The 69,749-nt window shown below is 43.6% G+C and overlaps 6 protein-coding genes, 1 long non-coding RNA gene and 1 pseudogene across 10 annotated transcripts in view; 4 read left to right on the top strand and 4 right to left on the bottom strand.

Annotated features, from left to right (window-relative positions):
- LOC120592428 (anaphase-promoting complex subunit 10-like) overlaps positions 1-5,138 on the bottom strand; it is a 5,232-nt gene extending 94 nt beyond the window's left edge. Inside the window, exons 1-2 of one of the 2 annotated variants that reach the window (XM_039850077.1) lie at positions 4,802-5,138; positions 4,452-4,685 (exon numbers count right to left, since the gene is read on the bottom strand). In XM_039850077.1, the coding sequence (XP_039706011.1) occupies positions 4,452-4,685; positions 4,802-5,125 (558 nt within the window). In that variant the 5' untranslated portion in view covers positions 5,126-5,138. Of the gene's footprint in view, positions 1-4,451 lie in introns of those variants that run through there. The other variant, XM_039850076.1, reaches the window with a different exon arrangement.
- Positions 5,139-33,990: 28,852 nt separating this feature from the next.
- COX7A1 (cytochrome c oxidase subunit 7A1) lies at positions 33,991-35,715 on the top strand. Of its 2 annotated transcripts, XM_039850220.1 has the most exons (4): positions 33,992-34,144; positions 34,824-34,910; positions 35,035-35,119; positions 35,578-35,715. In XM_039850220.1, exons 1-4 carry the CDS (start codon positions 34,130-34,132, stop codon positions 35,631-35,633), a joined length of 243 nt encoding a protein of 80 aa, XP_039706154.1. In that variant the 5' UTR covers positions 33,992-34,129; the 3' UTR covers positions 35,634-35,715. The 2 variants fall into 2 exon arrangements, with proteins under 2 accessions (XP_039706153.1, XP_039706154.1); XM_039850219.1 differs by lacking the exon at positions 35,578-35,715 and having other exon boundaries at positions 33,991-34,144; positions 35,035-35,244.
- A 688-nt stretch (positions 35,716-36,403) lies between these two features.
- Positions 36,404-43,553, bottom strand: CAPNS1 (calpain small subunit 1). The gene is given in 11 exon segments (XM_039850221.1): positions 36,404-36,952; positions 37,125-37,183; positions 38,811-38,927; positions 39,058-39,136; positions 39,242-39,310; positions 40,688-40,752; positions 40,852-40,909; positions 41,079-41,168; positions 41,455-41,491; positions 42,426-42,529; positions 42,531-43,553. Coding segments are annotated over 11 exon segments (801 nt in total). The 5' UTR covers positions 42,627-43,553; the 3' UTR covers positions 36,404-36,925.
- Positions 43,554-47,012: 3,459 nt separating this feature from the next.
- LOC120592509 (uncharacterized) lies at positions 47,013-47,131 on the top strand (annotated as a pseudogene).
- A 6,739-nt stretch (positions 47,132-53,870) lies between these two features.
- Positions 53,871-57,098, top strand: LOC120592498 (uncharacterized). The gene is made up of 2 exons (XR_005650124.1): positions 53,871-54,150; positions 55,753-57,098. It is a non-coding gene; the product is annotated as an uncharacterized LOC120592498 (long non-coding RNA).
- On the bottom strand, positions 56,596-65,208 carry TBCB (tubulin folding cofactor B). Of its 2 annotated transcripts, none has more exons than XM_039850216.1 (6): positions 65,017-65,208; positions 64,532-64,675; positions 61,437-61,533; positions 60,479-60,670; positions 57,762-57,834; positions 56,596-57,579 (listed from the first exon to the last, which is right to left on the bottom strand). In XM_039850216.1, exons 1-6 carry the CDS (start codon positions 65,128-65,130, stop codon positions 57,465-57,467), a joined length of 735 nt encoding a protein of 244 aa, XP_039706150.1. In that variant the 5' UTR covers positions 65,131-65,208; the 3' UTR covers positions 56,596-57,464. The 2 variants fall into 2 exon arrangements, with proteins under 2 accessions (XP_039706150.1, XP_039706151.1); XM_039850217.1 differs by lacking the exon at positions 65,017-65,208 and adding an exon at positions 64,812-64,928.
- Positions 65,209-65,469: 261 nt separating this feature from the next.
- Positions 65,470-66,997, top strand: POLR2I (RNA polymerase II subunit I). The gene is made up of 6 exons (XM_039850218.1): positions 65,470-65,860; positions 65,938-65,992; positions 66,271-66,344; positions 66,437-66,511; positions 66,611-66,662; positions 66,892-66,997. Exons 1-6 carry the CDS (start codon positions 65,802-65,804, stop codon positions 66,952-66,954), a joined length of 378 nt encoding a protein of 125 aa, XP_039706152.1. The 5' UTR covers positions 65,470-65,801; the 3' UTR covers positions 66,955-66,997.
- A 46-nt stretch (positions 66,998-67,043) lies between these two features.
- On the bottom strand, positions 67,044-68,846 carry OVOL3 (ovo like zinc finger 3). Its single transcript, XM_039850223.1, has 3 exons — positions 68,498-68,846; positions 67,566-67,767; positions 67,044-67,252 (listed from the first exon to the last, which is right to left on the bottom strand). The coding sequence occupies exons 1-3, from the start codon at positions 68,726-68,728 to the stop codon at positions 67,044-67,046; spliced, it is 642 nt and encodes a 213-aa protein (XP_039706157.1). The 5' UTR covers positions 68,729-68,846.
- Positions 68,847-69,749: the final 903 nt, after the last annotated feature.

Consider the following 69,749-nt stretch of genomic DNA (forward strand, 5'->3'; position numbering starts at 1 on the left):
CAACCCCTCCTCCTGCAGGGAGCTCCAGCTGTGAGACGCAGCTTCTTTGTTTCTCCCAGTCTACCACCCAATTCCTGGGGTTCTGACCTGTGGTAGCTCCTACGTGCAGATCCCACACTCAGTAGTGCTGGTGTGCAGTTTGCATGAGGGTTTTTTGTTTGTTTTAGATATTCAGCTTATTGTTGTTTCAAGGGGAGAGATCTAGAGACATCTCTCACTCTGCCATATTTCTGACATCACTCCTTATCTTCCACTTTTAAAATAGTAGCTTTGAATCAGGTCTAGACTCTTATCACTAGCTAGATGACGATAACCTAGCCTCCCTAAGCTTTAGTTTGGGGGTCATAATAGTACCTCATGGAGTTATGAAAACTTAATGTAAAGCACTTAGCAGAGATTCCATCACATAGCCTAAACTCAGAATGTTTGCTATTACATAATAATTCAAAGTTACTTAAATAATTGTAGGCATATCTAAACTGAGCTATTCATAGTCCCATTTAAGCAGTACTTCTAACTCTGTCCTCTCATTGCCCACCCAGTTCCCCAAGCCAAACACTCAGGGATTATCCTTGGCCTCCCTATCCCTGATAATTTTGAAATCTAGTTTGATTCTACCATTAAGACATTTCTAGAACACACATATTCCTTTCTTGAGTACTATAAGAGAAGTACTTAGAGTAATAGGCCCTTTAGCCAGAATTCCTGAGTTCAAATCCAAGTGCTGCTATTTTGCTTGCTGTGTGACCTTGAACTCATATCATAATTTGTATCTGGGCAGTAGCTTTGTTGCAAGGATATATATAATATAATTTGTTTAGAATGTGCCTGAAACATAGTAAGAGTTGATTATTATGTAGTAAGAGTTGATTATTATTTCAACTCAGTTCAACAATATTTATTGAGCACCTACTGTATACCAGGCACTCTTCTAGGCACTGGGGATATAGCAGTGAACAAAACACATAAAATGCCCACCTTCATGGAGGTTGTATTCCAGTAGGGGAAGAGAGACTAACATAATGAGTAAATTTTGTAGTGTGTTGGAATATGGTATGCACTAAAGTGAAAAAAAGGCCAGGTGAAGGAGATCAGAAATGGGAGGGGAGGTTGCAGTTACAGTTATTACTATTCCCATTACCAAATTATTTAATAGTTGTATTCATTAATACTTGATTTATAAATGACTCATTTGTATTTGTTATTAACTTGCTAGTATTTGTGTAATAAATATTCTTTATCATTGTTATAATTTTTAATATTACCTTAATTCATCCCTCATCATCTCTTATTTGTCATCAGAGAGCTGGTTCTAAAACCCAACATAAGCAATAAATAGAGGCCGAGCTCCCTAACCCAGCACTCAGCCCACTTCCCTTCCCCCCAATTTTGGATTCATACCCTGCTGAAGTCACTAGCTCCATCTCTTAGCCCTCCTGCTGGAACTACCTAAGCCACTTGCAGTCCATCCTCACAATACATTATTTCCTGTGATGTGATGAAATGAGGGAGGGACAAGGTCACTCTGTGATCTCATCTGAAATGTGAGAAAAGAATGCTTTGCAACCACAAAAATAACATCAAGATATAGGGTAATGATTGTTCTTCTAGCTTCAGAAACCCAAGGTAAAGAACTATTTTAGTGCTCATAAACATAATAGATTACTTTTTAAAAATAAAGGATCCATTAGATCTCTTTTAGTCATCAAACTGTGTTGAAATATTATTCAGATAATGTTCAGTGTGAAAATTAATCATGACTTTATATGTGTTTCACCTGGCAAAAGATCCAGTAGTAGACTTCCTAAGATAGTGTTAAGGTCATCAATTTACTTGGTCATTTTCCTACTTTAATTGAAATAAAAGTGGTTCTGGCAGTTTAAAAACATCACTGGCTTAATTGGCTTTACTAAAATAATAATCTGAAGAAAAAAGTCTGGGAGAGAGGCGAAAAGTACCAGGAAAGACAGAAGATTTTCCTACACAGTTCTTCATCCTCCATTAGGTGCCCAGAGTCCTGAGCCATGGTAAACAAACACATTCACCATCAGGGAAGATGCATGGGCTCTAACTGAGTGTAGAGCCATTGAAATCCAGAGGGTTCAGACTCCCTCCTAAGGATGGTCAGGATCTTGAGACAGCTGGGAAAGGACAAAGAAGAGGGTCCCAGACTCACCTGACTATGTGCACCCTTCCTGCAAATCTGGGGTATCAGTCTTCACTCTCTGACACCTGTCTATACCCACACAGACCTGCATCCCTTTCCCCTTATACCATATCTGGTGGGGATCATCCTTTTTTCTCTCTCTCATACACATTGCCTGGGGATGTAGTAACAGCTCCATTTTACAAATGAAGAAACAGATTTGGATGGCTGAAGCAAGCAAGCAGCAGAACTAGCATCTGAAAGCACATAAGGGTTATTAGCCCAATAAGATACTTCAGACAGGCAGAAAGAAAAAGCCACATTTTAACAGACATGGGAAAAACAAAAACTAAAGTTGCTTAAAAGCCAAAATAGTCCTCAAGTCTTTTAAAACTACTTAAGTGCTTGCTATGGTCAGTCCCTGTGCCAGACCTGATTTCATTCATGCTCAGTGAAGGTTATAGAGAGCACCATAGCAAAATAACTGTCTGTGGTCAGCTGAATAATGGCTTCCCACATCTTAATCCCTAGGATCTCATATAGCAAAGAGATTTTAATTAAGGGTCTTGAGATGGAATGATTATCCTGGATTATCCAGGTAGACCCAATGTGTTCACAAGGGTTTTTATAAGAAGGAGGCAGAAAATCAGAGTAAGTATTAGGAGATGTGACAATGGAAGCAAGAGATGGGAGCAGTTCAAGGAGTCACAAGCCAAGGAATGCAGGAGGCCTCTGGAAGCTGGAAAGGATAAGGAAATAGATTATTCCCTTCCTTGGAGCCTCCAGAAGGAAGTAGTCCTGCCAACATTTTGACTTTAGCCCAATAAAACTGATTTTGGATTTTTATCTCCAAAACTGTAAGAGAATAAATTTGTATTGTTTCAAGTCACTGTTCTGGTAATTTGTTAACAGTAGCAATAGAAAACTGATACAATGGCCAAGGCTGAAGGGTATTTGGTTGGACAAATTTTCAGGAAGTTATTACTTAATGAGTAATTATATTATTATAGCATCATATTACAATATGTTATATCATATATTATATACATTATATTATTTAATAATACTTATAATTATTATATTGTTAAAAGATAATAAAATGATCTGTTGTTTTTGGAATAGCCTTGGGTAGCAAACATGAAAAATACATCTCAAGTCCTATTTATGTGCTCACAAATGATAGTATGAAATTAAATACATTTCATATGTTTTCAAAATGCAAAATAAAACAAGGAAAAACCAAATTTGTACTCTTTTTTCAAAATATATAAGTAAAAGTGGAAATCCTGCCTTTAGGACACATTCTCTTGAAAGAGCATCAGAAATGCTTAAAAGCACACACTATCAGAAATATAAACCTAATTTACAAAATCCTGGCAGCATTTTGAACATTAGCTATTACAAAATTGCAAGACATGTAAGTCTTTAGTATATATAGCCAAAGACAAAGTGAGAATCTTGTAAGCAAGAGATAAGTATCTCATCATGTACAAGCAAGCCTCAATAAGATTTTTTATAACTGATTTCTCAGAAACCATGAAAGTTTAAAAAAAAAAAAAAAAGCAGTAGGATGAAAGAAAAAACTCAACCAAGAATTCTATATCTGCCAAGAATATCCTTCAAGACTGAAGGAGAAATTAAGATATTTCTAGATAAACAAAAACCAAGAGATCATTGCTGGCAGACCTGGCCTACGAGAAAAGCAAAAGAAATGCTTCAGGCTAAAATGAAAAAACACTAGACAGTAACTAAAATACAAGTGAAGAAGTAAAGAACATTGGTAAAGATAACTACAAAAGTAAATATTTTTAAAAAGTATTAATGTATTTTGTGTTTGTAACTTTTTTACCTGATTTAAAAGATAACTGTATAAAGCAATAATTACAAATCTATTTGATAGGAGGACTATATAAAGGTATAATTTGTGACAATAGCAGCGTAAGGGGTGGAGCTATATAGGAGCAAAGTTTGTGTATGCTACAGAAGTTAATTTGGTATTAATTAGAACTAGATTTTCATAAATTAATATTTTTAATTTAATTTTTAATTAAATATTTTTAGTCTTTGGAGAAATATCTATTCAAATTCTCTGCCTTTTTTTAGTAATACAAAATATGTAAGCTTTATTATATGTTAAGGAAAAGAAAGATAGTATGACTCAATTTTATTAATTCTACAATAAGATATTTTTCAATGAATACAAAAATTATAAATTAACTGATGCTTTTTCAATAAAGATACTATATATATTTACTGACAAGAGAAAACCAAGATGTGTTTAATGAACTTCTGTTCTGTTTTCAAGTCACCTTATTGAACAATACATCATGAAATCAATATTTGTACATCTAGAAAATTTACCAATGGAGCTCTCTTCCACTAGTGTATATATTTTAATTTGTCTCATGTGGGTGTCTCTTCCATTTTGGTGATTGGCTAGAACAGCAGTCTGTATCATGAATGTGTAAGTTGGCTTCTTATGATTATCAGTTAAGGGAACGTGACTCCAGCCATTTGGTTCCACCAATTCAAGTTGAGACGCGGTTCAAAGCCATGGCGGGTTGATGCTGAGAGACTGTGTGGTTCCCAGGGAAGGGGTTTGATGGGGCCGCTCTAGCTGCTCTGGGTGCTCGCTGGCCCTGTAATGTCTTGCCAAATTTCTCGAAGGTTGTGGAAATTATTTCCTATTCTGACTGAGATCTTGCTTGGAGTATAACTTTCATCAGATTTGTAATCTGCATAAATACATAATGTCTTCACAGTTGTTTTTCTTCTGAATTGGATGTTCACTAAATAAGGTTGGGAGCCAACTGATTGCCAGTAAGTTTCTAGATTGCCATCTTGTAATTGATCTACTCCAAATTCTGGTTTGCAAGATGAGAGTGACCAAACAGCTTGTGACCCAGTTTCCTGTGCTATTCCAGTCCTTTCCAACTGCTTAGGGTCAGCACCAGGAGGTGTCTTGTTTGGTGAGGTCATTTTAAAAATATTAGCTTGCTGACCTAGCTTGCTTACAGCTCAGGGTTTTAGGATTCCCTGCAGCTCCACGCCACTCCCACTTAGCTTCTTAGGATAGTCTGGCTTTCTCTGCCCATTTTTAATTTCCTTATGTGCCTTTTTACTATCTTTTATTTTGAGTTGTAAGAGTTCTTTATATATTCTGTATACTAGGCCCTTATCCAACATATGATTTGACGTGTTTTCTTCCATTCTGTGGGTTGTCCTTTCACTTTCTGTATAGTGTCCTTTTATGTACAAGTTTATATTTTGATGAAATCCAAAATATATGTTTTGTTGTTGTTTGTGCTTTTGGTGTCATATCTAAGAAACCATAGCCTAATCCAAGATCACAAAGATTTCCTCCTATGTTTTCTTCTAAGTTGCATAGTTTCAGCTCTATTTCGAGTTAATTTTGGTATTGATGTGAGGGAGGATCCAACTTAATTTGTTTGCATGTGGATATTCAATAGTCCTAACACTATTTGTTTAAAAGACTATTCTTTTCACTATTGGATGCTCTTTGCACTGCACTTTATTCTTATCTACACTTTATTTTTGACCACAAGTTTCACAACTCTTCCTGGGTATAAGAAGGAAGGGAAGGAAATAGTGGTGACTAGTAATAAGGTTTGGGAAATTTGCAGAAAAGTTCACCCCTTTAGGCAAAGTTCTGATTTTACTTTCATATTGGCACTCGTACTTACTTATGAAGTGAAATGCAAGAGAATTTAATCTGCTGTTGACAACACAAATTTTCAACATATTTTCATTGTAGACTTTCAGTGCATTTTTATAAAAGACATTATCAAATGAGACTTTTAAAAAATCAAACTCTACATCATATTTGAACTAATACGAATTGTCCTTACAATGGATGGTTTCATTATTAGAGGAAAAAAGATTGATGAACTAAAGAGATGTATTCAAGTTCAACTGCTAAATCTGGAAGCATAACTAATGGGAATATTGAGAAAAAAATGTTGATTCAGCAGACTTTCTTGAGCTGCATTATGAAAAATAAATGCAAGACTTTACAATAAAGATTATTTAAAATATGTTTTTATCAAATGTATAAAACTCAATGAAAATGATGTCCCAATATATTTTCTGTAATTATATTCTTATAAAAAAATTAAAGATACATGGACATACAACACAACCACCTATTGATATGTCTGTAGGATGATGTGATATGCTGTTTGGATCACTGTTTCAAAACCAAGGCATTCAATCCTTCATTTGATTAGAGCATTGGCTAGTGATGCTTTGAAGCTGAGTTCTTCCCAGTGCATGCTTTCAGCTGAAGAAAGATTTCCATGTAATATCCCTTCCCAGGAGCAGCTTATATTCCATGACTGGTTGATGCTAGAGGTTCCAGCCCCATTGTCCCAATTTAGGCAACTCTGTGGGGCCATCCAAGTTCCACAGCTCCACTAGGGATGATAGAGGATCCCATGAAAAAGCCCTCCCAGGACTGAGATCCAGTCTTGTCAGAGAGGGCATGTCTATGGCTCGCTGAAAGAGAAGTCACTGTGGTGCTGTACTAGTGGATCTTGCTGGAAACCTACCCTTTAGAATCTTGCCCTTTGGAAATCCACCTCTAGTGTGCCAAGAAAAACTGTTCAAGGGGAAGTATTCTGAGGCATTCTGCTACAAAACTACCCAAAAAAGATACTGAAGGAAGCTGTTGGCCACTGGGTACTGCTGGCTGCCATGCGTTGCTGAACCCTGGTTCTTGAGAATCCAAGAATGTTGTAGGAGCCTGGTGCTAGAGGAACTGCCCATTCTTCAGGAACTTGGTATTGGGGAAGCCAAACACACTGTAGGAACCTGGTAATCTAAGACACCAGGACCATGACGCAAAAGCTTTTTTCATTCTGCAATGTCTCTTCATCAACCTCTATTGATAAAACTTAACATCATGCCAGCTGGCAAAAGAAAAATATTTTTAAATGGGCTCATATCCATTTTCTTTATCTTTCTACCTAAAAAGATACAGTTATTCTTACAAATGAGGAAGTTTTTCACCATTTCCCCCAAATGAAGAGATATGCAGATCCAAGAGTCATTGTATTCATCAGTGGCTGTATTAATTATTCCTCAAATTCAGTCACAGTCTGACTGAATACTGGTAAAAGGCCAAAATGTAAACTAACTTCCGAGAACTCACACATAAAATAAAAATGCACAAAAAAAGAAAAAAAATAGTATATACAAATAAACATATCATAAGCAAATAGAAAATATGTAACGCCACTATAACTCTCAATTTTGTAATGGGTCATAACTGACATCTATGGCTTCCTTTTTTCACAACCCATTCTTTATTTCCACCCTCAGCCATAACCTCAGACCCTCTAGATTCTTCTTTACCTGCTGATCTGTTTGTTTTGATTGCCTCCTACTCACTGCATTGGTAAGGGAGGGCTCCTTCACCCTAAATAATACAAGATGGCTAAAAACAGGACACCCAACACTAAACAGATGAAATCAAACAGAAGTTCATTAATTAAACATACTCTTAGCCCCAGAGGAGGACCTAGAATGCCGTGCAGTGTCCAATGGGGTTACACTTAGGAATAGAGTGAACAAGCAGTAACTATGGGAGGCAGGTTTTATAGTAAACAGAGGGTGAGGTGCCCCCTAGTTCCTATGGGAGGATGTCATTGGCTTGTTTAAATAATTTTACTGGCAGAGAAGTGAAATCCATTAAGTTGAGGATTGGGTGGTTCAGGTGGTCTGGCTGATAGGGAAATTAATTAGGTGGGGAGCCTTCTCCTCTGGATTGGGAGGCATATCTGTTTGAAAGCAGGGAACTCAAAAACTTTAGGCCTTTAAGCCTTGTGAAGCCCAAAGATATTAAGTCAACAGCACATGAAATTTTAGGCCTACAATACACGAACTCAACCTTCATTCCCAAAATCCTGACTCTCAATCATGCTGCCTTCTTGGGTTGCTGTAATTTTCCATTAACCATTATTTTTGGGCATTGAAGTACTAAGAAATGACCCCAGAGAATCCCCTGGGATCCACACATAGTCTTCTTACCTCTATTGTGTAGAAGCAGCCCAACTTCATTTTGGCAATTGGGATCCATGACTGCAGCAGATTATCCCCACCCCCAGTGTTTTATTTCTTGCCTGTTGATTCAGTGATATAATGGGCCTAAAATGTCCAGATGGTAATCTTATCTTCCAAATCAATGGCTCCATTGCTATATCCCCAGTAGATGCATTCTCTCTGGGGATAAAGATCTTCAAATTAGCAAAGCTCAAAATTTCCAAGACAGTAAGGAAAAGTTCTGCAAGTGAGTTATTAGGTAGAATAGTGAGAGGAGCCACATCCACTTCCACTCTTTGTTTCCCAGACCCATGCGTTCTGGAAGAGACAGCACCATGTGATGGTTTTGAGTCAAAGCATATACTGAATCCTGTAAAAACAGAACTCTATTTTTTCAGGTGGTTGACTCCCAGGTGACACTGTAACTGAGTCTTCAGTAAGCTATTCTACCTTTCTTTATTTACTTTATTTTTTTTTACTTTCTTTTTTATTTTTACTTTTATTTTTTTTAATTAAGTTTATCGGGGTAACATTGGTTAATACGATTATATAATTTTCAGATGTACATTATAATTTAACATCTGTATATTCTATTGTGTGTTTACCACCCAAATTCCAGTTTCCTTCAGCTACCATATATTTGATCCCCTTTACCCACTTCACCCTCCCCTTATCCCCCTATATTTGATCCTCTTTACCCCATCTACTTCTCCCCTCCTCCTCCACCCCCACCCCTCTGCTAACCACTATCCTATAGTCTATGTCCATGAGTCTATGTTTGTTTGTCCTGTTCCTTTGTTGCTTTTAGGTTTATATCCCACAGATAAGTGATATCATGTGATTTTTAACAATTTCTGTCTGGCTTATTTCGCTTAGCATGATTATCTCAAGTTCCATCCATGTTGTCGTAAATGGCTGTATTTCACCTCTTCTCATGGCTGAGTAATATTCCATTGTATATATGTACCACAGCTTCTTTAACCAATCATCTATTGTAGGACACTTTGGTTGCTTCCATGTCCTGGCCACTGTGAATAATGCTGCTATGAACATCAGTGTGCGAATATCTTTTCGTATGTAGATTTTCAACTCTTTGGGGTAAATACGCAGTAGAGGGATTGCTGGATCATATGGTAAATCAATTCTTAGTTTTTTGAGGAATCTCCATACTGTTTTCCATAGTGGCTGTACCATTTTGCACTTCCACCAGCAGTGTATGAGGGTTCCTTTTTCTCCGCATCCTCTCCAGCATTTGATATTACTTTTCCTGTTGATTATAGCCATTCTAACAGGTGTGAGATGATATCTCATTGTAGTTTTGATCTGCATTTCTCTAATAGCTAACAATGTTGAACATCTTTTCATATGTTTGTTGGCCATTTGTATGTCCTCTGGGGAGAAGTGTCTGTTCAGATCTTCTGCACATTTTTGGATTGGATCATTTGTTTCGTTGTTGTTGTTGCTGTCGTTATTGAGTTGTATGATTTCTTTGTATATTTTGGATATTAGGCCTTTATCAGAGGCGTTGCTTGCAAATATATTTTCCCATTGAGATGGTTGTCTCTTTATCTTGTTGACACTTGCTTTTGCTGAGCAGAAGCTTTTTAGTTTGATACAGTGCCATTTATTTATTTTTGCTTTTACTTCACTTGCCTTTGAGGTCAAATTCATAAAATCCTCTTTAAGTCCAAGGTCCATAAGTTTCGTTCCTATGTTTTCTTCTATGCATTTTATTGTTTCAGGTCTCATATTCAGGTCCTTAATCCATTTTGAGTTAATTTTGGTGTGTGGTGATAGACAACAGTCTAGTTTCATTCTTTTGCAAGTGGCTTTCCAGTTTTCCCAGCACCATTTATAGAAGAGGCTTTTTTTTTTCCTCACTATATGTTTTTGACTTTTTTGTCAAAAATTATTTGCCCATATAAATATGGGTTTACTTCTGGACTCTTGATTCTGTTCCACTGGTCTGTGTGTCTGTTTTGCTGCCAATATCATGCCATTTTGATTACTGTCATGTTGTAATATAATTTGAAGTTGGGCAGAGTGATGCCTCCAGGCTCGTTCTTTTTTCTCAGAATGGCTTTGGCAATTTGGGGTCTTTTGTGCTTCCATACAAATCTGATGATTTTTTGTTCTATTTCTTTAAAAAATGCCAATGGGATTTTGATGGGGATTGCATTAAATCTGTATAATACTTTAGCTAATATGGTCATTTTAACTATGTTGATTCTTCCAGTCCAAGAACACAAAATATCTTTCCATTTATTTGTATCTTCTTCCATTTCTTTTAATAGAGTCTCGTAGTTTTTATTATATAGGTCCTTCTCGTGTTTTGTTAAATTTATTCCTAGGTATTTTATTCTTTTTGTTGCAATTGCAAAAGGAATTATTTTTTCCACTTCTTTTTCTGACACTTTGTTGTTAGAGGATAACATTCCTATGGAATGCTATGGATTTTTGAACATCGATTTTGTATCCAGAAACTTTACTGTACTTGCTTATTGTTTCTAGTAGTGTTCTTGTGGAGTCTTCAGGGTTTTCTCTATGGAGAATCATCTCACCCGCAAATAGCGAGAGTTTGACTTCTTCGTTTCCTATTCGGATGCCTTTTACATCTTTCTCTTGTCTGATTGCACTCACTAAGACCTCCAATGTTATATTGAATAACAGTGGCGATAGTGGACAGCCTTGTCTTGTTCCTGATCTTAGAGGGAAGGTTTTTAGTTTTTCACCATTCAGTATAATGTTGGCTGAGAGTTTGTCACATATGAACTTTATTATGTTAAAGTACTTTCCTTCTATACCAATTTTGTGAAGTGTTTTGCTCATAAATGGATGCTGTACCTTGTCAAAGGCTTTTTATGCATCTATTGATATGATCATGTGGTTCTTATTTTTTAATTTGTTTATGTAGTGTATCACATTAACCGATATGCATATGTTGAATCATCCCTGTGCCTCTGGGATGAAGCCCACTTGATCGTGGTGTATAATCTTTTTAAATGTTGCTGTATTTGGTTCGCTAGAATCTTATTTAGGATTTTTGCATCTGTGTTCATGAGAGATATTGATCTGTAATTTTCTTTTTTTGTGTTATCTTTACCAGGTTTTGGTATTAGGGTAATATTGGCCTCATAAAATGAGTTAAGAAATATTGCCTCCTCTTCGATTTTTTGGAAGAGTTTGAGGAGAATAGGTATTAAATCTTCTTTGAATGTTTGGTAGAATTCACTGGTGAAGCCATCTGGTCCTGGACTTTTACTTTTTGGTAGGTTTTTGATGATTGTTTCAATTTCCATTCTGCTGATCGGTCTATTTAGATTTTCCAATCTTCTTGATTCAGTCTAGAAAGATTGTATTTTTCCAAGTACTGGTCCGTTTCTTCTAGGTTGTTATATTTGGCATTATATACTTTTTCATAGGATTCTTGTATGATTCTTTGTATTTCTGCAATATCAGTCGTAATTTCCCCTCTTTCATCTGTGATTTCATTTATTTGTGTCCTTTCTCTTTTTTCTCTAGTGAGTCTAGCCAGGGGTTTGTCAATTTTATTAACCTTCTCGAAGAACCAGCTCTTTGTTGCATTTATTTTTTCTGTTGTTTTTTGTTTGTTTGCTTGTTTTCGGTTTCACTTATTTCTGCTGATTTTGATGATGTCTTTCATTCTGACTTTAGGCCTCATTTGTTCTTCCTTTTCTAGTTTTTTAAGATGAAGCATTAGGTTGTTTATTTGTGCTCGTTCTTGTTTTTGGAGGTAGACCTGTAATGATATGAACCCTCTTATGACTGCTTTTGCCGTGTCCCAAAAGTTTTGATATGTTATACTATCATTATCACTCGTATCTCTTGATCTTCCTTTTTTTTTCTTCTCTGACCCGGTTATTCTTCAGTAGCATGTTGTTTAATCCCCATGTATTTGTAGTTCTTCCTGCTTTCTTTCTGCAGTTGATCTCTAGTTTCAAAGCATTATGATCAGAGAATATGGTTGGTGTGATTTCAACCCTCTTATATTTGTTGAGGCTATCTCTGTGTCCCAGTATGTGGTCAATTCTTGAGAATGTGCCATGTACTGTAGAGAAGAATGTATAAAAATGGGATGGAAGGCTCCGTAAATGTCAGTTATGTCTAGTTGGTCTAATGTGTCATTTAAAGATGTTATTTCCTTATTGATTTTCTGTTTGGATGATCTGTCTATATTCAACAGTAGGGTATTTAGATCCCCTAGTACAATAGTGTTTTGGTCTGTTTCTCCCTTTAGTTCTGTTAATAATTGCTTTATATATTTTGGAGCTCCCTAATTGGGAGCATAGATATTAATAATTGTTATGTCTTCTTGGTGCATGATTCCCTTTATCATTCTGAAGTGTCCGTCAGTATCTTTCTTTACCTTTTTTATTTTGAAGTCTGTTTAGTCCGATATTAGTCCCACTTTTCTCTGAATGCCATTGGCTTGAAATATCATTTTCCACCCTTTCACTTTGAGTCTATATTTGTGTTTGGAGCTAAACTATGTCTCCTGGAGACTGCAAATGGTTGGGTTTGTTTTTTGATTCATTCTACAACTCTGTGCCTTTTTATTGGTGAGTTCGGTCCATTTACATTTAGGGTGATTATTGAAATATGAGGTCTTCTTATAGCCATTTTATCATTTGCTTTCTGGTTGCTCGATGTTTCCATTGCTTCCTTGTCCTTGTGTTTCTGGTTTGTTGTTGTTGTTGTTGTTGTTGTTGTTGTTGTTGTTGGCTTTTGTGGGTTTTGACTCTTGTTCTTCTTGTTTTATGTTACATACTTCAGCTCTGAATCTTTGGTGTGTGGTTACCATTACAAATATGTAAAGGATAGTTACATATATACAGTCGTGAATTTTCTTCTGCGCATGCATTATCTCCATTCCCCTTTGCAAATTTAGATCTTTGAATCCTCTCTTTTTTAGTCATTATTGTCTCAATTTGTCCCTATGTATGCTGAACGTTCATTACTATCTTGTTATAACAATTCATTTCTTATTATTTAAGCTATAATGCCCTGTTCTTAGTAAGTGTTGTACTCCTCTGCTTCTATTTGCATGATAGTCACTTTACTCCTAATTATGTATTTTTGTTGTCCTTGTTATTTTGTTTTAGATGACCCCTTTCAGTATTTCTTGTAGAGCAAGTCTTGGAGAATTCCCTGAATTTTTGTATGTCTGGAAAGGTCTTTATTTCTCCTTCATATCTAAAGGAGAGCTTAGCTGGACACATTATTCTAAGCTAGTAGCTCCTTTCACTTAGTAGCTTAAATATTTGATTCCATTCCTTTCTGGCTTGTAAGGTTTGTGCTGAGAAGTCCGATGATAATCTACTGGGTTTACCTTTATATGTTACCATCTTCTTCTCCCTGGCTTCCCTGAGAGTTCTTCGTCGTTGATTTTGATAACTTTAATGCAATGCATCTTGGTGAAGGCCTTTTTGGGTTGAGATAATTGGGTGTTCTGTTGTCTTCTTGAATTCCAAGCTCCAGCTCATTCTTTAGATTTGGGAAATTCTCGTTAACTATTTGTCTGAAATGCTTTCTAGATTTCTGTCTTCGATATCACTGATCCTTTTCTCCATTTGGTCAACTCTATTTCCCAAGTTTGCTGTTTCATTTTTCAACTAGTGCAGTGTGTTCTTCATCTCCAGAAGTTCTATTTGGTTCTTTTTGAGAGTTTCAATCTCCTTGCTCTGCTCATCTAGTTGTTTTTTCAATTCCTGAAATTGTTGATATGATTTGTTTTCAATCTCACTGAGTTTTTCAGAAGTGCCATCCTGAATTCTGTCATTTAAGTTGCATATTTCTATGTCTGTAAGCTTATTTTCTGGAGATTTTTCTTGTCATCTTGGTTTTTCATGGTGCTTAATGGAGTATTTCTATGTCTGTAAGCTTATTTTCTGGAGATTTACCTTGTCATCTTGGTTTTTCATGGTGCTTAATGGAGTATTTCTCCACCTGGGCATTAATGGAAGTGTATTATGCTGTTTTCCAGAAAGGTCTGTCTGTAGTCTGTTGCAAAGAAGGCGCTTTTCTTTTGGTTTCCTGTAGGTGGCATCTAAGCCTCTTGGATCCTTGCTTTATATGATGCCTTAAAGTACCGTGGTAGCTCTTATGTGCAGATCCCACACTCAGACTTGCTGGTGTTCAGTTTGGGTGTTTTTTATTGAGTTTTAGATGTTCAGCTTAGTGTTGTTTCAAGGGGAGAGATCTAGGAATGTCTCTCACTCCGCCATGTTTTCAGTTAAAATGAGGCTCATAGCACTGGTCGCCCGCTGGAAATTGAAATGTAGCATACAGGTCTGGCTGATTTTACTGCAATTGGAAAGGCCACTCATAACGATGGCTGCCCCGCTGTGAACTCTTTGTTCTGAATCACTGGGAGCTGAGCTTGGCAGCAAGCCAATAATACCTGCCCCGAGCAGGTTGGGTGGGGCGGGGTCTCAGAGAGACAGTGGCTGTCAGACCAAAACAGCCTCAGTCTTGCTGGAAATTTGGTAACTGTTTTAAGTTCCCGCAGATGACCCAGATCACAACAAGACCAACTGCTGTCTGGGACTGGCCCACAAGTCCCCGATATCTGCTCAAGTTTGTGTTGGCAGCAGCGATCTGCCTGACCTTGTCTCTGAGATGGGGCTCACAGGCTGGCTGCTGTAGCTGGGATCAGAAAAGCTGCTCATAACAAGGGCCACCCCTCTGTGAATACTTCCCTCTGAATCACTCAGCTCAGGGCTTGGCAGTCAACCATAAACACCTGTTCTGGGCAGTCTGCAGGTTAGGCTGGATGGGCTGATCCCCTCAGACCAGAGTCTCCTAATGACTCTGTGGGAGGGGTCTGCACAATCAAGCTGGCGTGGTCTGTAAGGAGGCCGGACTAAGGCACAATGGTGGCTGCCTTCCCATCCCTCTTTCTGACTCCAGGTAATGGAGACTTTTTCAGAATGAATCCGCATGAACCTCAGACCCACCGCTGATGTCCCAGGTGAGTGTCCGCAGGTTAGAAAACCTTTGTGTGGGTCCTTCAAAGGGACGTCTAGGGGCTCAGTCGCCTTCCATCTCACCCAGACGGCCCGAATCCCCTCTAGTTTCTACAGTCGGAATTATTAGAATCTCCTCTTCCCTGGGCTGGGACCCTGGACTGGGGAGCCCTCAAATGTGACCAGGACCCCCTCTCCTTCAGGAGAGCTTCTATTGCCCACAGGTGCGGGTCCAGCCCGATTTGGGACTTTGCCCCTCCTACCGGCTTCGGTGTGGCTCCTTTATATTATCATATGTAAGTGTTATGATCAGCTGGACTTCTGGTGATTCTCCACATTGATTATTTTATAATTTGGTTGTAATTTCAATGCAGTCCTGGGAGGAGACCAACCCTAGTCCGCCATCTTCCCCCTCTCTTCCGCTATTCTACTTTTCAGTTGAGCTAGCTGCTTCTGTGTGATAAGGCATCTGGTTAGACCAGTTAATTCTATGGGTATGAGCCCATTACTGCACTCTGTTTGCTGTGAAATGACTCCTTTGACCAGACTCAATGCCATAAAGAATTCCATGATGATGAATAAGGTATTCTGTGAGTCTAATATCTAATGATGCTGGCACAAGCATCATGGGCAGAAAAAGCAAGTCCTTTTCCACAATATGTGTCTATTGTCATGAGGGTGAATTTCGACTCCTCCATTGAAGAGATCCAACATAACCAACCTGCCACCAACTCATTGGTAGTTCCCCACAGAGAAAGTTCTCTGTCAGAGACTCTATGTTCGTCTCTACTGTTGGCAGATTAGGCACTTGTCAGTTGTGTTAACCAGGTCAGCCTTGGTAAGAAGTCCACATTGTTGAACCTATACGTAACCTCCATCTATGCTACCGCTTTGTTCATGGGCTTTTTAAACAAGCACTGGATAGCTGGGGAAAGAGGCTGAATAACATCAACAGAATATTTACTTAATTATTAAGAATCTCTTCTGCAGTGGGTGCCCTTTGGTTTCAAGGATGGAACACACATACTTGAAAGCCTGTGCTCATCAGTGAGGTCAGTACATATACTTCTTCCCCAGAATTCCTCGTCACCAATTTTCCAGTAATGTTTCTTCCAAGTCCCTGATCAACACTAGCATGAATCTGTCAATCTATGCAGATACATACATCTAGCTAGCTCTTATACAAGACAAATGAGAAAAACCAAATATATCGCTCAACAGCCTACCCACTAAAAGGATTGTCTTTCATCACTGTCCTTCAGGGTCACCTCTAAATAAAGTTCTAATGCTATAGCTATCAACTTTCAGATAGTACCAGCATATCATTCAGACCCATCTGTGAACCAGCTCGAGTTTTTCCTTCCTCAATCAACCAGTTGTAAAGAACACTCCAGGTAATCATAAGCATGAATTGAGGGAGAGGAGTCAAAGCCATAGGAGTTTGTGTCATATGAGTCTGAGCCACCTGATCATACAATTTACTTGTACCTTTTGGACCTGCCCGTGCTCAATCTCTTATGTACCATTTTTATTTGATGATAGATTGCTGCTGATCATATCCTACCTTATGGCCAGATCGACCAGACAACACACAGCTTATGATGAGAAGCTCAGGATAAACAGCCATCTGATGTCCCGCAGTTAGGGTTTTAGTTTCTACCCAGGCCCAGTAGCAAGGCAAAAGCGGTTTTTCAAAAAGAGAATGACTATCTGCAAAGGAGGACATACACTTGCTCCAAAATTCTAGAGGTCTGCTTCATGATTCTCCTGTGGTGCTTTTTGGAACCTCACTACAGTATCCTTCTTTGCTGTAGACACTTCAGTAACTTTTGGATCTGCTGGATCATAAGGCCCCCATGGTAGAAAGACTTGTACTGCAGCCTGAACTCTCTCTAGAGCCTTCTCTTGTTCTGATACCCACTTGAAACTTGCAGATTTAAATGTGACTCTGAAGTTGGGCTGAAGTAGCACATTCACATGTCATATATGTTGCCTCTAAAATTTAAAGAGACCTACCAACCTTTGTCCCTCTTTTTCTGTGGAGGAAAAAAGGGATTCTATAGAAAGTAACCTTACAGGGTGATGTGATCTCTGTAGACTATTTTATAGTTAAATAGTCCAGAGGCAACACTGTGAAGATATACAGATAAAATAAAATTGATTCTGGTAGTTCTTCCAAATTGATATAGAGAAAAAGGCATAAACAGGTCAATAGCTGCATCCCATGTGCCTGAGGATACGTTCTTTCTTTCTTCTTTCCTTCCTTCCTTCCTTCCTTCCTTCCTTCCTTCCTTCCTTCCCTTCCTTCCTTCCCTTCCTTCCTTCCTTCCTTCCTTCCTTTTTTTCTTTCTTTCTTTGCTTTCTTCTTTTTTCTCTAGTAAAAATACTACATGTGGGGAATTAGCTACAATTGGAACCACCATTTGGTTATGTTTGCAATAGTTCAGCCAAACTGATGATATAAATGAAGATGTGATAGGTATCACTACCCCTGCTTCTTTCAAGTCTTCTATTATAGCATTAATTTTTGCAGTTTCTGCAAGGAAGTAGTATTGCTTGTGATTTACTGTCTTTAATGGGAATGGAAATTCCAGTGTTTCGACTTAGCCTTTCCTACAATTATGGCCCTCATTTAATGGGTGGGGATATAAAGGCTCATCAGTCCCATTGTCTAAATTGGGCAGCTCTGTAGTGCCATCCCACCCCAGTTCCACAGCTCCCCATAGTGCTGACTAAGGCCTTGTGAATGCATTGAAGCCCAACTTCTGCCCCAAACCAGTCCTGCTGCCTTCACCACCCAACAGATGTTGATCCCTTGCTAGTACCTGATAAACTTCCTGCATGCCAATCTGTCAGAGTCTGCTTCCTTTGGAGTTTGAGTGATGAGTCCTGATATTTTCAGAGAAAGAAAAAGGTCAAAGTGCTCAACTCAATAGTTTAATTGTTAATGAAAAGTCTTATTTTTATTGGATTTACTTGCATTTGGTATGGAAAGATATCAGCCAAAATTTTTATTCTATTTTAGTATATGGATATAGTGTGTATAATTTTTCAATGATAAATCAGCTGATAAATTAGAAACTCTACCCCTCGGTGGTAAGACTGCATCTCATCAAGTTTATACTGCTGCAGAATATTGAGAAGCAATTCTTTTCAGGCCATAAGTCAGGCATAAATCTAACCATCTATTTCCATTGACTAATACTCCAAATTGCACAATTCTTTTCATTTTATGTTACATATCAGGCAAGACAATTTATGGAGATTTATTTATATTTAAATTTCACTTTATAGTCACAGGATCAAATATACTACCAGGATTAGAAAAAGAAATTGTTAATCAGTTTACATTAAACTGATTAAACTGGAAAAGTTGTAAAGGAATTACAAGTGATGGAGATACAAATATGACCAGAAAACATAGTGGAGTTATTAAATTGTTGGAAGAATTGTAGGAACAATTCTTTATTTGACAAAGCTTTGGCACTCAAAGAGATTCTTCTGAGATGCATCTGAAAATGCTGCAAGAATTGTTGAAAGGAAGCTCATCAAAGAGCTAAATTTTTGAAATAATATATTTTATTCAAAGATTGGAGCTATAATACTGAAATTTGTTGATTGTCATGAGGGACAATACTAAGTAGGTTAACTGAGAAAATGAGATATACATTTTTCTACTTGAAATATTATTTCATTTGGCAGGTATTGTCAAAGTTGCTGTTTAACAACAAAATCGGCACTTTTAACTGTTACTCTTGTCATTCTTAATGAATTGTCTTGAAGGTAGAGAGGGAAATTGTATGTTTCAAAGCATGGAACATATTCAAGGACTCCAAAGGAAATTATGACAAGCAAAACTTAAAGATAATCACCAACATTATTGCAATATATTGAAAAGAACAATGTTAAGATAGTTCAAGTAAAATAACAAATATTCCTTAAAATCCTGTCTGTTATATCTTGTTTCTGTTTTAATTTTAATCATTACTTTCCAAAAGAGAATTTTAAACATTAAAGAAAAATTTTTAGATAAAAGACTCTTTTGCTTTTCAAAACATTTGCTCAATAATTCTGTCTTTTGACCTGCTGTCAAAAGAAGAGAACAAATATTATAATGAGTTTAGTTTGTATTGAAGAATGATTCATTTATATGGAAGAATGAATGAAAAGCATAAAGTATGTTATCATTTTGAATAATGTTAAAAAATAATATCCATGGATACATGAAAAATGTGTTGCCATTATTTCCACATAATTATTACACTTATGTCCACTTACTTGTGTGAACAAGGCTTTTCATCTTTGCACAAATAAAAAACCATTAATAATAGGTGGGTAAACAAAATATGGTATATTCATACAATGGAATATTGTTCAACCTTAAGAATGAAATTCTGACACATACTTTAACATGTAAGACATTATAGTAATTGACATAAGCCAGATATAAAGGATAAATGGTGTATTATTCCATTTTATATAAGGTACTTACATAGAGTAGTCAAACTCATAGGGCCAGAAAGTAGGATGGTTGGGTGGTGTCAGGGAAAATGGCAGATTCAGAAATGCCAGGAATATGTCTCTCCACACAGACAACAATTATACTGGAAGAATCTGATGTAACTATTCTAGAACTCTGGAGTTTATTTGGAGGCTCATAGCATCCAGAGGAAGTCTTGGCTGGCAAATTGTGAATTTTTGTCAATTTCAGCTGTTAATGTGGTAACAACTACCCATCCACGACCCCCCAGCCCCATGGCAGGGAGCCAAACCAACACTCCTAGAGAGACTTGATGGAGCCAAAGTGGCCAATAAGGACTTTGTCCTCCAAATATTGGGAATCTGTGTTCTCACAGCAGATTGCTGCTTCAGATTATGAAAGTGCAGGCACAAAAGCAGGTCATCATTGTTGTAGCTCCACCAGTTGAAGTGGCTGCTAAGAGATTTAATGAGACAGTGCCTATTGCATTTTGTTTTGTTTTCCTTTTATTTTTCCCATTTTCTCCTTTTGTGAGCTAGCCATTTAAAGAATGAGATATTTAAAATCAAAACAATACCTGAGAAAATTTAGAAAGTCACCACACATGCCCAGAGTAAAAAATAAGCTCAGAAAAGATCTGAGAAGACCTTAAGTTTACACCTCAGTCTGATTCTTGGCACAGAGATACCCTGCAACAATCAAAAGAACAACAAACCATCTACGGCCATGCTACCTTGAACAAGCTCAATCCCGTCTGATCTCAGAAGCTAAGCAGGGTTGGTCCTGGTTAGTACTCGGATGGGAGACCACCCAGGAATGAAGTGCTATAGGCATAATAAACAAACAAACACACAAACAAACAAACAAATAAGGGATTGTAAGCTGACCAGGTCTTTACAATCTGTGAGGTCAACCTAGGGTTGCCTCACCTAAAAAGAAAAACAAACAAACAAACAAAAAACCTGGGGAAGAGAGAGATTCTGGTTTCCAGAGGTACCACATTATAAAATTTAAAAGTCTAATTTTCAACCCCAAACATCACAAGACGTGCAACAAAGGAAGCAAGAATATGCAACAGAGAAAAGATAGTTTCTTCAATAAATGGTCTTGGGAACACTGGACAGATATATGCAAAAAATTAATGAAAAAAACTAAATCACTCTTTTACACCATAGGAAAAAATAAACTCAAAATGGATTAAAGACTTAAATGTAATATCTCATATCATAAAACTCCAAGAAGAAAATAGGCAGTAAACTCTTTGACATCAGTTGTAGCAATATTTATTTGAATATTTCTCCTTGGGCAAAGGAGAAAAAAGCAAAAATAAACAAATGGCTCTACATCAAACTAAAAGGCTTTTGCATGTCAAAGGAAACCATCAATAAAACAAGAGGTAACCTACTAAGTGGGAGAAGATATTTGCAAATGACATATATAATAAGGGATTACTATCCAAATAACCCATATAACTCAACATCAAAAAACAAAAAAATCCAGTTTAAAAATGGGCAGAGGACCTGAAAAGACACTTCCCAAAAGAAGATATACAGATGGCCAAGAGAAACATGAAAAGATGCTCAACATCATGACTCATCAGAGAAATGCAAATCAAAACCACAATGAGATATCACTTCATACCTGTCAGAATGGCTATTATCAAAAGACAATGAATAACAAGTGCTGAAGAGGATGTGGAAAAAAGAGAACCCTTGTGCATTGCTGGTGGGATTGTAAATTGGTGCAGCCACTATGGTTCCTCAAAAAATTAAAAATAGAACTACTATATGATTCAGCAATTCCACTCCTTGGCATTCATCCAAAGAAAATGAAAACATTAATTCGAAAAGATATGTGCAACCCTATGTTCATTGCAGCATTGCAGTGTCATTTACAATAGCCAAGATATGGAAGCAACCTAAGTGTCCACTGATGGAAGGCTGGATAATGAGGATATGGTATGTGTGTATATATACACACACACACACACACACACACACACACACACACACACACATACACAATAGAGCATTACTCAGCCATAAAACACTGAAATCTTGCCATTTATGACAACATGGATAGACCTAGAGAATATTATTCTAAGTGAAATACGTTAGACAGAAAAGATAATTACCATATGATTTCATTTACATGTCGAATCTAAAAAACAAAACACATGGACAAAGAAATAGACTCATAGATATAGAAAACAAACTGTTGGTTGCCAGAGGGTAGGGAGATGGGGTGATAGGCAAAAAGATGAGAGGGATTAAGAAATAAAAAACTTCCAGTTATAAAATAAATCACAGGGATGTAATGTAGAGCACAGGGAACATAGTCAATAATATCATAATGTTGTATGGCAGTGGATGGTTACTAAACTAATGGTGATTGCTTCATAAAGTATATGAATGTCAAATTACTATGTTGTACATCTGAAACTAATATTATATGTCAACTATAATTTATATATATGTATGTATGTATTTAAATCACAAGACATATAGGAACAGAAAAGTATGGCATTCAAAGGAGAAAAATAGGAACAATCTTTGAGAAAGACCAGATGATAAACTTACAGACAAGACTTTAAACAACTGTCTTAAAGATGTTTAGACAGCTGAAACAAAATGTGGACAAAGTCAAGAAAATGATGTGTGAGCAAAATGGAAATATCAATAGAGATAAAAAATATAAAAAGGAGTCTCTGGCCATGCCACCCTGAACACACCAAATCTCGTCTGATCTCGGAAGCTAAGCAGGGCTGGGCCTGGTTAATACTTTGATAGGACACTGTGCTAGCTAATTACTGCTTGGCTATCGCCCATAGGAACATAAAATTCTAACAATAAGCTTTCTGCTTCTGTACTCCCACTTGCACAACTGACCTGTGGGTTGACAGTTAGTAAATAGAAGAAAAATAGATCTTTGTGTTTAAGACAGAATGAGGAATGGGATTTCGGGCTTAAAAACCCTGTACCTCTACATTTCGGGGCTGCTTAATTTGGGGTCTGCATGCCCCTGGCAGACCCAGCTGGCTGAATAAAGAGTGTGTTTCCTATAACTCACTGATTTCTAGTGATCCGTGTGTCTATCGGGGGCTGGTAGCTACAATTAGACCATCTAGGAAGACCAGGTGCTGTAGGCAAAAAAGATAAATTTAAGTAATTAATTAATTAGTTAATTAATTAATTAATTAGTTAGTTAATTAATTAATTTAAAATATATAAAAGAACCAAAGATAAATACTGGGGATAAAAGGTGCAAGAGCTGAAATGAAAAATTCACTAGAGGGATTCAAAAGCAGATTTGAGCAGGCAGAAGAATCAGTGCACTTGAAGATAGGGCAACATATTGAGTCTGAGGAACAGAAAGAAAAAAGGTTGAAGAAAAATGAACAGACCCTAAGAGATCTGCAAGACATCGTATAATCAGGCTATTATACGTATTGTGGGAGTCCTAGGAAGAGGAAAGAGAATAATGGCCAAAAACTTCCCAAATTCAATGAAATACATGAATATAAACATCCAAAAAACTCAAGGAAGTTAAAACAGGATGAACTCAGAGACCTACGCTAAGACACATTATAAATCTGCCAAAAGACACACTGTTATGTACAAGGGTCCCTCAAGATTATCAGCAGATTTCTCATCAGAAACCTTGGAGGCCTCTCTTCTTGACCTGTAGAAAGCACTTCTAACAAAAGTGCATAACTGTGTATTTAAAACTCTTACCTCTATCAGAAAACAATTGAATTATTTATGACCAACATTTATAAAGGCAATTGTATAAATCTTTTTACCAAGTAAAAATGAGTGAGACAGCACCTCAGCAATTTTGCTTTAGTAATAAAAAGTTATTTTCAACAACAACAAATATTAAAGGATGAATTATATAATACTTAGGGCAACCTTTAAGAGAAAAAAAATTTATAAATAGCTAAGAGCAAGAAACAGAATAATAAATACTGTTTATGAATACAAAACAAGACAAAAAATGGGAATAAAAGGAAAAGAGGATAGGTGAAAAATAAAAAATAAATTTAAAACCAACTATATAATAAGTTAAATGTAAATGGCCAAATTAAAAGACAAAAAAAAAAAATAGGCAGATGAGATTTAAAAACAAAGTTTATAAATACTGCTTAAACAAAAACTACTTAATAGTCCATTTAACCTTAACAAACTGACTAGCTAAGTGAACTGTGGAAAATCCATATGCTAGAATACTGAGAACCTAAAAAAGAAATATAAAGAGTATGGGAAGTATTTATGTACTGATATGAAAACTCCAAAAAGCTTACAACAGAGCCTCACATTTGGTAAACCCTCAATAAATGTTAGCCATTATTATCCCACTAGAATGTTAGCTACATGAATGTATAGTTTTTTTTCTGTTTTGTTCACTGCTAATCCCCAGTGTCTAGAACAGTGCCTGGCACTGTATTTAAATTTTTAATCATGGAAAATTCCAAACAGAAAATTCCAAACACACGCAAAAATAGAGTAAATGGAATAATGAACATACACACCTGTTCCTAACGCCCAGCCTCCACAAACTTCCTTTATCTATATTTCCACTCACTTTTCCCCCTTGATGAATTTTAAATCAAATCAAGACATCATATCATTTCATCAATAAATACATTATTACATCTTTATGTAATAATGCCATATCACATCCAAACAATTAATATTAATTCCTTAATATAATAAAATATCTGGTCAGTATTCACATTTTCCCATTGGGTCATACATCTGTTTTTACTTTTGTTTGTTCAAAACATATACATATCATTCGTTCAAATTAGGACCAATAAATATTGCTGAATGAATTTGCTGATTTCAGAAACAAATTATCCTTTTATGACTGGGAAAGGCTGCATATATTCGGGGGACGTTGTGTTTTGGGGGGTGTTGGGGATTTGTTTTTGTTTTTTGTATATGCATAAAATTTTCCTGGAAGTATACACAAGATAAAACAACATGGAATGGTTCCCCTGGAAAGGAACTCAGAGGGCCTCAAGGAAAGAAGACTTTCCTCCCTGTTTACTCCTAGGAAATTTACACCACGTGAATTTATGATCTATTCAGGAACTGGGTGAATAAAAGTTAAACATTTTAAAAGCAAGTCCTAAAACACCGTCAAACAGGATTAGAATGTGGGAAAGTCCAGATGGGAAGGGCAATTGTTCTATGCCTGCCGCGAGATGCCAGCAGAGTGACTGACATCAAAGCTTGGTTCTGGACCAAGAAGGCTGCCGGGGTCAGTCTCTCTCTCCACCCACAACAGGCAAATGCAGTGGGTTCCTGCCCACCTGTACCTTGAGCAACAGCTAAACCATCCCCAGACCTCTGATCCACAAAAACTGTGTGAGGTAATTAATGTTTATTGTTGATTTAAACTGCTACATTTTGAGTTAATTTGTTAACCGGCAGTAGAGAAGTAATGCACTAGACATCATACCAAAATACATATTGAGTATGTATTGCTAAAATATAGGGACTTTTTTTTTTAACACAACCGTAATAGCAGTATCACATAAAATTTTCAAATTATTTATATAATGAAATATGCAGGCATGAAATGACACATGCTGAAATATTGGGGGAAAGAATACTGATATCTGCAATTTACTTTGAAATATATCAAAACATGATATGAATTGATGACCAATAGAGACATAGATGACTAAATATGTGATAAAGCAAATGTAGCAAAATGTTTATTATAGAATCTAGGTGGAGGGTATATGAGTGTTCACTATAAGATGCCTTCGCTTTTCCTGTATCTTTGAATTTTTCATAATAAAATGTTGAGGGAAAAGTCAATCATTGTTCAAATTTCCAATTGTCTTAAAAATGTCATAATTTTTTTAAAACTATTTGTTCATATCAAGATCCAAATAAGGTTCACGTATTGAGAATGGTTGGTATATCAGTTAGTTTCATGTTCTCTAAATCACAGTATTTTGGTACCTTTTAATTAAAGCAACAAAGTCTTCATGCTAACTAATGAAGGGCAGCATAGCTTACACCCTCCACCTGACTCTTTCTCCTGAGTCTGAGCCCTTTTCTCCGGCACGTTGACAAAACCATTCCGAAAGGAGACCTGCGCGTGACAGCAGCAGCTTCTGGATCCTGACCCAAGGTGTTCTAAACTTCATGATAGCAGGGGCAGCTTCAGAGCAGCAGCTTTCCCAGGTCAGTTTTGAGATGTTCTGAGTCATTCCTGGAAAAGTAACCTAGAAGCAAGACCTGTTCCAGTGCTGCCACATAGGATCCCACACTCGGAAGGGCTGCATGTTTGGGGTTAAATGCTCAGCGGTTGCATCTTGAAATTCTTCATAATGTTATCTTTGATTTTGTGTTTTGAGTTGGGACAGAGGACAATGCATCAGGGATTTCCGCATTCTCTCCTCCCACCTCTGCCGCCCTGAGACAGGTTCTTGGCTGCCTGTTCTTCTGCCTTCTGGGGACCTGGGATTGGGTGTAGGGAGGGTCAAGATCCAATGCACATATCCTCATGGCCTTTCTGGTATCCAACCCTACACAGATTTTTATTTTCTTCCCTGAACACTGATGCTACAGCTGCAGATAACAGGGGATATCTGAGTGGGTGGGCACATATATGGCCACTCTCTGGGGATCCCCAGAAATATCTAGAGATGGCTAGAAGCTAGGAGAAGCACTGAAGTCCTACTTTATTAAGTGGTGGACGTTAGAGAACATTTGGATTGTATTACATTTCCTTCAACAAATATTTATGGAGTTCACCCATGTGCCAGGTGCTAGGGATGCAATATCAGCTAGGAAGTCTAAAGTCAACAGAGATCAATAAAGCAGCTGCACTATTTTCCAGGGTGAAGAACTGAGCCTGCAGGTGGAGGTAAGTTACAAAGAAGCAAAGACAGTTGCTAAGCAGTGGAGTCATTTTGTACACATGCTTAACTTATGCAGAGTTAACTATGGATTCACAATAAACCGAAGATATCACAAGGATATTTAAACAAGAAAAATTATCCTGCCCTCCATTCCACTCACTAAGCAGCGATGCCACCAAGTGATTGTGAGATATGGGGCAGTAATCTACTCCTCCCTTGGTTTCTACCTCTCACCTGGCTGAGTGTGAATCAAGTGTATTTTTCATTCAACATGGTTTCTGAACCCAAAGCTAACACTGATGTTTAGTAAAAGCCATGACAATCTGTGTCAACATGGGAGGAAAAAGGGCTATGCTTGACTAATGAAAGATTGTATCTTACTTTTCAATATGATGTCATCTTAAGGTATTTTCAAGGGACGTTTTAACTATACACCTCAGGCACTGAGTTTTGAACGTAACCCCAGGTAAAAGGAGACTCCATTGTACTGAGGAAGCCAATCATTGCTTGCTCTGGCCATACTTCTGCCCACTCCTGCTGCCTAGTAGTCCTGATATCCTCAGTCAACACTGACTGTACTTGGCTTCTCACGCACAGGCTGCTGAAAGCCAACCACATGGCCTAGCACAGAAAGGTGATCTAAACCAATCAAGTTCTCTCAGCATTTTGAACAAAAATTATAGAAAAGGCTGGTAAGGAAGCTGTTATAATCCAAAATTTAAAGATCATGCCATAAGGGTCACTAAAGAGATTCAGGCATACCTTGGAGATAATCGTGGGTTCAGTTCCAGACTACTGAAATAAAGTGAGTTGTAATCTTTTTGCTGGTGAAGGGTCTTGCCCTCAGTTTATAAAAACTCAACATCTATGAAGCACAATAAAATGGAGAGCCATAAAACAAGGTATGCCTGTAATTGCAAGCCAATGTTACAGAGGAGAAGAAATTATAAATAAGCAGAATTTACTGGTTTCAGGACAGAAAGAAGTAGACAATGTGCATGTGACTCAATCAGATGGTTGAGTTTTTAATATTCATTTGTATTAATTTTATCATAAATATGCACATGAGGTATAATGGGTCAGAGACAGATTTCTTATTAAATACCTCCGGGTAAATAATAATAAGTGCATCAGCTCCCTTCTGCCCTAGTCCTTACTCTTAGGGCAATATGATGAGAGCCAGGTCAATTGTCCTAGGCAAGATACAAAAAGATCATTTTTCTCTGCTTATAGAAGAGCTGTCCCCCTCCCTCCTGAAAGAGTCTCCAGCCCATTGGTATATAAATAACATCTCTCTCACAGCCAAATAGCCTCAGGCGTTCTAGCTTTTGCGACCTAGAGATGCTTTCAAGATCTAGGGTTTCATTGCTTCTATCCATGGATACTATTCCAAACTTCCTGGCACCTTGGAGTTTAATATTGGTGAGATAAAAAGGCAACTTCCTGCCGTCAAGTCAGTGGAGTCGAACAGACAGGACCTATCTGCTAATACTTAGATAAGCCCCCGCCCCAAGGACGCCCACCCTAGGGAGACCAATCAATATTAAAGACCCCAGATTTGCTAACTATTAAGGATCCGGTTACAAGGGTGGAAAAACTTTCCCTTTGGCTCCACATGTGCAATCGGGCTCAGAGGTGCCCTCTGTGTGACCCTTTCTTCATCTTAATACAAAAAAAGAAAGTCACACCCAGGTGTAGGGATTTAACAGGCTGATGAGATATGCGAGGCATGAAGAAGCATGTAGCCACACTGCACAGATGCCAAGAAACCTCCACCTTTACATAGTTCTTGTCCTACCCAGCTCCCTTTAAAATTCTGCCACCAACTCCCTCAGCGAACCAACCGTCTCTTTCCTTTCTCGGTGCTGGTTTTCTTGTGTACAGCTCAATAAAACTTTTTCTATTTCTACTTTGGTGCATGGTGATCTCCCTTGATTTCCATCCTGGGAGACTGCAAGAATCTGAGGCATCGGTAACATAGGGACCTTGTCCAGGCTGTAATCTTTGGCCCTCTTGTTGAGATAAGTTTTATTATCCTCTCGATAATGGCTACAATGTATACAGGGAGACCAGAAAAGAGACTAGTAAACTGAGCCGGAAGGAAGATGTTAGGGTGGCCTGGACTGAGGTGAAGGTGATGGGGAGGAGGAGAGGTAGGTAGGTGGAGGCGAGAGATCCAGGATTTCTCTTCAGAAATTAGGAATGGGGGAGCAGAAAGCCATGACGCAGTTGGAAACAGTTGCCACACCAAGTCCTATTCCATGAGCGGCAAATTCAAATGCCTACAAGGACCAGGCAAGGAAAATAAATAAGTAAAACAGGTGTAAGACATTAGGGTTTGGTGGGGACTTTGATGAAGGAGAAATGCATCTCCCTATGTCAGTAAGTTTTTGCTGTCTAACAAACCACCCAAAACTTAGTGGCTTCAAATAAAAAGCATCTATTATTTCTCATGAATCTGTGGGTTGCCTGGACAGTTCTGATCTTACTCAGCTGGGGCTGGGTGATCTAGGGTGCCCTCACTCATGTCTAGCAGTTGGCTCGATCTCAGCTGGAGCAATGAGGAGTGTTGGGCCCAGTGCATTGTCACCGGGCAGGCTAATCTGTGCTCTTTCACATGTTGGTGGTCACAGGGTTCCCAAGAGTAGTAGCGAAAGAGGGCAAGCCTCAATGTGCAAGCGTTTTTTAAATCCTGTTAGTAGGAAAATGGCTGATAAAGATGAACTGGAACTTTAAGCAAACATAATCAGTCTGGGAAATCTATGGGATGAGCTACACCTAATGGAAACTGTCACGCTCTGCATAGTCGCGAGAACGCTGCAGGAAGATGTTTATAATAAAGCTCGATGGTTCTAACTTCCCCTTCCATTAACTTCTATTTCCCTTCTATAAGTCCCCCTCCCTCTTGGCACGCAGGCCAGAGTGTGCATGTGGCTTGCCACGTCTGCATGTTCTGGGATGCAACCTTTTCTTTTTCCCAAATACATCCTTTTCATGACAAAACACCTAATAGCTGTTATTTTTCAATCGACATGGCTAATGCACTATTGCTTTTGGCCAAAGCAAGTCATATGGCCAAGCTTAGATTCGAGAAGTGGCAAAATTGGAATGAGCTGCAAAATGTACTGTAAAGAGGCACAGGGGCTAGTTTTGCAATCTGCCCTCCCCACCCCATTTAAAAGGGCAGTTGCTCTGCAGCTATAGGTAATTGTTTCCCTGTAGGAATGTAGGTCTAGTGCTTATTATTTTCATGTAGCTATTTGATATATTGGCCAATAAGCTGTTAAGAAACTTGGTTCTAATTTACCTTCTTCCCAGTCATAGAGGATAACACTTATTTTCATACTTTCAAATATCTAGGCCGTCAAGTTAATGTAGTCTTGTTGCAGTAAGCAACACCTGACGTAGGAATTTGGATGCTCAGACAACTTTGTTAAAGAAGAATTTATTGGCTGGCAGAGTGCGTGGGGTTAACAACTCCATGCACGAGCTCGTTTTGGTCAGATTTATTACAGTTTACATACTTCTGCAGTGTCCATGAAAGGGGCACATGATTCCTTTGTCTGAGGTTTCAAATATGCCTCCTTACTCAGGACTGGGACGGGGAGGAGATTCGGGTGGGGAGCTGCAAGTGGGGAGGAATTTCCAGACCACTGGTCTTACAAGTCGTTTGTTTTGTAGAATCCGCGACCTTGGCGTTCTCAGCACCATTATAGGATTCTTGAACAGAGAGACGGGACACCTAGGCTATAAGCAGGAAGCAGCACTTATTGATGCCGGCACCTGCTCAGGGGATTCCTATCCAAAGGCTGAGCTCCAATTGTAACATAACAAGCAGTTTTACACAGTCTTGTTATTCCTACACAGCTACAGAGATAAGGAAGAATATTAGTTGGTTGGCAAGCCATGATTCAACAATGTGAGCTGGAGTTTCCTTGAAGTGGGAGACATAGCTATGGGAAAAACATGTCAGCTGGAGAGCACTGGACAGAACTGGGGGAGAGAGCAGTTTTAACCAGCTAAGTCAGTCATTTCTGCAGGCCCTTTCCTTTGCATTTTTTCAGATGCCTCCTCTCCTCCCTCAATCCAGTTAATAGAATGTTTGGGGGAAGCATACTGATATCTGCCATTTTCTTTAAAATGTATAAAAAATAATATCTTGGAGAATGACTGTGGGCTATTGTAAACTTAGGTGTTTATTCCAATTGAAGCTGCTGTCCCAGATGTAATATCTTTGCTGGAACAAATCAACAGGCTCTGGTACTTAGGATGCCTAAGGACTTGAACCCTTTAGGAATGAAAGATTGGATCAGCTCCACTGGGTAAAGAACAGAGCAGTCGACTTGTGAAGGTAAGGCAACTATGAAAAGATAATTAAAGAAGAAAGCCAGGGACATCAGCACTGATCTGACCAATTACAGAAAGGAAGAATTTGCATATTTCCTCTACACTTGTTACATGACAGTGTTTATTCGTGTATATTAACCATTCTCTTTTTCCTTTTTTTTTTTTTTTTTTTTTTACTTTTATACATGAGTTATTATTAGGGGTTAACATTACAATTTAGTCTTTAAGTAACAGAATATTCAGTGAGACTGTGACTGAATCTGAGGAGTAATTAATATATCCTATGATGGATACAATGACTTAAGATTGTGCATTTTCTAATTCTGGTCCAAAAAACTTCTCTTGTAAGGATAGGTAAAATATAGAATTGTTGCATTATTGTAAAGGAGTTCAAATGTGTGTAGACAGGTGCATATGGAGGCTGAGTAGCCAAAGATGTAGACCGTGTCAGTTATCTATTGCCTCTCAGCTCCAAATGCACTGTTCAGTATATGCTCTGTGATGAACAATGGAATTCCCTTAAGCATTTCTCCTTTAAAGACAGCACATTGTTAAACTTTCTCAGCAGAGGGCACTGGAGTGACACAGCAGGAAGAAGAGGCTTCCTGCAATTTCTAGTGCAGGCAGGTGCCTGCCATCATCAGGGGCATAGGTGACTTCCCACAGAACCTACCCCAACTTCAGCCTGGCAACCCTTCCACAGCTGCCTGTCAAATCCCTCGACAAGCCCCGACTCAACCTACACACAACCACCTCTCTGTATTCCCTTAGAAGCCCCTCACCTGCTAGATTCCCTTGGCAAGCCCCGTGTGGCCTGCACCCAGCCGACTGTGGTCCAAAAGCTCATACACAAAGTAGTTATTCCTTCTGCAAACACCCCTCCCAAGCCTCCATGATATACAGGCCCTGAAGGCCTCCATCCCTACTGGGGTTGGACTCCTACTGCATGCACATTCCACCAGGTGATTGCCTGCTCCTCTGCCTGCTCTCTGGAGGCTTACCTATAATTTGTCCAGCAACTCCAGACCAGCTCCAGCCTGGCTAAAGTAGCAAACTTCTTTGCTATCTGATGGCCAAACCACATCTTCTCCAATAAGGTCTAAACCCCTTCCCAATTTCTCCTTCTTTGAGTACCTTCCCTCAAACCTAGGGTACCATATAGAGTTTCCTTATATCTTATAGTTACTCTTATGTTACAATAATTCTTTATGTTAAACTTCCCTGTTTAACCTAGTGGGTTGTTTCCATCTCTTGGTTGGACCCAGATCACTACAGTAGGTGTACCATTTTGCATTTTCACCAATAGTATGAGTTACAATTGTTCCACATCCTCACCAGCATTTGATATGGTCAGTCTTTTTAATATGGGCCACTCATTAGACATGTAATGGTATCTCATTGTGGCTTTAATTTGCATTGCCCTGATGACAACTGATGGTATGATATTGAGCATCTTACTATATGGGTAAAACATCATCTAACCTGGGGAAATTTTTGAATTAATAAAAATTAAGTATAGAAATATTTAAGAGAGTCAAAATCATGGTGTTAACATTTTTTGTGTTAGGGTATCTGAATATTTTAAATATTTGTAATATATAAGATAAATTGGCCTATTCAAATAACAGATCAATCTTGTAATTCCAACTTAAAATGTGGGATCCAGACTTTTGGTTGAAATTTTACTGTTTATGTATGCTCTTGTAACAATTAATGTTATAATATTAGCTACATTAATAAGTTTATAATTTTAGATTCGTAAAATTTGTTAAATATTAAATTCTTCTGATAATTTAGCCTACTGTAGTTTGTAAATGGAAAAATATAACACATTCAATTTATAAGCATAGTTTGAAAATGTTAAGGGAATTTTTAAAAGAGATTGTTTGAACCTTTTAGACTAGGCCAGGATTATCGCTGGTTGCTAAAACTATTAGAGCAACTGAGCTCAACCCTGGCTGCACATGAGAATCAGACAGAATTAGAATCAGATAGAATACAGATATATAACTTGTTTCTTAATCATTTTTTGGTAAGTTACCGATATGATGCCCTTTTACTCTCCAATAATTCGGCATGTAGTTCCTAAAAACTTTGTTACATAACGATTATACAACCGTCAAAATCAGGAAATTAGTACTGATATGTTATTGTCTAATCCACATACCTTATTTAAAATTCACCCATTATCCCACTAACAATAGAAAAAAAATTTAATGGTTTTTCTTCTAATCCCAGATTCAATCCATAAATTGTGGGTGGTTAGGATTTTCCTTTTTAAGTCCTTGTATGTTAGGCATATGTAAATATAAAATGCGATGTTAGGATTTGCTTTAAAATACACCAATTAAAAGAGTTGAGTGGGGAGAAACATGAAAAATGGTTCAAATGATAATGTACACCTGAAAATTATATAATTATATTAACCAATGTTACCCCAATAAACTTAATTAAAAAATTTTAAAAAACAAACAAACACTATAATGGTGATAAATGCTGAAGCAGGTGATGGAGCCAAGATGGAGATTCATTTTACCGTTCTGCTTGTGGTTGAAATTTTCCATGATAAAACAAAAATTAACTAAATATAAAAATATTTTATATATGAACATTGCCGGTAGAAAATAGTAAAAGTAACGGCTCTTAGCTGTTTTTGTGCAATATTCATTAGCTCAGTTACAATTGTTAGCCAGTTATACTCTCATGTAATGCTCTCAACAAATCTTTAAGATTCTGACTTAGCCCCACGTTACAAATAAGGGAACTAAGACTCAGAGGTGCAATCATTCGGTCTACGTAGATAGAACAAGGAATTCCAACCGCAGTTCACCTGCGACCTCACTCGCTCTCCAATACCAACCCGCAGGGATGAAATGTGAGAGAAAACGCACCTGCCCCAGGCAGATACTTCCGCAGAAACAAAGAAAAATATAATCCCTGGTACTACTCTCCTCTCCTCTTGGACCAATGGAAATTCCTAGATGAGTAACAGATGGGTGCCTCAACCATTGGGGGCTGGAGCGAGGTTGGAGCGTCTTTTCCACGCGCCTATTGGACGAATCCTCTCAGGCCCGGATTTCCCCGGCCTCCACCCCACTTCCCTGATCCCAGTACAGCGGTGTCGTGTGGCGCGCCGGGGCGTGGCCTGGGATTCCCGGGGTGGGGAGGCCACTGTATGTCCTTGGGCTGAGAGGGGAGGTGACTCCAGCCGAAGAAGAGGACGCAGAATGAGGGCCCTGCGGGTGAGGGCCCCCATGGGCCGGGCAGGGGCCCCTACCCTGAAAGCCTTAACCCCGATCAACACTCCCTAAACATCCCAGAATCTGGGGCCTTGGAATGTGAGCCCCCTTCAGGGTTCGGGACTCCCTCCTAAACAGCTTGGGACCCCCACCACTCACCTCCCAATCCAAGAGCTTCTGAGACAACCAGGGACTCCCAATATGGCCCAAAGCCCTGGGTCTGAACTTTTCCCCCTTCGTCCAGGGATCCCTTAACACCTTGGGACCCAGGCACTTGGAATTTAATACCCCTTCCCCTCCTCTGGATTTCTTAGGCTGTCTGGAAACCACATTTGGTACCCCATATCAAGTCCCGAAATTCCCAGGACCTGGGCTTCTCCCAGGAAACCCTCCTCCCAAAAAAATGTCTCGGGACTTGGACCCGCAAATCATGAGCCTCCCCTTTGGGTCCACTCCTCTTCCAGGACCCTCTAGACAGCCTGGTAATCTCCAAGTCAGACCCTTCTGGGCGCGAGTCCCTTTCTGGGCCTTTCTTGACAGGACCCCTTCCCCCACTCGTGCTAGCAATTCTGATCTTGCCTTTGGGACGGTCACATAGGACCATCTCCTCTCCCCCCACCGGACCCACTTCCAAACGCCTCTCCCGGTGCCTCCAAAACCCTTCAACCCCTTCCCCCACCAGGTTTCCCAGACACTGATGCGCTCCTTCAGCTCAACTACCCGGAACCGCTTGGAGAACCGAGTAGCAGAGAAACAGAAACTCTTCCAGGTAGGCCGGGTGGGGGCGGGATGAGGGGAGGTCCCAGGCTGCGAGCTCGATCCTGTGGGAGGCGAGGGACAACGTCTACGCCAGAGCCAGCACCCCTTTCTTATTGGACGCCCCAAACATCCAGGAGGACAATGACCTCCCGGTGCACTTGAAGGGCGGGGGAACCGACAACATCCTGTACCGACTGACCATGGCGCTGTGTCTGGGAGGTGAGTGCAGGGCGAGGCTCGGCCTGAGCTTCAAGAGGCCAGCTCCAGCTGGAGTGAGGAAGGGGCTGGTTCCCAGCTTGGGGTTTGGGAGAGAACCGACTAGCGTATGAGCTGGGGGGTTTAGGGAGAGGACTGGGTTCTAAACTGGCCAGGTTTGGGGATGGTACTGGAGTCCAGGCTGGCAAATAGGGAGGGAGCTCCTTAGGGTTTGGGCTTCTGTCCTACGAGGGGGTCTGGGTCCCAGGCTGGAGCTAAGACAAAGCTCAGGGCCTGGTTTGGATCAAGGACCATGGATTTCCCCACCTGAAGTGCAGTTTGGGGAGGGAGCTAGAGCCTGAACTGGGGCTGAGATCTAGACTAGTGATAGGGTAGTTTGCTGAGAAGCTTAAAAGCCTGAGGTGCGTGGTTCAGCAAAACGATTAGTGTCTCATTCTGTATTCCCTACACTCTTTCCCTAGGCACTGTCTACAGCCTGTACTGTCTTGGCTGGGCTTCCTTCCCCCACAAAAAGTGAGACCAAGAAGCCTGCAGGACCTGAGGGACTTGATCAACATCAATAAATGGGCTAGCTTCTTGAGGAACCCAGCCCAGCTCTGGCCTTTGTGTATGTGCCCCTCAGCCCGTCCTTCCAGTAGCAAGTGATCTCAGTCCTATGAATAGCCCATTGCCCCAGCCTTGAGTCCCTCATGCTGGACCAGGGCTATTTCCTAGGATGTCACTGCCTCTCAGCCCTCCCAGAGTGGTTGGAGACCCCAAATGGCACCCCTGGGATGCCCCTCAAGGCTTGGGGATCAGGGGTGGTGTACTTGAGTGGGACAGGGGCTCCGTATCCTGGGATAGCAGCCTCTCTCCCTACAGAAGCCCATGTGCGGGAAGGAAGATGCTAAGTAATGGTTGTGACAAAAGAGGCAAGTGAGGACAAATTCAAGCACAGAAGATGAGAGTGGGGCAAACATGGCCTTGGGGGACAGAACCAGGGACGACACTGACACCTCCCACCAGACCTGTTCTTGCAGCAGGAACAGAGATGGCCCAGGCCTCTGGGTCCCAGCCTCAGTTTCCATAGAACCTGTTAGGCATTTCAGCAAGAATGAGGCTACAGCTCAACTGGGATCCAGTATGAGAAAAAAGACAAGAAAAGGACTATGAGACATGCAGATCCAGCCTTAGGGTTAGACATGAAGATGGTCAAAACCACCACCACCCCACACCCAGGACCCAGAACTCTGTCTGCTCCAGACAGAGCCTGAGCCACCCCTCAACTCTCATAACAGGAGGCAAATCTCAGAGACAGCAGCAACTGGGGTGCATTTATTTCCTCCTGGGAGCAGAATACAAAGGCACTGGGGTGTGTGGGCCTGTTATAGCCAGGAGTTTGGCTGCCTGGGTGTTAACTGTGAACAGGTGTGCCAGGGTGCATAGGGACCAGAGTGATCCTCCCAGAACTTAGAGAATGGCCCTTGGGGATTGGAAGCAAGGTGAGTGTTGGGCTTGGCACAGATGCATTAGAAGGGTTATCGAGAGGGTGTGAGATGGGTGTGCCGGAGGGTGGGGTGATCCATGGGGCAAGGGTGTGTTAGAGTGTCTTAGAGCTAGGGGTAACTTGGGGCATGACATATTAGGACATGTTGGGCCCTGGCTGTTGACTGAGAAGCTAGGTGTCAATGATTGGAAGAACGGAAGGGCTGATGAATCAACAGGACCCATGAAGACATGACTGCAGACAGGATTGGCCCTGGGAGTGACCAAAGAGCCCAAGGTGACTCCTACAGCAAAGTGATGAGGGGAGAGGTCTGGTGTTCCCATTCAGGAGTACATAGTCAGCTGCAGCCACTGGGGAGAGGAAAGCACAGAGATTAAGGAGCAGGGAACCTGGGAATAGCAGACGCCCTTTCTCTGCCCTCACCCGGGGATTGTTGGGGAAATAGGAGGAAGGGAGCCCAATTCACAGCGGAGGGGAAGGGTCTCCTGCTAGGAGCCCACATCCCAGGATGAGAGTTCTTACCTCCTGGATGTTCACCTGAATTTGTCCAGTGCCATCTCTATCAAGCGATTTGAAGGCACCTATAGGAGAAGGGAAGGGTTGAGGTGATTGGCTTTTAGGATACAAATATACTAATATATGGGATGATGATATAATGACTAGTATTGAATACCTTATCTGGCCAAGCACTGCATAAAGTGCTTTCCATGTGTTAACTCATTTAATCAAATTCTGTGAGATAAATGTTATTTGAAAATTAAGCACAGAGAAGTGATGTGCTCCAGCTCATACAGTGAGAAAGTGAGGAAATTGGGATTGAAATCCAGGCCGTTACTCACCTCAATAATAGCCTCCATATAACCGATCTGTGTGCCCCACATCACTCTCTGCCAAAGTCCCAGCCTCCTACCAACTCCTAAGCCCCCCAGTTCCAGCTTAAACAGACTATCAGAAGGAGGCTCTCCAAGCTCCACTTCCTGACCTACAGTCTGGCGTGGTTCCCACTCATGCCCTGAAACTCCATGTTCCTCACCCATAGCCAAACCTAAGCAAACAGGTACCCACAATACCTTTGCTTCCTCTTGTGTACTGCTCAGTTACCACCCTCAGGTGTCCACACACCTGCTGTCCAGACACTGCACTCTCTGCAGTAACTACTGACTCTTGCTGATAAGTCCAATGGCTACTTCTCGGGCCTTCTCATGTGACTTTTGGCATCATCTGCCCTATTGTCCACTCCCATCTTCCCTTCACATCCCTGATATACCTGTCCCTTTTCCTCTACCCATGCTCTTAATGCACTGTCCTCCCTGGACTCTTGGGAGTTCTTCCTAAAGCCCAACCTGATCCTGTCCTTCCCCTGCCTAGAATCTGCTGTGGCTTTCCAATGCCCCCAACAGTGTCTGAGCACCCGAAATTGGCATTCACAGCCCTGACCATGCCCGATGCTCCTACTTCCTTTCACTCAACTCTCTCAGACAGGTCTGGGTTCAAATTTTGACTCTGCAACTTCCTCACTGAGTGGCTGTGAGTAAGCAATTATGCCTCCTTTGAACCCTAGGTTCCTCTTCCATAAAATGAGGACAAAAACTCCCATCTGTGAGGGCAGGATTCAGTGCATTCATGTTCAAGAGAGCCTTCATGATCCAGCCCCTCCCGACTCCTCCTCACAGCTTTGTCTCCCATCCCACCCCCTCTTCAGCACTCTGAACTGAGTCCTACAAAAAACAAAAGCACCACCTCTCTTTCCTTTCTAGGCCTTTGCACAGGCTGTTTCCACTGCAACACTCTTCCCCACTCTCTCAATGGGGTCACTCCTCACCCCACAGGTCTTGACTCACATGTGCCTTCTTCCAGGAAGCCCTCCTTGGCCCCTCAGGCTGCATCAGGTGTCTCTTAAGTTTGAAGCCGTTGCAGCTTCCCCAATTACAAATCTAAACTTGCTATGCCCTGAGCTTCCCCTCTGCCCCCCATCACTCTGCCCTGAACATCCCCTATCCCAGCAGTAACCACTCTGAGCTGTCATTTTCTGACGATCTGCCTCTCCTCCATTAGACTGTGAGTGACACAAGGGCAGGATCTGAGGCTGTTTCGGTCACTGCTGTGCCCCTAACAATGCCCACCTCAAGATTAGGTTCAAAGACCTTGGCCAACGGAGGTTGAACAAATAAAATCTCCACTTGGGAAGAAAGTTGTGATGACACTTACGGAACATGGCATCCAGCCTGACCAGGCAGCTGATGAAGTTGTCAAAATCCATGTTCCCTTCCTCATCTGCGTAGCGTCGGATGATCATGTTGTAGAGATGCTCATTTAGATGGAACCCTAACAATGGTTTAGTCTCTCAGGTGTGGGGGCCACACTGCCCAACTGACTCCCAGCCCCAGAGTGTAGGCTCGGACCAGCTCAGTGGGGGCTGCCTCACCAATCCAAACCTCAGCCCCACCAGCCATACCTGCTGCCTCAAAGGCCCCTGGAAGTTCACTACTACCAATGGTCCCTGAACAGTCAACGTCAAACTGTTTGTATATGGCCTGTGGGAACAGGGAGGTTGGGGTTCAACTGATGAGCATCTGGAGACATAGCATCTCCATGGCTTGGGAGTCTTCATGCTAGGAGTTTCAGAGGTCACCACACACCTGCCACTTTTTGATGTTGTTCCACAAATACTTGAATTCCTCGAAACCCAGCTTGCCTGTGGTGTCACTCTGGAGGAAGGGTGTTAAGAATAGTTGTGCCCAAATGCGTTCATCGTACACCCTGTGTGCCTGACAATGATAGCAGCCAATCAGGGTAACCTGGGCTAAAACTCCAGCTCCCATCTCAGCCTAGTCATGTCACCTTGGGTGTGGCTTTATTTCTTATTGTATCCATATATATTTTACTTTATATTTCTAAATGGTAAGGAATCTGTTTAAACACAGCCATGTGGAAGTATAATGAACTTTTCCAAACTACAAATTCCTCACCTGAAAATAGTTGCCAATTCTTCATTTATAAAATTCTTAAATTCTAGATAGTAATTCAGTTTCCTAAATGTTAGGACATGTAAAAAAAACAAAGGCTCTGAGGAAATGAGGTGACAGTAGCGGGTAAATGCTGGGTTTGTGATCAAAGAGTAATGAGATATGGGCATAAAGCCCTTAGGCTCAGGGGCTGGCACGTGATATATCCTCACTCAATAACAACAATGACCAAGACTTACCAGATTACATAGTACACATCAGACAGTGCTAAGCTTCTCAGGAACATCATTTTTCTCACTAAATCCTCAATACACCAGCCCCACCAGTATTATTCCCCAGTCACAAAAACAGAAACAAATTCAGAGCTGAAAAATCTATCTGCGTAAGATCACAGTAACAGCTAACACGTACAGGCCATTTACTATGTGTTACGCATTGTGCTAAGCCTTTTGCATGTAGCTCTAATTCAGCATCACCATTATCGTTCACCCCAGGCAAACTTCAGGTAAACTGAAGCACAGAGAGGCTCAGTAACCTTGCTAAGCCAGAATTGTTTAAACCTATGCCACAAACGTATGTGATCATGTGATGTGAATATATGTATATGTCTGCACTGCCCTACGTGCTGAGTGTGCATGTATCCAAGATCAGCTAATAACTGGCCCATGTGCAAAGACATATGTGTTCCTGTTCATATGTCTTCACATATCTTCATGTATATAGGTGTACCCTTGTACACATATGCATGTATACATGCATGTGTGCACACCTAGGGCAGTTATAAGCTTGGGTTCTCAAGTCTCAAAGACCTAAGTCCAAATTCCTATCTTTTCACTTATTTAAGTTCAGACAAATGATTGCCTCTCTCTGAGTCTCAGTTTCTTTACCCACAAAATGGAATATAATAATTGTCTATGTCTAACAGGGTGGCTATGAAATAAATTTTAAGTGCCAGCTATGAGAGCTGTTATTATTGCCACATGTCCATTGGTGAGTGATATGTTCTACTGTATGCCTGTCCATATATATGGGTATGAAAGCTACATCCTGGCTCTCACTCATGCTCTCAGAAAATTCCCTCTTCACCCGAGGCCTCCTTCAGACTGCCCTCAAGGATACATCCATCACAGCCACCATGCTGCGACATGTGTCAATGCCAAAACCATCAGTCTTCAGGTCAGGGTCTGTGGGGGATATGTTGACAGTCAGAGGCCAGAGGTCACAGCTACCCCAGCTGCCATGACTTTAAACCTTCCTTATGTGTTGACCCTGTCATCACTCACGCCGGGTCACGACCTTGTTGAGAATGTTCATGAGTTCTGTGGCGCTGACCTCCATGTCCTGCAGGGAGAAGTTAGGAGTGGATCAGGGGTGACTGAAAGGGGTCTGGGCATGTCATGAAGGAGGATGGGAACTTTGGGATTGCCATGGTTGAGTGTGTATATGCAAGGGCCACCCAAGGGAAGGCATGGAAGGGTTAGGACAGGTCTGGGGACTCCAGGTTACTTACATCTCCAGCCAGCTGGGAAAAGAGCCTCCGGAACTGCCGGACCTCCTCACTCTCATTGGCCTCGATATTGGAATAATGGGTGCGTGGGGGCTGCAGAAGGAGATCTAAGATCAGGTAGGGGAAGGAGTACTCTGGCCAGTACAGCCCTACGTGGGAAAGTCAGAGTGGGATGGGAGACTGAGTGATCACAGGAATGAGAGGTGGTGGTTGAATAGGGAGTGGGTAATAGCTAAGTTTGAGGACATGACAAGGGAGAGACTCAATGAAAAGGATTTCATAAGAGGGAGAGGAAGTAGGGCTTTTCCAAAGGGGGTGGGGCTGCTGAAAAAGGCCTCGGAGTGAGAAGAGAGGTCTCCGGTTGTGAAGGGCAGCTTACCGGGGGCTCTGGGTTGTACTGCGCAGCTGCCTCGCTGGAGGGAAACAAGAGAATTAGTGCCAGGGGTCGGGACCTCCAAAGGGCAGCACCAATCCCAGTACCCCAACCACCCCAAACCCCAGCCTGCCCCTCTCCACCTGCCTTATCTGTCTTTGTCCTCACCTGTCCCTATCTTTCCTGCCCTGGTTACGAGGAAACTCACAGGACTGCCCCACAGTAGGCTTCACTGCTATCAATGGCAGACTCCTCAATAGACACAGCCCCTTCCAGGGCTTACTTCATAAAAGTTCTGCCCCAGCTTCCCTGGGCCCCACTCTCCTCAGGTCGCATTGGTCTAGGGACTTACTCCATCACTAGGGCTTCCTAATGTTTGTGTCTTCATCCCACCCCAGCTCCCTTAGTTCCCGCCCCTTCGAGGAATCACTGCTCAGTGGCCAAGACTAATTAGGCCCCTAATTAGGGAAATTAGACAACGTGCCCTACCTCCACCAGGACATTTTTCTATTTTAATGCAGCCAGTTCCTGGCCAGGCCGAGCCCCTTGAAGAACACTACTCCTATCCCAGTGGGCCTCGGCCTCTTCAGGGTGCACCTTCTCATTGACCCACCTAGGTCGGCGACGCCTTGCCCGTAAGGCAAGCCTTGCCCCATGAAGTGACACCCAGCCTCACTGGCTCCGCCCACTTAACGCTCGTTTCCAGGTTAGCGGACGCAGGCTGTGTCCAGCCCCAGTAAGCCCCACCTCCCAAAGCCCGGCCGGAACCCATCAGTCAGATAGCGGCTCCCCAACAGTCAGGTTACTTCCCAGTCGAGCCCCGCCCCCCCGAACTGCCGTCAGCCTCATTAGGGCCCACCCTCAAAGCCCGCCTCCCCAGCCAGGCCGGGCCCAGCCCTGTAAGGGTCGCCGGGTCACCAGTTTGCTATTTTGTTTTCTTCCTCCTCCCGCCCCTCCCTGGCCCCCGCTCCTCCTGGATGGCGCGCGCCTCGCCTCCAGGATGCATGGCGCGCTTCCCACCGCCACCGCCGCCTCCACCGCCGCCGCCGCCGCCGCCGCCGCCGCCTCCTCCGGCCCCGCTGGATCAGGCTCTCCAGCACATTCCCTGGGCCTCACCCAAGCCCCTTCCCTCCGCCGCCGCCACCGCCGCCCTTCAAGAATGAGTTAACCAGGAACATGGCTGCGACCCAAGATTCCTAAGGAGGAGAAAGGGGTCAGGTGGCCTCTTCACCCCGAGCCCGCCCCCTCTCCACAAATATACGCATTTCTGACAGCTGGACGGGGGCGAGTAATATGAGGCCTCCGGGCGGGGACCTATTCTCCGGCTGGAACTTGAAGAATCCATTCGGGATGGGGTCTGGGGGAGGGCAGTTCTCGGGTGGGTGCGATAGGGACGAAGGATCAGATTGAAACCCCCTACGGATCCAAAGGGTCCTCTTCAGACTTGAGGGACCCTGGATTGAGTCTACACATAGGGCATCATTAAGGGTAGGGATCCAGGTCTGGTGGGGTTCTCGGGAGCTCCAAGTTGGTGTTAGGCATCCTGGACCTGTCTAGGCACTCGAATCTGAGCCCCAGAGCCCAAGAACTGGACCTTGGGTCTTGGGCGGGTCAGGGGCGCGGATCAGACCCTTGGCCTGGAGGACCCCGGGACAGGGTTTTGGAAATTCAGAACGTGAACTTGAAGGTTTAGGTACTCCCAACAGCGATATTACAGGGTTCACGCTGGGTCGGTGGGATCCGGTCTAAGATCGTGCGTGTAAGCCCCGGGTCCAGGATAACGGGGTTCCCCATTAGAATTAGAAGCATGGACCTAGGAACGTGCTTCTGGAGGCCCCACCCAGGCGGAATTTACAGGGTACCTCTCAAATCCATGGGCTCGTATTTTAGATCCTGAGACGGAGGGAGGAGGAGTCTCCGGGGCGGGATAACGGGGCCCAGACAATCTAAGATTATGAGCCTAGGGGACCCCTGAAGCCGGGACTTTAGGGTCTCATTGGATCTGGGAGCGTAAGGGCCGGGATTATGGAGTATAGAGGGAGTCTAGTCCGGGTTCTCACCACCTCTCTCACACGTCCGCCGGTCCTGTAGTCTACGCTGCTGCCGGGCCTCTGGCTGCGTCCGGCTTGGTAGGGCGGGGCCCGTGACTCAGAGGGCTTTGACCGGGTTGGGCTTTGCGGGGCTGCCCAGCCGGAGTCTGCGCGGTCCTAGAGCCGTCTCTTATATTGGGCGTGCGCGCGCAGGCCCCTTCTTGCTAACGGGATGCAGCAGCAGTCAGGGTTTAGGCCAGCATGCTTCCGGCGCCGGGGGCTGTAGCCCCGCCCTGACTTCGTAGGGTTGAGATCCTCCCTACACCTCCAGCCCCAGTGAAGACACCCGAGGACAAGAATTCCAAGGTGACCCCGCAGGTTATAGTGTGAATTTTCGCCCCGAACCCATCCTCTACCAGGCTACGGATGCGGTTTTCATTCTGCTCGAAACGGGGCTCTTCGCACTCGGCCCCTATCCTGGCCTTGTCAAGACAGACAGCATCTGAAGACCCCGACTTTTCTTGGCTCACGGTCCAGGGACAAACCCCCGCAATCTAGCAGGGACTAAGGCTAGACTAGATTTCTCGGTTCTTGCAGCAGCCAGGATGGCGGTCAAACTGCAGCTAGGACCGCTACCTCCGAAAGCCGCCTTGTGCCTCCTCCGCCCGTATTCCTTTACCCGCTGAGTCAAGGTCACCAGAATAATTTTTCCTGGACAGGCCTAGAGTGTCACCTCAGTCTCTAAAGAGGGGCCCAGACTCAGGAAGAGTCCACAGGCCAAGGCGTGGTTTCTGAGGCCAGTAGTTCACGAGGTCGGGTGGTGGGTGGGGAATGCAGAAACTGAGAGGGAAAATTGCCATTCAGGCCTCTTTTGCAGGCCTTTCCCTTGCTCTCTGGTTCCAACCTCTATCCAGTTGTCACCTAGTACCTTTTCAGGGCTCCTCAGAAGGGGCTAAGTCTAGCTTCCAGGTAATATGTCTTTCTGGCCCTTAGCCTCTCTCCCTCCGAGGCTGGTTAGGCTTGAGTTTGAATCCTGGATCTGCCCCTTAATAACTGGGATCTCACAATAATTACTTGAAGTCTCTGAGCCACCATCTTCTAATCTGTAAAATGGGAACAAGGGTTACCATGACCTCTACACTAGGTCCCTATCACAATTAAGTGATTAAAGCTTAGTAAATAGTTGCTATTATCCTATGTCTCTACCCATGCTGTTCCCTTCTGGAGGCCCCCTGGATTCCTCAGGTAGTTGACTCTTGCTCATCTTTAGATAAAACTGATAAAAATAACTGCCAAGCACTTTCCTAAACACTTTACATATATCAGCTCATGTGTCCTCATAATAGTCTTATGGGATAGATGCTGCTTATTATCTCCATTTTACAAATAAGTAAACTGACTTTGAGATTACGCTTCTTAGCTTGTACTCTTAGCCACTACCCTAATACATTGGTTCTTCAATAATACAATTAATATGAAAATAGCTCAAATAACAAAATCAAAATAGACAAAGCCACAGTCACAGCTAATGCTTCCTGGGCTTGCTGGGGCCAGGCCATGGAACTGCTATATAAGCCTTGTCTATGGGGCAAGAACTAACAGGAGAGAAAATGGAGGCTCTGAAGGCAGAGTCACTTGCCAGAGGTCACAGAGGGTGTCAGGACCAGGTCTGAACCTGGGCTCCGCTGATGCCAAAACTTGGTGATGGCTAATCTGGATTCCCTTCTCACCATACCCGTCCCCGCCAGATTGAGCAGCTTCTGTTCTCTGCCCTTTCCAGGGCTCTCGCTGCCAGGCCTTCACATGGGCTGTGCCCTCTACCTGGAACAAACTTTCCCCCTTTTTTGCCTGGTTTTGTAGCTACTCAGGCTTTGAGTGTCAGCTCAGATGTCACCTTTTCTGGGAAGCCTTCCCTGTCTCCACCCCCATCTGAGTAGGGGTGGCTTTCAGTTACATACTTATAACTTGTACTTTCTCATCACACTGCCAATTATAATCATTATCATCCAGGTCTGTCTCCCTGTCCTCTTAACTGTGGCCAACTCCAAGTCTTAGGCCTTGGTCCACTTCTCTAACCCACTCATGCCATAGGGCAGCGGCAGTCCCCAACCTTTTTGGCACCAGGAGCCAGTGCTCCTATGGGAATATAATGCCTGATGATCTGAGATGGAGCTGAGGCTGTAACGCTAGCGCTGGGGAGCCGCTGCAAATACAGATAAAGCTTCACTTACACACCCATTGCTCATCTCCTGCTGTGCGGCCCAGTTCCTAACAGGCCACGGACCTGTACTGGTCCACAGTCCCCAGGGATCTCCCTTATATGTATGGCTTAAATTCCATCTCTAGGCTATTAACACCCAAATTTCTCTCTTCAGCCCAGATGTCTCCAGGCTCCTACATCCTGCATCCTACTCACCATCCATATAGGGATCTTAGCAGTGCCTCAAGCTTCACAGATCCTAAACTGAGCTCCTGACCTTCCTCCCAAATGAGCTCCCTCCCCACTTTCCCCATCTAGGTTAATGGCAACTCTGTTCTTCCAGTGACAGATAGAACACCCCAGGGTTGTCCTTGACCTCTCTTTCACACCCACTCCAACCTATTAGCATACTTTTTTAACCTACCTACAGAATCTAAACTCTTCTCTACCTCCACTGCCTTACCACCCACCCCCCAGCTTTCATCCCCCTCCCTCCTGGACCTCACAGGCACTCCTCCCTGGTCTCCTGCTCCAACCAGCCCCCATAGTCAGCTCTCATGCAACCAGAGGGAGCCTGTGAAACCTCAGTCAGGTCAGGGCCCTCTGGGCTCAGAGCCCTTCCTAGACTGTACTTCATTCCAGATAAGAGTCAGCGTCACCACCAGCACCAAGTCCCTAGTGCTCTGTCCTGTTACCTCTCTGCCCTCATCTCCTCTTAAGAAAGTGAAAAGAAGCTCTACTTGCAGCTTGACCTGGATGTTCCTAACTGAATGTGGAGAAGGCACAGAGGTGGAGGCTCTGCAAGTGTAGCAATGGCAAAACAGCTCCTCTCCCGCACACTTGAGGGCCACTATTCCATTACCAAGGCCCTCTCTAGCCCCACCTCAGCGCCTCACCCCTTAGTGCTTCAAGTCTATATATCTAATGACCTCAGGGAGGTCCTCTCGGATCTTTAATTTAACCCCCACATTCCCTATCCCACCCCTAAACTACTCTTAGCATTTATCACCTGCTAAAATACTGAATAGTTTACTTTCTACCTAGTGTCTTGTCTCTCTTCCCCACTAGAATATGAGCTCCTCAAGGGCAATCGTTTCTGTATGTCTTGCTCACTATGTACCCAGTTCCTAGAACAGTACCCAGCACATCTTAGGTACACAAATATTTGTTGAAGGAATGAAATTTGTTGAAGGACTTTCTCATTGAATTTTCAGCACAATCAGTGAGATGAGATAGTACAGCAAGCATTACCAAAGTCTTCTACCATCTTCCAGACTCCTTTGAACTCAGGCATGGTTATGTGACTTGCTTTGAGAAATAAAACGTGAGTGGAAGTCTACAGCCCTGCCACCCAGAATGAGCCCGATCTCGTCTGATCTCGGAAGCTAAGCAGGGTCGGGCCTACTTAGTACTTGGATGCGAGATCACCTAGGATTACCAGGTGCTGTAGGCATTTAAAAAAAAAAAAAAATGTGAGTGGAAATGTTGGGAGTGTCACTTCCCAGTAGTAGTATTTAAAAGCCCTCCATGCTCTCATCCCCTACCTAGGCAATCTTGGGAGCTATGCAAGCACAGAGGTGCCACGTGAAGCTAGCTGGATCACAGCCATGGCGTGGAGGACATGTTTATTTCTTGTATGAGCAAGAAATAAATTTTGAGGTGTTAGTCCACTAAGATCTAGGGCTCATTTGTTACCACAGTGTAACCTAGTCTGTTCTGACTGATACAGGTAGCCATTGTTATTATCATGCCCACGAGGAAACCAGAGAGATGGAATTACTTGTCCAAGATCACACAGCTAGTAAATGCTAGAGTCAAGATTCAGACCAAGGAAGGTTGGCTTTGTAGCTCATGCTTTTAATCCTCACTATTTGCTGCCTGAATGACGTCAATGTTACAATGCTATTAATTACTAAACTCACAGTAGCCATAACTACCCTAGCTAATGCCTCCCCAGGGCTTGATGGGACTAGGCTTGGATAACTAACTGCTTTATAGGTATGTCTTGCAAGGCCTCTCACAACCCTCTGAAAAAGGAACTAACATGAGAGGAAGTGAAGGTTCAGAGAGGTGGAGTCATTTGCCTGAGGGCATGGCAGAGCCAGGTCTAACCCAAGGGTGGTTGATACCAAATTGTTATATGATGACTAATCTGGATTACTGTCCCTTTACTTCCTTCCTTTCAAAAGTATATTAGTCAAGATTCTCCAGAGAAAGAACCAATAGGCTGTGTATATATATATATAGAGAGAGAGAGAGAAAGAGATTTATTATAATAAATTGGCTCACATAATTACAGAGGCTGAGAAATCACACAATCAGCTGCCCACCCACATTGCTGAAGGCAATCTGCTTTACTCAGTCTACTGATTGAAATGCTAATTTCGTTCAGGAACACACTTTCAGATACACTCAGAAATAATGTTTAGCAAAATATCTGGGCATCCCATATCCCAGTCATGTCGACACACAAAATTAACCATCACTTAGTTCCCACCCCTCTTCCCAGGCATCCTTGCTGCCAGGCTCTTACATAGGCTGTGCCTCTGCAGGAACATCCTTTCTACCTTTTTTACTTTGGAGTCAGTCACGGCAGCAAGGAAGCCTTCCTTAACCTCCCCTGTCCCAGACTAGAGAAGGTTGCCCTGTTATATGCCCCCAATACTCCTGGAACTTCTTTCCCAAGATACAACAAATTACAACCTGTAGTGTCCAATAATGTTTGTCTTCTGGACTGGATTAGGGGCCTTATGATAAGGGGCAGGGCTATGTTAGGATCTGGTGTGTCCCTAGCATCACCCAGCCCAGAGCGAGGCATGGAACACATGGTCAAGAACTTTTAGCTATCATTGTCTTCATCATCATCAACATCATCATCGTATCATCCTTTGGGGGATTATTTATACAACTCAGACTTCCTCATCAGAACGAAAATTCTCGGGGTGTGCTTTCATGGTTTACAGCAAACCTTCCTCATCCTTCCACATCATGGTTCAGATGGCTCCCTTCCATAAGGCTCTCGTCGATAATTCCCTCCTGCCTCTTTGCCCCCAGCTAAATTATCAAGTACCTTCTCTGGCATCTCATGGCCTTCTGGGCCCTCCCAGCCTGATCACTGATATCTGAGTGTTCACTTTATAATGATTCTATATACTGTGTAATCTATATTTTTTCATTCTGTAGATGTGGCGTATTTCACAAAGATGTTTAAAATATCTGGTAATGCGTACTCATTGTAGAAAATATATAAAATAGAGCAAAATATATTTTAAAAGGAAAAATATACCACTGAGAGACAATCTCTATTTAGTTATATTTCCCTTCTGACTTTTTTTCTGAGAATATTTTTATGTATTTCTTACCATATCATAGATGTAAATTTGCACCCTTCCCATTTTTCAACAACTTGTATTACCATCAGCTCAACAGAGGGGACTCTGAGGACCTAGAAGTGGGCAAAGCCACAAAGTGGAAGGAGCCTGGGTTTCTGCTAGACTCTGTAGAGCAGAGTAACCCCACTGATTTACATTGGACTATAGTGTGAATAAAAAAACAGACTTATTAAGCCACTGAGTTTTAGAGGTTCTTCAGCTAACGGCAGCTAGCATTATTTACTTTAATACCCACCATGAAGAAAAGACTTTGTGGTAGACTGATTACAAAAATAGCCTAATTTTCCAACCCTCCCTGTATCCTTGCCCTGTACAATCTGACTTTTCAGCTTCTCACAGCAAAGGATGGAGTCTACTTCCCAGCCCTTTGAAGCTTGAAGCTTGACTGGCCTTGTCATTAACCAATACAGTGAGGTGGAAGTACAGTGTAATACTTCCTAGCCTAGGACTCAAAGGCCTTATGTCCTCTCTCTCTCTCTCTCTCTCTCTCTCTCTTTCCTCTTCCCTCCCATTGGCTATTGGTATTTCTTCTATGAAATTTTTTTTTGTATTCTATGCTCATTTTTATTTACTGGCTTTTTATGTTAATTTCACATTACTTTATTAATATATTTGTTATTAAGGGTGTTAACCAATTTTTTTAAAATCATTTTTGTTGCAGATATACTTCTATAATTGGTATTCCATTTTGGCAATGACCTTTCTGGGCATGTAAAATATTCTGCTTTTTGTATAGCCGAAGTCATCTATATAGAAGTGAGAGGTTTGTTTCCCCACTACATTAAAGTTCAGAAAGTCTTTTCCCATACAGGTCATTCAATATTTGCTGGTGAAATCTTTAGCTTTTCATGGTGTAATTCCCCCTGCACACACATATCACTCTAATCCAAATAGAATTTATTTTGGTATATCATGTAAGATGAGGTTCTAAATTGATATTCTCCCCCAAATAGGTGAGAGATCAATCCAATTGGTACAACACAAGTTTCTAGTACATTATAAATTCTTATACTCTCTGGTCTGGCTAACTATTCTGTTACATTATTCAGTAGATAGTTCTTACACTAAAACCATACTTTAAATTATGTAAGCTCCATGGAAACAGGACTTTTTCTGCTTTGGTCACAGCTGTAGCCATAGTACCTAGAAAGGTGCTTGGCACACAGCAGGATCTCAATATCTGTTGAAAGAGTGAATAAATGGGTAAATGAATACAATATGCTGGGCCCTGTGCTGGCATTATGATTGTTTATATTGTGAAAAACATACAGTCCCTCTTCTGCAAAGCTCACGCGTAGCCAGAAAACATTTCCTTAGTCCTGTATTAGTCACAAGAATAGATCAGAGGAGAATGTGTAGAATGTGGAGGAAAAAAGGACCCAAGTTAGTGCCTTAAAGCAGGGGTCCCCAACCCCCGGGCCACGGGACCGCTACTGGTCTGTGGCCAGATAGGAACTGGGCTGCACAGCAGGAGGTAAGCAATGAGCCAGTTAGTGAAGCTTCATTTGTATTTGCAGCAGCTCCCCAGCACTAGCATCACTGCCTCAGCTCCATCTCAGATGATCAAGCATTAGATTCTCATAGGAGCACCAGTCCCTGGTGCCTAAAAGGTTGGGGACCGCTGCCTTAAAGAATGTTCTATATAGCAAGGTGGAACTGTTTTTAAAACTTGACCACCAAGGCTTTGACATTCCTTACATTCCTGTTGAATCTGGGTGGGTTTGTGATCACTTTGATCAACAGCAGCAGAAGTGATATGGGACTTCCAAGTCTGGGTCAGAAAAGGCCATGCAGCTTTTTCCTGTTCCACTTAGAACACTTGCTTTGGATAAAACCAGCTATCACATAAAAAGTCCAACTACCTTGAGATTGCTGTGCTGGAAAGGCCATGTGGAGGTGCTCTAGTTAAAGTTTTCACTGAGCTCTCAGCCAATAGCCAGCCAAGCTGCTGAGTCACTTTAGACAGTTAGCCTTGTCAAGCCTTGAGATGACTCCAGCCCCAGCCAACTTCTGACTAGGAGATCAGGTTTAGGTAATATTTAATACAGCGATAGATAATTGGAATACAGGTGCATTAGCTATCTATTGCTGCTAACAAATTAAAAACAAAATTTAACAGCTTAAAACAATACTTATTATCTCACATTTGCTATGGTTCAGGAATTCAGGAAAAGCATAATTGGGTGGTTCTGGCTGAGGATCTCTCATGAGGATGCAGTCATCTCATGGCTTGACTAGGGTTCGGGTATCAGCTTCCAAACTGGCTCATTCGCAGGGCTATTGGCAGGAGGCCTCAGTTCTTTGCTGACTCTTGGCAGGACTCAGTTTCTCACCATGTGACCTCTCTATAGGGCTGTTTCAGTGTCATCACGATATGGAAAGCTGGCTCTTCTCAGAGCAAGTGACCCAAGAGACATAGTAAGGATAAAAATTCAGTGCCTTTTATGACCTGGTTTTAGAAGTCAGACGCCATTACTTCTGCCACATTCTATTGGTTAGAAGCAAGGCAGGCAGTAAGACCAATGCACACTTGAGGAGAGGGCTCTTAGAGATGTGGCAAAATTTGTGGGCATATTTTAAAACCACCACAACAGGTTTACAAATTGAACCCCTAACTCTAATCCTAAAGCAGTCAGACATGTAATGTAAATCAGTGAGAGGGCCTGGCGCAGAACAACAGGGCATGGTGGGAACCCTGGTGCCCTGGGGAACCCATGCTGTGCTGCTCCAGGCTGTATTCAGTAGACCCAGACTTGTTCTGCACCCTCCCCTTTCTGCCTGCATCCTAGGTCCAGTTCCCAGTCTCTCCCTTCATCTACATTCACCTGGGGTTCAGCTGACGGGAAACTGAGGAGAGTGGACAGCGGGAGGAAGAGGCTAGGGTAATTCTCCCCTTTTTCCCTTTGGTTGTGGCTCCTCCACAGCTTGTTTCTCCTAACCAGACAATCCCACTGTTTCCAGCTTCTACCAGGTAACTCCTCCTACCTTTGTTCCTCCAGCCTAGAGTGGCAGCAGCTTCCCACTGCTGCTAATTTCCCATTGCTCTTCCATTCCCTTTTTGGCCCCTCAGCTCCTCCATCTACCGCATAACCATCTCCACGTGTTAATGTCCCTCTGTTTAATATATGAGTGGTTTCCGCATCCGTTAGCCCTGACAGGTATTAACAGATCCAGCCCACTGGACCCAAATAGACAAGTAGGTTCTGTGTTGTCAAATGTAATATGGCAGAAGCCAGAAATCAAGATTGCCATGGGGAATATTTGGATATTTCAAATATCGGGGACACCTGGGAGTCCTTGAGACCTTTCAGGGGGTCTTTGAGGTTAAAACTATTTTCATAATAATACTAAGACTTCTTTCCCTTTTCCACTCTCATTCTTTCACAAGTATGCAGAGGAATTTTCCAGAGGCTACATGATAATATTCAGCAGTTTGCATGCAGACGCAGGTATGAGAATCCAACTATCTTCTCTTAAGCTAGACATCACAAAGATTTTCAAAATGTAAAACGATGCCACTCTTGTCACTATTTTTTTCAAAACAGCTATTCTTTATTTTAAAAAGTTAATGTTAACATGTAATGGTTTATTTTTTATTTTTAATTTCTAACGTGGTAAATATCTACAGATATAACTCTCATAAACAAAAGCTCTTTGAGGTCCTCAATAATTTTTAAGAGTGTAAAGAGTTTCTGAGATACAAAAGTTTGAGAACCACTAGTCTAAATGTCAGCTGTCATTTGCAGGACCAGAAGCTGAGGTGAAGAACTGCCTCTTGAGTTTAGCAATAAAAAGATAGATTTTGTGGAGAAGAGGGAGTGGGATGGAGCGAGGATGTGTAGATACCTCTTTCCTCAAGTTTGGCTGTGATTCAATAATGAGTGGATCAGGATGACAAGGAGAATCTAACACTGGATTTTAAATTAACATTACAAAAAGAGAGACAAACAGATGGTAGGTATGTGCCTCCTAATAGAAGAACTTAATCCTACACGTATATTTACCCTAAAACTGAACCGGCTTTTGGATCTACCAGTTTGTAGAACATAAAGGGATAGAAGAGCATATTAAAGGACACCAAGAGGTGCAATCAACCAAATCAGACAGGGAAATCCCACAGAGAGACTGAGAGAGGGGCTAACTGTGGCAGAATTAAAGACTTAGAGAGGTTATCAACCAAATACAGTGCATGAATCTTCTTTGGATTCTGATCTGGACAAGGCAACAGTAAAGACATTTATGAAACAACTGGGGACCTCTGAATTCTGACCATATAGAATATTAAATAATTATTGCAATTTTTGTGAGGTGTGATGGAGACCCCTTATCTTTTAGAGACACATATAGAAACATCTGGATGCCTAAGATTTGCTTTAAAATAATGGGGAAGAAGGGGAAGAGAAAGGCCAGAAAATGTGAACACGATTGGCCATATGTTGACAATTACTGAGGCTGGGTGATAGGAACTTGGGAGATCCTTATACTACTCTGATTTTAAACTTCCTTAATACGTTAAAAAAAAAAAAAAAAAGATAAGTTTAACTGTGAAGGAGTGAAAATAGAGAGGGAAAGGGACATTTTTTTTCCTTTAAGATGGGAGCTCCTTGACCCGGCTTGAGAGCTGACCAGGAGCCCGGGAGAGTGACTGGTTGAGACGCAAGAAAGCGGGAGAGAGAGCAGGCAAGCTAGCAGACTCACGGCGCAGAGAGGTCATCTCGGTTCTTCTTCTGAGGCCAGAAAGTCAGCTCTGGCGCCCCCGCCACGACGTCGGATTAAACTGGCTGAATCAACCGGCCGCCTGCGCCTGCGCAGCACCGCCCTCCGCATGGTAGCCAAATCCTGACTCCCAATTTCCCGCGCCTCAGGGAGGGAGGCAAGACCACCACTTCCAGACTTGAGCCAGGTGAGACTGAGGGTGTCGCATAGTTTTCTGGAAAACTCAGTTCCCGTGTTAAGCTGGAGCTACTGCCCAATGCAAGACAATGCGCCGCGCTGCTGCCCCCACGTGGCGGCTGAGCAGTTATTCCCCGCGTCTGGGACCAATGAAGTCGCAGAGGCTTGGGAGCCTAGGGTCCTCCAGGTAAACTATGGAAATCCCTATCGGAGAGGGTGACCCCAGACTTGGGCCAGGAAAGGTGAGATGGGAGAAAAAACGGTCAAGAAATTGGGGGTAGAGCCCATTGTGAGGATTAAATGAAAGCCAGCATTGTAACTGTTGACGTATTTACCTATGTGCCTGGCTCTGGATTTAAGCGCTTTACATTTATTAATCCATTTAGTGCTCACAACAATCGTATGGGGTAAGTACTATTATTGGCCTTATAGGAATGAAGCTGAAACCCAGAGAGAAGGAATATTTTTTTGTTCGGTCCCCAGCCGGTGAGTGAGAGAGCCAGGATCTGACCAAGGCTGTCCAGTTTCAGAGTCTGTGCTCTTCTTCACTAAAATTACACCACCTCTTAACCTACTGAATTATCCCGAGTTTGTAATTGGTTCATGAATCAACTCAAGTACGCCATTGGCGTGTTTGAGTTAGTGATCTAGCCCAGCTCCAGAAAAGGTTGTATATACAGCCTGTTTGTGTTTAGCACAAAGATCAAGTTTCTGATCAGCATGAATCACAGGAGGGATTCAGACCTACAAAGCCTTGTCCCCTTTTGTTCATGTGACTCCTATTCAAATGTTTCCCATACCCATCCCTTCCCTAGTACCAGCACCACCTAGCGGGTACAGAGGTTTTGTCCTCCCTCCCCCACTTCCAGCAACCATATTCATAAATAGCACAGCCAAAAATATGAAAGAGGCAACATTTGGTAATTATGTTTGCCTTCAACTCCTAAGCAAGAACTGTGTCCAGTTCATGAGTGTGTTCCCAGCATCAGGCCTGACATATGATAGGGGCTCAAAAGATGTGCAGAGTTAGACATCACTGTCTTCCGTTGGCACTAACCTGAGGATTAGGGGGAGGGTCATGGATGATGCAGGTTAGACAACGGCAGTTGCTCTGGGGCAGGAGGATTTAATGGGTCTGGTGGAAAGAAGTCCCACAGCCTCTTCCTGCTGCTTCTCCTGAGGTTATGGATCTGGTGACAGGTAGAGGGGTGGTCAATGCTGGGGCCACCAAAATCCATGGTCCTTTTTCACAGCAGTGGTTGGAAGGGAGCTGCTCAGCACAGGAGTATGTTCCAAAGCCCACTTTGCAACTAGGGTGGCTGCGTGACCGACAAGTTCTCACCAATATAATATGAGCAGATACAACATGAGCAGAAGTGGAATGTGTAGAACAGGTTATTAAAGAATATGGTGAACCCTCCCCACACTGTCTCCTCCTATTTGCTAGCTGGAAGCAGATAATTTTGAGCACATGGAAACGATGGAGCCACAAGATGGAGTCTGGATGTGTGAATCACCATATGGAGGTTGCTGACAATCAGCCAAAACCCCTGCATTGGACTGTGGGGGAAGGAGTATTTGTTATAGTAGCTGGTATTACCGTAACACACTGACTACTGTCCCTTTCCTTTCTGGGCTCCCTGATACCATTAAAGCTCAAGTACCAGGTCATTCTGTAAAGTGAGTCTCTAGCCCCAAACTGTGGTTAACTTTCACATAGCAGGTGAAATTACCAGCATGATCCCTTCCATTGTCAACAGTCTGTTTCCCCATGTTCTTATGGGAACAGCTTTTTCCATGTTGACAGCTAGAAGGCATTAAAGCACACCCCAGAAGTTTGTGTTTAGATCTCCTACGGCAATTTGGCAGATTCTCATCGACAGTGACTCTGTGACCCTTACTTGGAGCTCAAAGGTATGATTTTGGTGATCATCTTCCTGCACTATCCTTTGGCTTCCTAAAATACAGGTGCACTGAGGCCATACCCTAAAGTGAGTCTTAACTGTTATCAATGCTGATCCATTAGATGAGCTAATTCTTCTGGGTGCTGAATTCTGGTTGGTAGGTGCTGTGGGAAGTTTGGTACATCCCCTCTAATGCTCCTCATTTTGACAGCTCCCTGACACGGAAGGGGCTTCAGTCTTGAGGTCCTCTTCTAAAGTAACCAGTTTTGTTTTGTTTTTGTAGATTGTCAACTCATTGATTTGTGTGTGTGTAGGTTTATGTCAATTACTGGTTGGTGTCTGATGTGAATCTGAGTGTATCCTGTGTGTATGTGTGGCTCCCCACTCTGAAAGAATCTGTGTGGATCAACTGTGTTTCTACATGTGACCTCTCGTGTATGTTTGTGTCTCCAGTGTTTAACTACTTCTAAAGACTTTAGATTTCTTTCTTCTTCCAAATAGTTGACCCTTAAACAACATGGGGGTTAGGGGTGCCAACCTCCTACGCAGTCGAAAATCCACATATAACTTTTGACTCCTTAAAACTCTACTAATAGCCTATAGTTGACCAAAAGACTTACCAATAACATAAACATTCAGTTAACACATAGATTTTGTATATTATATATTGCATTCTTATAACAAGCTAGAGAGAAGAAAATGTTACAAAAATCATAAGGAAGAGAAAATACATTTACACTATTTATTGAAAAAAATCCACATATAAGTTGACCCACACAGGTCAAACCCCTGTTGTTCAAGGGTCAACTGTATTAAATGAAAAGATAAGGTCCCCCACCCACAGAGACTGTGGTAGAACTACCTGCTGACCCCCAATATCTCTTCTCTCTAGTTTCTCCAGTACAAGAACTTCTGATATTTCTCTAGGAACATGGCTGCCCAGAATGAAAACTACATCTGCCAGACTCCCTTGCAATTACAAGTGGCCATGAGACAAAATTCTGGCTAATGAAACAGGAACAAGTTTTGAGTTGTATGTATGTAGTCCTTAAAGACAAAGGATAACCCCTCCTCTTGTGCCTGGAGCACGAAGTGGGAATCACAAGGCGATGGGAGCGCAACAAGATATATGGAGATGAAGACTGGCCTCTGACATGGAGGGGTCACCTCATTAGCTCTTGGTGATTACATGAGACTGTACATGGAAATAAACTTCCATCTGTGAAACCCACTATTATTTTGGGCCTATTTGTCATAGCAGCAGAATATTGTATTAACTAATAAAGGACAAAGAAGAGTCTCGTGGGCCTCCAACTACCAGCTAACGGATAAAGCCTCACCCTGCCCAACTTCTACTTTGCCCAGCCCCTTATTTCACCCTCACCTACCCAGCAGCCCTCAGCCCCTCCTATAATCACTGAGTCCTCCAAATGCTTCCCAGGTCTGGCAAATTTAATACACGAGTCTCAAAAGTCAATGGCAAGAACAAAGTGAATAAAATAAAAATGAGTTCAGGGAAAGGGGGCTACGGGCACACACAGGGAGGGGCAATAAACGGGCAAGTTAGCTGGAGCAGAAGGATGTCCTTTCTTGGGCGTCACATCTCATCCAACCCGTAGTCCTCCTCAGGGAAGTCCCCCACTGTCACAACTGATGGCTTGACGAAGGCACCATACTTGGCCTGGCATTCGAAGTAGCGTTTCCCATTCACACTGCAGGGCATCATGGGGAAGGCAGTGGTTAGAGGGCCCCAAAGTGGTTCCCTCCCCAGATGCCAGGATGGACAGGCTCACCCAGCAGTACATGCATACACTTACACATATATGCACACACATGCAAGCACAAACACAGTTACAGATACACACACAAAAACATCCGTGGGAATACTTATTACCTGCCATCGTTTTTCCCTAGTGGCTCATCATAGCGGACACCAATCCAGTAGCCAGGCTTGAAATCTGTGAGTCCTGCGCAGGGGAAAAATCCCAATGAAACTTCTGGACGAGGCTCAACCCAGATCTGTGCCTACCAACTGAGTGCAAAGCCTGTCCTGGCAAAAACCACTCCTTACTACCACCCAGAACCACTGCTATCTCCTGCCCAGACTAATATGACAGCCCCTTCACTGCTCCTACCCCTGACTCCCTATTCACTCAACACCCCCAGCTAAAGGGATCTTTGTAAAAATCAAAGGGAAATAGCACCAATGCCTTGACCCAAATTCCTCAAAGGCTGCCCATCCCACTCAGCATAAAATCCACATTGCTTATGGTCAAATGATTTCTGACAAGGGTACCAAGACAATTAGATGAGAAAAGAATAATCTTTTCAACAAAGGATGCTGGGACAACTATCCACATGCAAGAAAATGAAGCTGGACTCCTACCTCACACTATACACACAAATTAACAAAAAATGGGTCATCAAAGACCTAAATGTATAATGTAAAACTATAAAACTTAGAAGAAAATCAGACGGAAATCTTTGCAACCTTGTATTAGGTGTTGGTTTCTTAGCTGTAATATTAAGAGAACAAGGAGCAAAAGAAAAGATAAATTGAACTTCATAAAAATTAAAAACTTTAGTGCTTCAAAGGACACAGTCAAGAAAGTAAAATGACGACCAATCCACAGAATGAGAGAAAACATTTGCAAGTCATATATTTGATAAGAGAACTGTATCTAGACTATATTAAGAACTCTTATACCTTGTTACGGGCTGAATTGTGTCCCCCAAAATTCACACGTTGAAGCCCTAACCCTCAGTACTTCAGAATATGACTACATTTGGAGGTGTGGCCTTTAAAAAGATGATTAAGTTAAAACATAGCCATTAAGGTGGGATCTAATCCATCTGACGGGTGTCCCTATGAGAAGAAATTTGGACAAAGAGGCACGAGGATGGGCCTGCACAGAGGAAAGACCATGCGAGGACACAGCAAGGAGGGGGCTTTCTACAAGCCAGGGAGAGAGGCCTTGATTTCGGACTTCCAGCCTCCAAAACTGTGAAAAAGAACTTTCTGTTGTTTAAGCCATCCAGTGACATTCTGTTATGGCAGCCCTTGCAAACTAATACACAAGATGCTGACTTCCTTTCTCAACAACAAAAAGACAAACAACCCAATTAAAAAATGGGCAAAGGATCTGAATAGACATTTCACTAAAGAAGATATGCAAATGGCCATCAAGTACATGAAAAGATGCCCGACATCACTGGCCATCAAATACATGCAAATCAAAACCATAATGCTGTGCCACTTCACACCCATTAGAATAACTCATCAAAAAGACAAATAATAGCAAGTGTTGGAGAGGATGTGGAGAAATTAGAACCCTCATACATTCTGGTGGGAATGTAAAATGGTGAAGCTGCTGTGGGGAACAGTGTGGGTGTTCCCCAGAAGGTTAAACACAGAGTTACCACGTGACCCAGCAATTGCACTCCTAAGTATTGCAAAAGGAAAATACATATCCACACAAAAACATTCAAGAATGTTCATAGCGACACCATTCATAATAGCCAAGAATGGAGAAGACCCAAATGGGCATCAACTGATGAATGAATAAATAAAACGTGGTCTACCCATACAATGCAATATTATTTGACAATAAAAAGAAATGAAGTACTGACACATGCTACGACATAGATGAATCTTGAAAACATTATGCTAAGGGAAAGGAGCCAGTCACAAAAGACCACATATTGTAGGATTTCGTTTACATGAAACATCCAGAAGTGACACATCTACACAGACAGAACACAGGTTAGTGGCTGCCTAGGACTGGGGGAGCTAGGGTTTTGGAAATGTGGAATGGCCACTAATGGATATGGGGTTTCTTTTGGGGATGATGAAAATGTTCTAAAATTGACTGTGGTGTTGGTTACACAATTCTGTGAATATACTAAAAATCAATGAATGAATAATGTACACTTTAAGTGGGTGAGTTTTATGATATATAAATTATATCTCAATAAAGCTGTTTTTAAAAAAACACCTATATTCCTCTCTACTATCTTCCAAGCCACACATGGTCCAGCCTTGCCCATGCCCCCAACCTCACTTCTCCTCTCACTCACTCCCCTCAGCCATGCTGACTTCCTTTCTCTGCCTCACACAGGCCAAGCTTGTTCCTGCTTACAGCCTTTGCTCTCTCTACTCCCTCTGGCTAGAACACTCATCTCCTGTTTACCTGGCTCACTTCTCCGTTTCCTTCAGCTAGTCCTACCCACCAGGAAGCCCTCCTGGATTATTCTCGAGGACAGGTCTAGTACTTCCTCTCAGCTCATACAGCTTCCTAAACTTCCTTCATCCCTGTCCTGATCACTTCGGCCTGTGCTTTCCCCATCATGGCCCTAATAATTCTGCCTGTTTCCTCCATCTTGGCTCTGACCACTGTGCTCCATGCTTTTGCCTTACAACTGATCACCACTTCCTCTATCACAACGTAGATCATTCTGCCTCTGCCTTCCAATTATCTGCCATGAACACTCTAAGCTGTCACTGTCAGCTTCTGTGTCTGTCACTCCTACTAAACTGGGATCTCCTTGAGGGCTGAGTCCCCAGCATTGCCCACCTCAGGGCAGAGCATAAGGCCTCAGTAGGCCACATACCTACATACATGACGGTGCCCCGGCGAGGGGACTGCCCAGGTGCCTGCACCTCACAGCGGCTGCCCACGGAGATGGCATCAGCCTGGGCCTTCTCCTCTGTGAGACGCTGGGTGGTCTCAGCCTCTCGCTGTGCCCGCTCCTCTTCATTGTATCGGCCTAGCTTGCTGCGCTTCAGGAAGGAGCGAACTGAGTCTGTGGGTGGAGTGGGGGGTGGGGGTCAGATATGGTCTCCCAGATGGAGCCTCTGGCCTAATGAGATACCCTTCCAGCCACATCCATAGAGAAACTCTTCTGTTCTAGGTGTCAAAGTGCTATCACCTAAGCACCCCAAGTCTCCCGCCATGACCCTAGCCTTTCCTTGGAATTCCTGGGGCCTCCCCACAATCCAGAAGCTAAAGAGAAGATGCATGCTTTCAGCCTTTCACATCACTCCATCATCTCACATTCCTTCGGTATCATGTTCACCACCATTTGGCCCCTGAATCCCTCATCTTCTCCACATGCCTGCACTGATCACCGCACTGCTCTGTCCACTCTACATATTCTGCCATGCTCTGTCCCCAACCCTGTCTACACCACGATGCCCCCATATGACCATCACCATTAGCCCCACACATGACCCCTCACACTCCAGACCTCCCTCTCATGTTCCCTCCACTCTCCCGAGCACCCGTCTGCCCGCCTACATCCCCTCATACCTCCCAGCCCCCATTCGCACCCCATTCCTCTTCCACTCCAAATGCTTTCTTACGTTATACTCTATATCTGTCCCCACACCAGCCTCACTTTTTACCACCTCCCGCGTCCCCTGCCTATCAGCCCCTGCCCCTTACCCACCCATTTCCTCTCCAATGCCCACACCCACCCTATCACCAATATCCTCGGCCCCCTGCCTCTGCCACTTACACATACTCCCTCTGGTCCCCCCACACACCCTTCATCACCATGTATCCCATACCTTGCCTCTGGTCATAGGCTTCTTGTGAGATCTTGTATTTCTCCACCTTGGACACATCCTCATACTCCCCAAGGCGGGCGCCGCTATGGTCAATGACCTGTAGTGAGGGGAGGGAGGTCGGTGGGACTCAGGGTGCTGGTGGTACAGCTGCACACTGGAGCATCCCACAGACTTAAGTCTCTCCTGTCCAGAAAAAAACTACATTCTACCCTCACCTTTACCTCAGCCTACTCTCATCTCCTGAGCCCAATAGAAAGGATGAGAGCAGGTGTCTACGCTGGCCATCTCCCTTTCCTCACCTCCAAACCCTGGAGGCTGGATCTGCCCAGATGATCCCCACATGCTGGCATCAACATCTCTGATGGCCTCCAAGTCATGGAATCAAAGGGCGGAGCTTGGGTCTTGCTCATGAGCCCTCTGGGCAGCACATCTGTCCTCTCTGGGCCTCTGGGATCCTCCTAAGCTGGACCCAACCTCCAGACCCTGGAGCATTTCTTCCTGTACCACCCTCCATATTCATTCATTTATGGCTTGCTGAGCTCTTCCAAGGCTCCCAGCTGGGCCCTGTGCTGGATGCTAGGAACGTGGTGCAAAAATAGATAAGAAGTGCTCATTCTGTTGGGAGACTGACCATAAACAAATGCATAGGCACATGTATTAAATACCAGAAGACAATAAGGTTCAATGTAGGAAAATACCAAAAAGAGGCTTAAGGAGCCTTGGAAGTTAGTCAGGAAAGGCTTCCGAAAGGAGAGGATGCCTGAGCCAAGGCCTGAAGGATGAGAAGGAACAATAGGCACAAAGTCTTGAATGCAGAATTGTCCTTAGCCCTTCTGAGGAACAGCAGGGAGGCCAGCGTGGCTGGAGTGGAGTGAGCCACGGGGAGAGTGGGAGACACAACAGATCACTGTAGACTTTGTTTTTACCTGGAAAAAGGTGCAGCCGGGGAGGCTCTAAGCCAGAAGGGCCCTGACCTGATTCGGGGATTCAAAGGCTCCCTCCGGCTATGTGTGGGGAGCAGACTGTGTGTGAGGCAGTGGGAGCAGGAGACCAGGGAGGAGGTAGCTATGATGTCCAGGAGGGAGATGGAGGCTGGGCCAGGATGGGGCAGTGGAGGGGGAGAAGAGTTTAGATTCTGGGTAGATTTTGTAGGTGGAGCCCACAGGGTGGAGCCCAGACAGACTAGATATGGGTATGAGAGAAAAAGAAGGGTCAGGAAACACTCTGAGGTGTTTGGCATGAGCCACTGGGCTAACACAGCAAAAGAGAAATGGCTCTTATCTCTAATCAGGTATCACTAAGAATTTCTACTTTTGATTCTAGGGACTTTTTTAAGTTTGAGGTTATTTTAAACAATAACTATAGGTGATATTTATTAAAAAATTTAGAAAAAAAAAAGTTCCCCAGAGACTCCACCTCTAGGAAACCTTCCTTGAATGGCCTCAGAAGTCAGAGGTCTGTCTATACCTGAATCCATATGTGAAAACCTCCTGTTTAAGGCTGTCACCACCCACACCTGGCTCGCCAGCATCCCTAGACTGACGCTGCCCAGATCAGCCCAGTGTCAGTGCTGTGGGCCCAGCAGTCCTGACCCACTCCTACCCTACCACATTATCTTGACTATGATACCAGTCTCCTCCCTGGTCTCCCTACTCCTTCTATCCTCCACGGTCTGCTCCTCACACATAGAGGGAGCCTGTGAACTCCTGAGTCAGACCAGGCCCCTCCTGACTCAGAATCCTTCCTTGATTCCCACTTCCCTCTGTCATTGGAGTAACCACTCTTCAGTCCCTTGCACCTTCAGTGCTCCCTCCCACCTCAGAGTGTTTACACATGCTGTACCCTCCACCTGGAGCACTCTTTTCCCTTCTTCAGTTAATTCTTATTCTTCAAGTCTCTGCTCAGGCAGCATCTCGAACAGGAAGTCCTCTCGGACCTCACTGATGGGTTGTGTCCCTCAGTATAGGATCTCCCAGCTCCTTGATCTCCTCCTGCATGGCCTTCACCTCATCGGTCCTTCACATTTGTTCTCATGAAGGTTTAGCTAACATCTATCTCACACACTGGACAGAGTTAAACAGAGACCTTCTCGCATTTGGTTCACAGTTATACCCCTGGCGTAACACAGATGCTCAATGAACCATTACTGAATAAATGAAAGAGATAAAAAAGAACCAGTTCTCTGGGCACACTGATTTCTTGAGTCATGCAGACTGAAATAAAAATTCTAGCTATAGTTCATGCTCAGGAAAGTAAATTCTAACCTAAGCTAAGTTTTCTCTTCTGCAAAATAGGGTTAATTACACCATCTTCCAAGTCTTATTTTATGGGTTTAACTCATCATCCAACAAAGATTCACTAAGCCTCTTCTTTGTGTCAGGTGCTGGGGGAAACGCACAGTATGTCAGAAGATGATAGAGCTAAGGACAAAAATCAAGTAAAGTGTAAAAAGGAGGTTTAAATTTTAAATTTTACACTGAAGTCAATGAAGTCCTCATATTCAGAAGTAGACATTTAAGTAAAGACTGGAAGGAAGAAGTGAGTCACGTGGGCATAGAAAAGAGAACGGTTCAAGCACATGCAAAGGCTCTAAGGTGCAGCTCACCTGGGATGCTGAGATGTCTGAGGAGTATGGTGGGGAGTGGGGTTAGGGGGGTGAGGACAGGGAAGATAATGGGAGCTAATATACGCAGAGTCCTCTGTGTTCTGGCTTTTCCCAACACGTCTCATTGCTCACCTTAACCCACCTTACACTCTAAGTCCTGTACATTCTGCTTCCTCCAGCTGGCATGCCCCTCCCACCTCTTTGCCTAAGTTGCCCTTTCTTCATCTTTCAGGTCTCAGCTCAGGCATTCCTTCCTTCAGAAGGCCCCTCTGATACTCCTAGATAAAGCCAGGCAGCTCTTCTTGATGTCTCCAGTCCCCTGGGCTTTCCCCAGCACAGACCACTCTGGCTGTCATTGTCTGGTGATGGGTCTGTCTCGCTCCATGCTGAATTAGGGGCTCCATGAGGGCCTATCTTGGTTATCACACAGGGCAAAGTATGGCAAGCATTTGTTGAATAAATGAATGGAAGGGAGGTAGGGAGGCCTCACGTGGATGCGGCAGCCATCATCTACGGGGTATGAGCCCAGCAGTGCATCCTCCTGATCCAGCTTGCTGTAGAACTTGTCGTCAGCTCCATACAGCTCCAGTTCCATGCAAGAAGCAGGGCTGCCCACCACAAGCTCTAGTTTACACTAAGAAGAGTAGGGAGGGAATGGGGAGACATTGGAGACAGAAAGTTGTCAGTGGCCCCGCCCCTACTCTTAGGCTCCTCTCCTTGTATCACCCCATCCTTGCACCTCCAAGAGACCCACCATTTAGGACCCCCACCTGGTTTTCCTTGGCCTCGATCCTTTTGCTCTGACCACCGCCCTCTGGAACTTCTGATTTTCCCTGGAACCTCTCCACCCGTCCCGCTAAGGTCCCGTCTCCAATCTCTGCAACCTCGGTTCATTTCTGGCCCCTCCCAGCGATCGGGAAGCCCCTCCATTTCTCTTTTGCCCCGCCCCTCAGGACCCCGCCCCCACGGCCACACCTTGAACTCAGCTATCGTGAGGCTGCGACTGTACCGCTTCTCGGAACGAAAGCTGTTGAGAGAGCTACTGATGAAAACGGTCACTGTGGGCGCCGATAACCCTGTCACCTCCATCTCGCCGCGCCCTGCCGGGTCCCGCAGCCCGGTCTGCCGCCTCACACCCGCTCCGCAGCCGCTGCGGCCGCTTCTGGGAAATCAGTCCCTCCCCCTGCTCCCGACCTGGCCAATCCGCGCTCTCGCGCTAGGATGGCCCACCAATCGCCGCTGTCTCCTCACCACCTGGACGCTCTCCCGCATTCTTGAGGTAGGTCCAGCCAATCCTGAGAGGCCTGCCGTGGTGCACAGTTCTTCCAATAGCGGCCCGGGAAACGGCCCTGGCGGGCGAAGGCTGAAGCCGAGAGGAAGGACTGGCAGGAGTTACCCTAGCCGCGGAGGGTAAACTCGCGCATGTGCACTGGCTTTCGGCCAGCAAAAAGCAATGGCGTGTTCATTTATGCTCCATGCTTTGTGGGTTACGTGACGTGCCGTGTTTTTGGCTCTCGTACCGTACTATTCTATAAACTTGGGAAGTGAGGCCCACGGGTTGGAAGCAGTTACTGTAGGATATGAAAAGACTGAAGCAAATAATCAGATTTCAGCGCTGACAGCCGAGCACAAAGCCGCCAGCGCCCAGTACGTGTGCGCAGCTCCGCCCCCTCTTTAGGCGAAGCAACTAGACCTGACCCTTCCTGCGACCTGTCGCGAGGCGGAGCAAGCGCGAAAGGTTTGGAGGGCTGTGAGGCGCTATGGAACCGGATGGGACCTACGAGCCGGGCTTCGTGGGTATTCGATTCTGCCAGGAATGGTGAGGCTGGGCGACAGGTGTGGAAGGGGAGCAAGTAATGGCTCCAGGGCTGACCTCTGACCTCCCCTGCCCCACAGTAACAACATGCTTTACCCCAAGGAGGACAAGGAGAACCGCATTCTGCTCTATGCGGTAAGCGCGAGCCCGCGGGTGTCCGGGTTTTCCCCACGGGTCCCCCGATTCCCATCGTGGCCCGCCGTACTCCACGTGAGCCCTACTCCCTGTTTTGCCCCGACTAGTCTTGGTCTCGCCTTCTGGCTACCCCCGGAGTGATTCTCGATACACCCCATTATCCTAACCTCGAGACTCCATCCCTTAGTCATCTCCTCTGGGGAGAACTCTGCCCTCCCTTCCAGTCCCATCAGGGATCTCTCTGTGACCCCCTTCCCGCCACACTGGCCCTCCCGTAGTGCCGGAATTGTGATTACCAGCAGGAAGCCGACAACAGCTGCATCTACGTCAACAAAATCACTCACGAAGTGGAGTGAGTATCAGAGCTGGAGCTTGGGGACGGGGGTTGTTGGTTTGCGAGCCCCTGCCAGAGCATAATTAATTATTCACCCTGTCCTCCCTCAGCGAACTAACCCAGATAATCGCTGACGTGTCCCAGGACCCCACGTTGCCGCGAACTGAGGACCACCCGTGCCAAAAGTGAGCGCTTAGCTGGTATTCGGGAGGGAGAGTGGCTCGTCCTCGACGCCGCTGAGTGGGGAGGTGTGGCAGGCTCTGAGAGGCTGACTGTCCCCTCAGGTGCGGCCACAAGGAGGCGGTGTTCTTCCAGTCGCACAGTGCCCGGGCAGAGGTGAGTGGCATTAGGAAGGCTTTCTGCATAGCCTGGGCTTTAGTCCTTTCCAGGAACGGGGATAGCAATACTGAGGGGAGCCTGCCCTGCCTGGCGTCGTGAGCTAGACCCTTACCAATGGAGAAGGCCTCCTTGTCTCTTTTTTTGGGGTGAAGCTCTTCTGGATGGAGGCTCCATGTTGTGCTTCCCTGGATCCAGACCCTTCCTAACCCTGCATCCTTTCTGCCAGGATGCCATGCGCTTGTACTACGTGTGCACAGCACCACACTGTGGCCACCGCTGGACCGAGTGAACCATCCTCCCCCACATGTAATAAATGTTCTGTGCGTGTTTGACCAGTGTTTATTTGCCTCTCATGGGTTGAACGAGGGGTACACAGTCTCAAGCGGCACGGTGCAGAGCACGATGCTGTGCGTAGATGTCGGGCCTCGAGCTGGTGAAACCGCAGTCCTCGCACACATGCAGCTTCTCACGGCGCTCACGATAAGCGTAGCTGGTCAGCTGCCCATGCACCTTGGCAAGATGTGCTTCAAGCGAACAGCGCTGCGTAAATGCTTTACCGCAAGCTCCGCAGCGGAATGGGCGGATCCCTGCACGGATGGGCGGAGGGGGAAAAGACAGGGCAATGGCCTCCAAACCAAAGCCAACCCACCTTGCCCTCTGAGCATTTCCCCATTCCTACTCCAAGTTTCTGCAGACCTCTCGGCTACCTCCCACCATCTGCCCCTGCCCAGCACAAACATGGGCTAGACACCTCTGTCCTCGTCTTCCTCACCGGGATGTTCCTTCCCCTGGGGCGGGGAGAGGGAGACTCTCCCTTGCACCCTTCAATCGGGACCTAAATCCTGTAACCAGTACCTGTCCTCACTCTGCACCCCTCAGCAGGCCCCTACCACTGCTCACCGGTGTGAGTCCTCATGTGGCGTTTGAGGTCGAAGGCATCGTGAAATCCCTTGCCACAACAGCGGCACATGTGGCGGCGTGCTGGGGTGTGGCACTTGAGGTGCCTTGTCAGCATGCGCTGTAATGGGAAGGCCTTGGGGCAGAGTGGGCAGCCAAGTGTCCCAGGGCCCCTGGGAGTGGTGACCAAAGTGCGCTGTGTGGGCTGTGGGAGGGACATGGGAGTTAGACACACACACATAATAGAGCAAATGAAGTACCTAAAACTTGCAACCGAGGAGGTCTGGGAAGGCCAGAGACTATATGTGTGTGTAAGTACCACCTCCCAAAATCTTCCCTGACCATCCCTGATTGCCCTTACCTTGCTTTAATTTCTCCATAGTACATACCATCTTCCAACATAATGTATATTTTTCTAATGTTATTATCTATACGTGCAGCCCCCACCAGATTATAAACCTCGGGAAATAATTTTTTGTCTTACTCCTGCTAAATAACCCTTTACCTAGAACAGTTCCTGGCTCTCAATAAATACTGAAATAATCTTGAACATTCCCATTCGGCTAGTGCTGTCCTTCCAGTGCATGCACAGCTGAATATCCTTTCTGATAGGGATGCCCCATCTTGCTCCTGTCACCTTGGTCTGATCCTCTGACATAAAGCAAATTACCATCTACTTGTTGACTTGAATCCTCTTCTGCCCCCATGAGAGGGAGATCCCTGGGGGCAGGGGCTGTGGCTGCCCACCCTGGGGAAATGGTGCTTGGGATGAGGTCTAACAGCTGACTACTAAGAAAGGAAACACGGTGGAAAGGTCCTGAGGCTGAAGGGACATGTGCAATGGGCTCAAGGAATATAGAACAGTCGGGTTCTGTTGCTGAGAGTGGGCAAGGGGGGGAACTGAGCAGGGTCCTATGGGTCAGCTGCAGACTCACCACTGCCAAAGAGTCCCCGAGGCCAGAAGACTGGTGTGCCGGTGGCCCTCCCAGGTTGCTGCAGTTAGGAGAGAAGCCAGATGCTGATGCTTTGTGTCTCCCTTGTCCCTCACCTCCAGGCCCAGTGAGGGGCCCGTCTGGGACATAGGCGTCTCCCCGGAGCTGGTCAGGCAGGTGACCCCAGTTGGGTGGTTGCGGACGCCTACTCCTGACCAGGAAGGCACGGGGCATCACCTCCGGGAATGGTGAGATGATACCACACACACACCCAGGCTGCCTCCTCCACCTGTTGTCAGACCTCAGCCCCAGGATGACTATCCCAGGTGGGAAGGGAGGGGGCAGCTGTGAAGGAGACTTATTCTTTCCATGCAAATTTCATGACAGGCCCCAGGAACAGACTTAGCTGACTCCAGTTACCTCTGTCTTGGGGTCTACCATTACCCCTTCTAAGCCAGGTTCCCGAGGGCTCTTTCCAGCTTCCAGGGGCAGACAGGTGCTGGGATCCATAAACAAGGGCAAGACGACCCTAGGCAGCTCTTGGGTATAAGGAGAGGAAACATCCCATGGGGGCTGAGTTTTTTCCCATAGTACCAGTGAGGCCAAGGACCTGAAAGTCTGTTTGCCAGGCAAATCAGTCACCACCGGACATTCAACAGCCCGCTTGGTTATTCAAATCACAGCAGCTGTCTGAGAAAGCAAGGGAGAGGGTGACTGATTGCTTGCTCCAGAGGATGGGGGGACAGCGGAGTCAAATACGTGAGGACAAAGTGAAGACCCAGGCTGTGCATCTTCAAGCAGGAAGCTCCACCTCTCTAATTCTCAGATGCCCAGAGCTGATATTCAGCCAGAAGCACACTGTCCAGGTGTAGCAGGCATTAAAATACTGGTTTGTTAGTAGTCCAGCTCCTAATGACTGTCTGGCACAACTATCTCTGACTTTTCTACATTCCAGAAACATAGCTGGGGGCTCCCAGGACCCTACCTCAGCTCTGGCTAGGGTGTGTTCTAGATTGGCCATTGACCTCTTAAACAGGGGTTAAGGATTTTGAACATTTCTCATGCAGTTACTTTCTCTCATTTATTCATCCAACAGTTTTCTTGAGCTCCAACTATAGGCCAGGCCTACCTTAGCACAGAAAACGAACACATACCTTAGTCCATGGGGGAGATACACCAGTGACCACCAAGAATGACCCAGGCATGACGAGGGGAGAAGCACAGGTAGTGTGATCCAATCTATGATGGGGGAAAA

Source organism: Pteropus medius, unplaced genomic scaffold (genome assembly GCF_902729225.1).
Source record: "Pteropus medius unplaced genomic scaffold, Ma_sr-lr_union100, whole genome shotgun sequence".
In the NCBI taxonomy this organism is placed as follows: Eukaryota; Metazoa; Chordata; class Mammalia; order Chiroptera; family Pteropodidae; genus Pteropus; species Pteropus medius.

Bases quoted from the DNA above. Each gene is read 5' to 3' on its own strand.
- COX7A1 (XM_039850219.1), top strand. The intron at 34,911-35,034 runs GTAGGCCGGGTG...CCAAACATCCAG, and splicing joins AGAAACAGAAACTCTTCCAG to GAGGACAATGACCTCCCGGT.
- TBCB (XM_039850216.1), bottom strand. From the start codon at position 65,130: ATGGAGGTGACAGGGTTATCGGCGCCCACAGTGACCGTTTTCATCAGT. The intron at 61,534-64,531 runs GTGAGGCCTCCC...CCCTCACTACAG, and splicing joins ATGATGGCTGCCGCATCCAC to GTCATTGACCATAGCGGCGC. The intron at 57,580-57,761 runs GTAATAAGTATT...GATGCCCTGCAG, and splicing joins CTAGGGAAAAACGATGGCAG to TGTGAATGGGAAACGCTACT.
- POLR2I (XM_039850218.1), top strand. From the start codon at position 65,802: ATGGAACCGGATGGGACCTACGAGCCGGGCTTCGTGGGTATTCGATTC. The intron at 66,345-66,436 runs GTGAGTATCAGA...GTCCTCCCTCAG, and splicing joins AAAATCACTCACGAAGTGGA to CGAACTAACCCAGATAATCG. The intron at 66,512-66,610 runs GTGAGCGCTTAG...CTGTCCCCTCAG, and splicing joins GAGGACCACCCGTGCCAAAA to GTGCGGCCACAAGGAGGCGG.
- OVOL3 (XM_039850223.1), bottom strand. From the start codon at position 68,728: ATGCCCCGTGCCTTCCTGGTCAGGAGTAGGCGTCCGCAACCACCCAAC. The intron at 67,768-68,497 runs GTGAGTCTGCAG...TCCCTCCCACAG, and splicing joins TCGGGGACTCTTTGGCAGTG to CCCACACAGCGCACTTTGGT. The intron at 67,253-67,565 runs GTGAGCAGTGGT...CCATCCGTGCAG, and splicing joins CCACATGAGGACTCACACCG to GGATCCGCCCATTCCGCTGC.